Source organism: Mytilus californianus, unplaced genomic scaffold, assembly GCF_021869535.1.
Source record: "Mytilus californianus isolate M0D057914Y unplaced genomic scaffold, xbMytCali1.0.p SCAF_4, whole genome shotgun sequence".
Classification (NCBI taxonomy): Eukaryota; Metazoa; Mollusca; class Bivalvia; order Mytilida; family Mytilidae; genus Mytilus; species Mytilus californianus.
In genome coordinates, this window is record NW_026262690.1 from 26,933,522 (window position 1) to 27,005,257 (window position 71,736).

Below are 71,736 nucleotides of genomic sequence, written 5' to 3' on the forward strand. Positions count from 1 at the left end.
TATCTATATTCGGTAAAAAGCTCTCAAGAGCTTATGTTTGTATTGTTATATGTGAACCGAATCAAAATAAAACTTTCGTATTCGTATATTCGTATTCGTAGAAATGCTTGAAAACATCAGTTCAGCAGAAAACCCTATTATATCAAAAATGTCTAATGCTATGACTGATCGGATCGCCATTGAAATAAAGAAGAATGGATTACTAAATGAAATCATTGAATCATTAAGGGAAAAAATAAAAAGGTATCGTCATTTCATTGTTCAGTCCACCCACTTTTACAGTTTGCACAAGAGACCGAAAAAGTTACGAAACGTTATGAAAATATCAAAAATTTAAAACTCCACAAATTAGTATTTAAAAATCATGGAAAATAGTTTATGCAAAATTTGCAACGCTGTGTTTCGAAACTTTTTTATGATCACAAATCTGGGGATTCTTGTTTTTTTCAACATTTTCTAGACATGAGTAGAATTTATCACATACCAATAACGAAATTTAAAGGAAACAGATCCAACACGTAATTCAACAATGCAGCTGGAACTTTTTCGATTCACCAACTTCTTTACAAATATTTAACTTCATCAAAAATTAGGCCAAATATTCTTCAAAATTCTATCATCCATTATATTAGAAATCCAGATATACTTTCAATATGCCAAGCCATTGGTCTTGTATATCATCAGGTAACAACAAAATATTTGCATCTTGTTGCTTCAACTTCAACAGCCTTGGAGATGTTTTCAATCTACAACCAAATAATAACAGGGCTTTCAGAAACACATCAACTTATTTTTGATCAAAATTTAAACATATTTTCATTTCAACATTTGGATACCAAAAAAACAGAAAAACCTGAATTAGTCGACAAAATATTTGACCTAACAGAAACAACTATTCGGGACACAGTTTTAGAAGCCGTCCAACTTAATTCTAATAATTTATTGATTAAAAGCAAAAAACTCTTTGGCGATTTTTTAAATGGTGGCAAATATTGAAACCCGTCTGAAGAAATTACCCAAAATTCTAAATCATGTTCAGCCAACAACATTACTCTAGAAAGACTTATGGTTCAGATAGATCGTCAAAAGACCATAGCTCCGAGGACAAGCATTTCACCAATAAATTCTAAATTAAAGTTAAAAAATTACCGAACTGCAGATTGGCAAAAAAGATTGGAAAGAAAAACCGGAGGAACAGAAAAATTCTCTAATAGCTAAATGTAGACGAATGGGGGAAGAAAAACGATAGAGAGACATAAGAGATTTTATGAAAAATAAATACAGAAAATAACAACTATTTTAGAAACCCGAATCAAGGAAAAATAATAAAAAGAAACCAAAATTTAAGATGAAAAAGCTAAGGTTATTACGGATATCAACAATTTAGGAGACAAATGGACATACGTTATCCAATCGATTCTTTTATATCAACTTGTAAAACCAAGAAGCTTAAAATAAATGCAGTTAACGCGCAAATAGCATATCGGAAAGAAATTGAAAACCAAAAAGTAGTTACATGTTCCAAACATCTTTTTAAAAAATCTCTTGACCTTCCTGGACTTACACAAAATTCAACAAAACTAATATAGCTTGAACAATCCTCCTATGAAAACAGACAAGTAGACGAAATGGAAATAGATGCTAATATTATTGCCACTGAAAACCCTGAAAACAGCTTACCAATAAATATTGCAAACGAAAGCCATAAAATCACCGCAACAACAATGATATAATGGATACATCCATAAATGATGTGAAAAATACCAATCTTCCAACTATGTAGGAAAATATATCCTTCATTTTTGGGATGAAGGAAGAAACATACTAACAGAGTATGATGGAAAACTGCTAGAATATAACAGTTCAACAATGACATTTAGGGTAATTTCCTGCTTCTTATATATCATAAAGCGCATGTATTCATCAGCAATGTACTATGCACAATAATACTCCTCACAAAGTCTTTAATGTCTTCACACTCATATTGCATTCCATAAATGCTTAACTGTGATCTTTTTAGCAGTTAGAATGTAGGATTTAAAATGACTATGCTTTACCTAAACATGTCATTAGGATATAATCCTAACAATTTTTGCTGTCACCATATTCTCATTTGAATTCACCCAAAATTAAATAGGAAGTTAAATCATAAGACCAGATTTGGTCTGGTTATGATTTGTACTGCACTTGTCTATTTAACACATTTATTACCATGATGACTAAATATTTTCCTTACTGATATTAACTAAACACATAATTTTGAATTGATGCTTCACTAAATTGTACTAATAGCAAGAGAATATTACTATTTCCAAAGACTAAATTATATATTATACTAAGATAAACATTGAGTTAGCACTGAAAAATGGTAACTTTAATGTTAAACTGAAGAAAAACCCCGAATAGTAGCTCATATGTATAGAAATGAGATGTGTGCATGATTACCAATGAGGCAACTCTCCACCAAAGACCAAACAGAAGTTGCTGGGGGAATGTTCTTTATTTTCAACAATGCTATTACAAAGGTTCCTCTTGGAACTACTAGTAATATTTTAGCTTAATTACAGGTTGCATATTGGCACAGTAAAAAAGGACACACAATAAACTCTTGCACATCATCAACAAACAAGTGAGTAATCTATGTTTAAAATTTCATAACGAAAATCTCTGTATTAATAGTTATCAAAGGTACCAGGCTTATAATTTGATACGCCAGTAAAGTATGTGGATTTTCTGCAAAAGTCTTGACTTTATTTGCCACAAAATTCCCATTTTCTTTTAAATGCAATAAAACAATAAATGATATTGCTTTGAACGAAGTTTCCTTTGGTACATATACAAAATGGCACATCTCTATTATTCATTATCTTTGCTGTTTTGATGTTATTGCACTTTGAAAATTTCGTAATACACATGGCTATAGAAGGGGGTCATAAACCTTAAAGTCATATGAAACTTCAAATTTAAAAAAAAAAGTTGAATATGTTTCACATACTTGAAAGGCTAAATTTTACAATAAAACAAGTGTACTTTCTTATAAAAGAAAATCCTTTATATTATCAAAATCTTCATAAATGTACTGCTATTGAATTATTGTCTTCCCGTACACTTATTCGAAGATATTTTTTCGTATGCAGTGACCTTAACTACGACCTCTCGTTAGAACTTCGGCCACCGCACAGCGCAAGTGCGATGGGAAAACCTTGATGAAAGAATGTAAACAAACGTGCACTTGAAGGTAAATATTTGTAACTGATTCTTAAAGAACAAATTTAATACAACAAATAATTTAACTACTAATAAGGAAAAGTTTAATTAACAAATAAGAACACATGGAAAATATGGCAAAAAATATATCTTGGCTCTATCAATTCACTTATTTGTCGCATGATCCACGTGCTCTGTGTTGATTGTTTATCTATGTCACGATCCAGTAAACTTCGGCAACAAACTTGAAACTAAATAAGCTTGCGATCATCAATCACTGAATGAAATATCATTTGTCGATAGTACCTATAGATATAAAAAAAAACGTGCATACAGGACTTAGTTTAGTTTATATGCATACGTTGGTTCAATAATTTCGATAACATTAAAATTACAAGAAACTCGTGTCATATGAATTTAACAATATTTCAAGCTCTAAATTTAAAAAAAAAAGGTAATAATGGATAAATTTACAAAGAATTTCAAAAATATGCATTCAACACATAGTCCTTTAAATGGCAAAATTAAATACACAAATTTTGGAGACCGTAAGGCAAGGAACAGGAACGAACTCCGTTTGCTAATATCTGTGACTACAATAATAACAGCTTCGTGTACATGTTTGTATTATAATAAGGGACAATTAGTTCCGGTATAATAAAGATTCATCGGGATCTAAGACTTTGTGAGTTGGTTTATTGGGAATGAAAGATATTGATGACACTTTTCTCAAACACAAACAAACAGAGAGTAAAAAATTGACATGTCTGCTGAAAAAAATGATTCATTAAAAAAGTTTACCGAAATAAGTACAGGCAAACAAGCAAGTGATTTAGAAATTAAGTTCTTCCCAGGGGTTAAAAATCACCACGCACGAAAAGAAAGCAGTAACCCTAAAAATACTATATTGTCTTTTCCTCTAGTCCATTTTTTACCCCATTATAATTTATATGCAGCAATATTCTGAATGGATGAAACTATAGAGCAAAATAAATTAAAAAAAAACAATTTTCAACATAATAAGCTATAAAACGGCAAGCTTTTTAGAAAAGTTATTACTTGTAGTAAAATAGATTTACATTTAAGATTGTTTATCTTATCTCCAATACATTTGAAGGAATGTCATTGGTTAAAAGCGGCCGCGTGGCTCCCTGTATATTTATTATGGGGTTAGTAGGTGTGGTTTATTTTAATACACGGTTATTAGTGTTGTTACGTCCCTTTATAAAAACAACACGGCATTGAGGAAAAATCTGAAACGTTTCACCCGGACAACAGATAAAGATAATGAGATGAACGATTAGAATAAATGCAGAAAACACATTAAAAGCTAAAAAGTTGTTATTGTTGGCATTTGTTTTTGTATAGACCAATGGAAGTAGGTTCTTTATATTGAAGACTTATATATAATTAATCACTTTGATATGCCACTAGTCTAAATGCTATTCGCCCCATACTGAATTTACGGACCCCATATATATCGTATCAGGTCACTAGCACACTGTGTAACTAATTAAGTAATTGGTTTCCAAAATATCTTGAATATCAAATAACGTCTATTGGAAAAGAAGAAGAGTAGATAATTTTCATTCCAGTAAACTTATAATAGCTGTTTTAAAATTAATCACATATTTCTGAAGTGTATGTGTGTCTTGACTTTGATCAATTGATATTTTAAAATAATCAGTATAATGTATTTCAAGATTTTTGAAATCTCTTTGAATAAGAGAATTTTAAAAAAGCAAACGCTTGGCGGTTTTGTTTTATACCATTCATTGTATTGTCTAGACAACGCCTTTTTCTATTTGAGTGACAAAAGATTTAAAACTTCCTTCATATTGTTTTAACGCGGTGGAGATTTTATTATTTTTAGAGGTTAAAGAATTAATATGAGTTACTATTTTTTCCACCTTTCCTGAATAGCGAATCCAAACAATCCTGCAAAAATATTTCCTACGATAGGTAGAAGACTGCGTTTCGAGGTCCCAATCAAAGTTTTATTTAACCTCGGTATAAACTTATCTATTAACAATTTGGTCTCTTGAATTTGGGAATCATTTATGATCTGATATAATTTATTTGTGAAATTATCTTGATATAGGAATCACATTGTTACCCTGCTAGTTTTAGACATTTAGTTACTATAGTATGTTGTAAGTTTAAATACCTTGGAATCTCATATATATGTGTCCAATAATCTGTTGCGAAATCAGTCGTCGAATGCTTTTTGAAATATTACTCCGTAATTTATTCTATGCTCATCTGCATTTGACGTTGTCAAAGGTAAGACAAATACCAAAAAAGGCAAATTTTTTTGTCAAATTTTGACATGCCTACAATATAAAATAAAAGAACTAATTTTTTTCTGGTTGTCAAAATAAGGGGAATAAATTTGTTACCAATGTTCTAAATAAGAGACAATTCAGATATAGAAAAGCACGTTGAATGTGTTCGCCATTTATTTGCCGGACTAATGAACAATTAAAGCTTATTTTCGTTTCATTTTTAATCGTTTGCACGCTTTTTCTGAATGAAATGCTTCTTTTGATGTTTTTGGGAGTCTCCCATGTTGGGTCTGAATTATCTGTCAATTTAACATCGTTTTGAGAATTGTCGTCTAGATCCTAATTTTGAATTGAATCATCACTTTGACTATCTGTTGATCATAATTATCATGAACTATGCCTGTTTCATCATTATCAAATAACTGATTAGGAGGTGGTCTAAAATCACTTGGATCTTTAAAAAATTTGATCTGTTTACGTGAATAAAAGATTTGGTTGGTCAAACTATTTGTAAGTATTATAATGAATTATATATTAAATCATGTTTAATTTCAATTATAGAAAAAGGACCTGTTCATTTTGGTTCTAATATTCTGTTGCTTCCCTACCTGAACTTTTCGACTTTTAGTAGAACATGATCTCCAATCAATTTAAGAGTTTGACTGTTTAGCAGATTTGTCATAATATGTTTTACTTTTTTGTTGAGCTTCTTCTAATTTTGATTTTGAAGTATTTTGAATAATTTTGATAGCTGTGTCTATGGGAAGAGGCATTTTTTCCCAAGAAATATATAAAACGGAGGAAAACCAGTTGACTCATTCTAAATGCCATCATAGTACTGGGTAAAATATCTGGCCAATTCATTTGTTCTTTAGAACAAATAGCTCTTAATGATTTTGCTAAAGTAGCATTTGTTCTTTCACAGGCAACATTACTTTGTAGGTGATACGAACTGTTGAAGTGTTGTGTTACATTGAACATGTTACATAAAATGTTAACAGTTTAAAATACTTGCATGTCTATTAGAAATCAAATAATGACAAGCATCATATTTAGTAAAAAATTGAGAATTATAATATATTTGCAATAGTCTCAGCTTCTAGCGTTAAATTGGAAAACATTCGCACCAGTGCGAGAAGGAATCTGTAATTAATAAAATGTATTTATACTTTTCATTGAAAGTTGGGAATCCACTAAACGCGTCCATATGAAGCCGAGCAAAATGACTTCGAACGACTAAATGCAAAAACCCTCAGCCTTTTGATCATGGAATGACAATAAAATATCATTACGCATTGGTTCGGGAATAGCTTCCTGTTTGATCAATTGATGTTTTGATGTATTACTTTTAGTTTATGGTTGAAAAATATGATACACTGTACGATTTAAAATTCCATATTGATTTGTTTGAAATGGTATTGCATGAGCTCTTTTCTTATGATTTGGTAAAACTCTTTTTGTAAGAAATTAATAATTGGTCCAAAAAAGAGGGACAAAAGATACCAGAGGGACAGTCAAACTGATAGATCGAAAACAAACTGTAGGCAAACCCAGAAAATGCCCAAAATATGGGCATTTCTTTTGCAAAGTTGCTATGTCATCTAATAAGAAAATTAGAATATAATCAGAATAGTTTGTAATTTGTTCAGATTGGTCGATATTATCATAATCACACCCTATTAAACTACCACAGTGTAGATTGGGTGATCCTGGTCTATGAATGACTTCAAAATCATATTCTTTGAGTTTTAATGCCCACCTATATTAACCTTGAATTTGTATGTTTAATAGTTTAAAGCCAAGATAAAGCTTTGTGATCTGTATAAACAGTAAAATTGTTGCTTATATGATAAACATAAAACATATGCAACGGCTGACACTAGTGCTAACTGTTCTTGTTCTGTTACCGTGTAATTTATTTCTGCTGTAGTTAATGTTCTACTCCTATAACCAATAAAATGTTCCTTTGTGTCTTCTCCAAATTGTGATAAAATATAACCTATGGCGGAACCCGAAGCATCAAATAATAAAATGAATGTTTGTTAAAATTTGAAAACTTCTCAACTGTTTTTATTAGTTAGATTTTCATATACTAGTATACAATCAACATAGAACATGGGCTCTTTAGAGCTCTTTAACCGACTGATATATATATATATACATATAATAACACAACAGGATCAATCATTAAATAGCAACATATACATTTATAGCACATACAATTAATTCAAACAGCACATATGAATAAATACAAAGCAAAGCAACATATATATATAAAACACACACAGGCATTAAAAGCATATCATCTCAATACAGACAAAGCACATGCAGTGTAAAGAGCAGATAAGAATATTCAGGCAATAAAACAGAAGATATAAACACATATCACACATGCAAAGACAATAAAATAAAGCATTAGTAGAAACATAATCATATGAATGTATGCAACTAAAGCACTGTTTAAGAATACGCGAAATAATACAGCTTATTATGTCTAGCAAAAGACGGCAAACTATCATATATCAAGTTTGAAAATAAAAAAGTCAATAGATATAAATAAAGCTCAAGCAGGCTAAAAAGATTAGTTCCGAGGCAGTAAGAGGTGTCATTACTTACATGATCTACAGGTACAATTTTCTGAAAAAAAAACACTAAGTGGAAATAAAATTCTTGATCTGGCAAAAAGTTGATAGACTCCTTGCCTCAATAGGCAAGGAGTTCCATAGTCTTGCTGTCTCGTAAACACAGCTTTTCTTGTCATCCCTTGTTGTTTTCGGTCGTGGTATATCAGCTTAGCCTTCGTACCTACAATTATATGCATTTTCTTAAATGGTTATCAAATTATGTAAAAAATAAATACAGACTGGATTTGTGTACTATTATATATGTCTCTAATGCCATAGTTCTCACCCTTCTAATGTTAGTGCTGGTAGTTAAACTCCAGTAGAGTGTTATAAAAGCTTTTATAGTCGTCATAAATAAATCGGAATTCATTCTTGTATTTTAAAAAAAATGTTTGGTGGTTATTTCACTGCAAGTTTCACCTCATCCTCACACTGAAGACTGATGCAGTTTAGGTTGAAGACTGTATTTTGTGAATGTGTTTTTCTGCCTATTGCGATTATCTGAAATTTTTCTGGGTTTGCCTACATTTTGTTAAATGAGAACCCCGATAATAGTGAGTTATTATCTTCCTCTAAGGGTTTAATAACTGATTCCAGAGAAGTGCCAGATAACTCACAGTGTTTTACAAAAAGGAAGATGTCATTAATACAGGGTCAAGTTTAGATCCCTGAGGAACACCTTAAAAAACATCAAACATTTGACTTATACTTTGTCCTATTTTTACACACTGTTTCTTTTTTGTGAGATCACTTTTTTAATAAATCTGGTGTAGGTGTATTTAGGCCATATTTTTTACGAAGAAGAAGGTCATGTGTGAGTACTAGTACTCATCAAAGATATCAGGCTAATAATTCGGTACATCAGACGTGCTTTTTATCAGATTCATCAGGGGCGCTCGAATCAAAAACAATTGGAAGGTCAAATCATAATCGAAGTTGAAGAGAATTTAAAAAAAAACTCATCACAGATACAATTCCTAAAATTTGGTACGCTAGATACGCAAATCGTCTACACAACACTCATCAGTTGCTCTCGAATCAAAAATTAAATTACAGAGCTGAAAGGCATTAATGTCCTAATAACCAAAAATTCCAAATACGGCTAAGGTTATATATAGCTTGGGTAGAAAACCTTGGCGTCTCGAATATTTCAACATTTTATAAGCAGTAAATTTACAGAAAATGAACATATCAATAACATTTCATGTCAGCATAAGCACAAAGTGCTGATATCTTGGATCGTAATACATACGGAGACGATGTGTTTAACCTGTTGATATGTATGCCTGGTATTGTTCCATACGTTTTAGCTATGTTTATAACAAAGTTTTTGTAAGAACATATGTTAAGAGGAAGCAATGCATGTCAGTGCCAACTAAATGGGTTTTAAAAAAATTTAATATATATTTGGTTTTAATTATAATAATATTATAATTATCTTCCTTTGGTAGAAGTAAAACTAATTAATGCATAAATTTAAAATTACGTGTTTATTTGATATGATAAGAAAAACATAATTAGTCCTCAGGGTAAGAAATATGACTATACTATAACTGTGATATTAGTGTAGTCAAATTGCATTGATGGTATAATTATTTGTGAAATACATTTACTGAACTTAAATCGCTTTGTTTCCGACCAGGCCTATAATTTGGTACGCCAGACGCGCACCTCGTCTATACAAAACTCATCTTCAAAGTCATATTATAAAGTTGAGAAGCAAAATAACAAAAAATTCAAAAAAATTGTACCAAATAAGGCTAAAGCAACATATAAATTTGGTTAGAAAACCTTTACGATTTGAATATTTCAGCATTTTATAAACATTAAATTTGCAGAAAATATGCTAACTACTGGGCTCGTGATATATATATTAGCTTCCTATTGGAGAGTATATAACAAAGCAAAGATTACAATTTAAGACAAACACTGAGTTATAATTTACACAGAGGAAGTTACTAAAGACGGCGATACTTTCAAAGGGATCACGATGAAAATGTTCGATTTGTAACACAGAAACATATTCTTAGAAGGTTGTAAGATAGTTTGTATACTAGAAGTTGCAGTTTTGTATTAGTTATAATTAATTATCATTATTTAATAATTGTAGATAAAATGTACACAACTAAGTTAAACTGCTTATGTTCCTCATTTTCTAGATCAAAATCGGTATCACTGGCAAGAATACACCTTAGCAATGTATTGTCAGTCATATTTCCTAGGTGAACACTAAATGTAATCGGGTTTATGTCTATAACACTGCTCGAAAATTCATCTCGCGTATCAGCTGTATAATCACATGATAGCATTGCATGAGTACAAGGATCATCAAAGAGTTTACTACATGTATCGCATAATATTTTATTGTTTTGTAAGTTTATGTACCCCAGACGCGACCCTCGTCTACACTGCTTCTGTTGAAATAAGGGTAGTTTATGTGTCTTTGTCCAAACTAACTAAGGACATTTTTACCACGTGTTAGATTGTGGTTTGTCATTACGTCGTCTGATCTTTTAATTACCGAACGTGACTTATTCCCGATTGTGACTGTTTTGCTGAGTGTGAAACCGCATTGCTATAAGACGTGTCACGGTACTTTTCTATCCCAAATTCATGTATTTAATTTTGATGTTATATTTGTTATTCTCGTCGGATTTTGTCAAATGTCTTAACGTCTTTTCTGTTATATTCGTGTGTTATGGTAAAGATAATTAATCACCCTCTTCATTTATTAGATTTTAGTTTGGTTCAACGAAATTTATACGATATATTTGGTTTACAGTTTGATTCAGAAGAAACACCGACATAGCTTGATATATGGCGCGGAATTAGGGTCATAATTATCGCTTTTAGCATATGCTAAATCCATTTAAGCTTATGCTGAAATGATTTTAGCATAAGCTAAACTCATTTTAGCATAAGCTAAATTCATTTTAGCATAAGCTAAATTCATTTTAGCATAAGCTAAAATCAATTTAGCATATGCTGTAATGTTTAGCTTATACAGAAATGTTGGCGCGGAATCAAGGTCATAAATATTAAACTTCGCATATATGATCAATGAATTTAGCTTATGATAAAATGAATTTAGCTTATGCTAAAATGATTTTAGCTTATGCTTGAATGAATTTAGCTTATGCTAAAATGATTTTAGCTTATGCTAAAATGAATTCAGCTTATGCTTAATTAATTGTGTTATCCAATGAAAATCTCGCTTTCTTAACTACTTTTATGCTTTACTCTGGCATAAATAAATAACCACTTTTCTCAAATCAATAAAGTTCTATTTTTCACAACACATGTACATCTAAGGTAACAATAAATCAAGAGAACAAATCAAACTAATATACAATTCAATTACGGGCTGCAATCCGCATATACACATAACCCAATAATTGGTAAAGGAGAGATAACTCTCTTAAAAGTATGCCAACTTGACCAAACGTCTTGACCATACCAAACTGACATATAAAATTCCCCTGAACAAATAAACACACCCCGCTTGTTTTCAATGGTCAAGGCGTTTAGGTCATTTAAAATAAATCAAAAATTCAATAATGTCATAAAAAATATGCCTTTTTACGTCTTCAATCTATTATTCAATCAATATCAAATCTTTGTATACTATACTAAAAAATCACTATCTACTGCATATTCCACTATAAAATTGGTTATACAGAGCAAACTTTAATAAATGATGACACCAGCAGAGACCTTGGCTCCTATTAAATGGAATTATATTAAAGCAACACATTAGCCATATACGCTGCCTCAACAAATACAACCATTAAAATAGGTTATTTCTGGTATTCTACACACAGTCCGTCATTACAAATGACAACACTTTAAATGCAGTATTTTTTCTCTTAATTGCCTAAATGCAATATTTGCTATTTATCAAACTTTAAAAAATGAAAGCAATCTCTAATGTTAATATATGATTTCATATTCAACAAAATGAATTACTAAAATTTAAAACTTTTACTACTAAATTAACTTCTCTTCACTCAAATCGTAAGCCTGAAAAAAATATACATTGAAGAATAAAACTTCAATAAAAATTCAAGAACAGTAAATTTGAAATAAAAATATTTTGAAAACTGCTATCATAGCAATACTGAAGCAAATATTCTCTCGATATTTTAATAATAAACCAAATCTATTCAAAACACCTTTCCATTAACTGACACCCATTACATTGTCAATTACTTCCTTTTTCTCACAAAATTATCACTTTCTATTTATACACATATTATAACTTTTAGACAAATTTTATAAAACCAGACACATTGTTCTTTTAAAGAATTCAGTACTTCAAATATGTCTTGTCACAAAATAACATCTGCGTATTACGATAAACAAATCAACATTGTCATAAAACGTCACAAAACATAATTCAATAATGTTCATAATAAAATACACTACTAGTCTGCACATGGCGGTTGATTTGTTTGTACTATCTTTTGTGTGTGTGAATTAATCTGTTCGAATGGTATCCATAATGCATTCTGTGTCGGTTCGCCTTTAAATTGCACACGGTATTCTGTTTTTCCATTTCTTTTCCGTTGAGATAAAATTCGCTTCACTTTATAATAAGTGTCTGATTGGGTCGTAAACTCATCGGAAGAATTTGTATTGTATCCAAAGATAAAATTTGAAAATGAACAGGATGTTTGCGAGATCGTGTTGAACGACGCACAACCACCATGACTGCCTTATGTTGATGATCATCATTATATGCTGTGGTCACAACATTATTATGCAGTGGTCACAACATTATATGCAGTAATCACAACATTATATGCAGTCGTGCCAACATTATATGCAGTTGTCGGAACATTATATGCAGTGGTCACAACATTTAGTATATGCAGTCGTGATAGCATTATAGTGCAGTTGTCGGAACATTATATGCAGTGGTCACAACATTATATGCAGTTGTCACAACATTATACGTGTTTTGTTGATGAAGGTGATGGTCAGTGATGGTGATGATGATAATTGATGTATGTGATGGTAAACTTCGGACAAATTTTATCGGAAATTACCGAATCCTGTTACAATAAATAATGCCCCGCAAACAAATTGAAAAATTATTGAAATCATGTTATCATTTAGGCAATTCGATTGAAACTTTATCAGAAAAAAATAACGCCTGCTATAGTCTGCAAATTGGACAGACATCATTTTATAAATATAGGGGAGGTTCATTCTGACTGAGGAAATGATGAAACTAAGAGTTGAATGGATTAACCATAGTTTCTGTTCGTCCTTAGAAATACGCATGGCTTAATTGATGTAAAATAATAATGAAATATCGTTATTATGTATCTTAACGGAGAACTATTGTTTTACTATGAACTCTTCTCGTTGTTGTTATTTGTGTTCTAATTCTTCTCACAAACAAGCGTGTCTATAGTCTGGATATTTCTGTTATTTTGTATAACAAAATGTTTTCCATATCCCATGTTAGGATCATGTCAGAGGTTGAAAATTTCATATCTGAATATTTTTCGTTATCTGGAAATTTACTTTTTATGGTGGTTCTGTGTTCTTGTTTCTGTGGGGCTTCTTTCTCTTAGATGAGAAAATTATCTAAAAACCATGAATTTGCATCTGTAGTACTTTGACCACCCACTTTACTACAGGTTAACCAGTTAATAGGTCGAACGATGGTCCAAGTAACCTGGTAGGCAAACATTTAAGGAAATTTAGGAAAGACTTTAAACAAAACAAAGTGGCTGCTCGTGTCTAGTTCCATCCATTGATTTGTTTGGTATCAAAGATAGGGAAGGCTATCAACATTTTTTTCGTTTTTCTGGTTTTACGGGAATTGATAATAATTACAAAAATGTAAATATTTCAGGGCCTTTTATAGCTGAATATGCGGTATGGGCTTTGCTCATTGTTGAAGGCCGTACGATGACCTATAGTTGTTAATTTCTGTGTCATTTGGTCTCTTGTGGAGAGTTGTCTTATTGGCAATCATGCCACATCTCTTTTTTTATATATATAGAATGAACATTAAAATTTAATAAATTACATGAAATTCTGTACAACATATATACATATCTTAATATTATTAAACTAGAGGATCATGTGATCTTAAGCTTTTATCGTTCACTTGATCTAAATATGATCATTGTTGGTTTTAAGGAGCACATAATTGAAGCTTTTTCTATTGAAGCGTATTTTATACTTTGGACCTATAGTGCTTGGTCCCCAAGGGCATGAATTTCTTCAAACTAAAATCTTCACGGCCACCCTACTGAAGCTTCTTGGGAAAATCTAACATCTTACATAGATTACATTACCAACCAGGTCATGTACTTAACTTGACTTTCAACCGTACAGTAGTGGCTTCGATACACTACAAACTGCTCAGAGTCTGAAAAGACCAGTTTTTGTGCTCGACCAGTAAAGTCGAGCACAGATTTTACTCGACTAGACTCGACATTGTCTTGACAGTACTTAACTGTACTTAACTGTACTCGACTTTGGTCTCGACTTTGGTCTCGACTTTACTTAATAAGTCTGATTCAGTAATTTATGATCTTGGTGTAGTCTGAAATGGTCTCGACCAATGCTCGACCAGTCTTGACCAGTCTCGACCTGTCTCGACTGGTCTGAATCAGCCCATATAATTAAATTAGATATTGATCTCACAAAATTCCATGTTATTTGGTAGTTGGTTCGTTGCTGGGAAATTAAAGAAGTAAATTAATAGGTAAAAAAAAGCAAGAATTTTCAGTTTTGATTAAATTCAGATAGTCATCTTTAATTATTTCTGTAACTTTTTCAAATCAACTTGGATTTTTAGAAAACTATACAGCTATCTCAATTATACATTGATCTTACTGAATCCCAGGTCGTTATGTAGTTTGGTGCATTGCTGTCAAATTTAAGGATTTAATTAATAGGTAAAAAAAGCTAGAATTTTCAGTGGGACTGAATTCAGCTAGTCAACTTTAAATTTGTTTATTATTTTTTCAAATTAACTTGGATTTTCATAAAAACTATACAGCTTTCTCAGTTGTATATTGATCTTACTGAATTCCAGGTTGTTATGTTGTTTGGCATATTGCTGTCATATTTAAAGATTTAATTAATCAAGGTAAAAAAAACTAGAATTTTCAGTTTTGATTAAATTCAGATAGTCATCTTTAATTTTTTTTATAACTGGTTCAAAGCAACTTGGATTTTCATCAAAATCTACAGCTATCTCCATTATATATTTATCTTACAAAATACCAGGTTATCTGTTAATTTGGTTTATTGCTGTCAAATTAAAATATTTCAGCCTTTTCACCCTTTACCTAAGTCATTAAATTTGACAGCAACACACCAACATACAAAACAATCTGGCATTTTGTAAGATAAATATATAATTAAGATTTGAAAAAAGTTTTAAAATTTTAAAAATGCCACCTTTGTTTTGTTAAAACAAGAATTTAATATAATCATGATACTAGAACTTTCACAGGAATCCTTGATAACCTTTTAAAATAATGTTTGTCAAAATAAAAGACATGGCATACAAGAAGCACTTAAATAAGGTTTAATTACATCAGTATATGTGTGTTTTACAGGTAAAAAGAAAGCCCTATTTTTCTTAAACTCGTGTATTACTTATCTAGTGAATGCAAAAGGCCTTGCGATTTAAGTTAAACAGGATGTTGCAATTTTGAATGAATGTTATTTAGAATTTAATACTCTCCGACCAGGTTGTGATCTTTTTAATGAGTTTGTCTCAAGCAGGAGGTATTACTTTATACTTCACCACTAATCAGAAGAACAATTTTATTAATTTCTTTAATTTTCATCCGCTTTTGATATATGTTATATATACTATATCCCAAATTATAATAATAGATATATTTCTAATATAAGGTTACGGGTGCAGGATTTTCTCGCTGTGTTGAAGACCCTTTGGTGGCCTTCATGTGTTGTTTGCTCTTTGGTCAGGTTGCTGTTTCTTTGATACATATTCCCCATTTCCATTCTCAACTTTATTAAACAATTTCATTGATTTTGTTGGCTGTTGTTACCTCATTCAAAAGATAATTAATTATATAACTATTGTGTATAATCATGAAACCTATGTAGTTTAATTTATTTGACAGTAATAAACCAAATTAACAAATAACCTGGTATTTTTTAAGATAATTATATAATGGAGATAGCTGTAGATTTTGATGAAAACCCAATTTGCTTTGAAATAGTTATAAAAAAATTTAAAGATGACTATCTGAATTTAATCAAAACTGAAAATTCTTGCTTTTTTTACCTAGCTATTACTAGTAATTAAATCCTTATATTTGACAGCAATACACCAAACTACATAACGACCTGGGATTCAGTAAGATCAATGTATTAATAGTTGAGATAGCTGTATAGTTTTATGAAAATCCAAGTTGATTTGAAAAAGTTATAGAAATAATTAAAGATGACTATCTGAATTTAATCAAAACTGAAAACTCTTGCTTTGTTTATCTATTATTAATTTCTTTAATTTCACAGCAATGAACCAACTACCAAATAACCTGGAATTTTGTAAGATCAATATTTAATTTAGTTAGATAGGCTGATTCAGACCAGTCAAGACTAAATTTGAAGGTCAAGAATAGTTGAGACAGGTCGAGACTGGTCGAGACTGAGTCAAGACTGGTCGAGACATGTCGAGACAGGGTAAGACTGGTCGAGACTGGTCGAGCCTTGGTCGAGACCATTTCAGACTACACCAAGATCATCAAGTACTGAATCAGACTCATTAAGTAAAGTCGAGACCAAAGTCGAGTACAGTTAAGTACTGTCGAGACAATGTCGAGTCTAGTCGAGTAAAATCTGTGCTCGACTTTACTGGTCGAGCACAAAAACTGGTCATTTGGTTGTAGACACCAAGGAAAAATATCACTCCCCTACGGCACAACAGTTCAGAATGCATTTAAATATAGCTAGAGGATTATGTTCTCAAATTGGTGATAGCGTATATCTTTTTGTAAAATAAGTTTGGAAAACTCTTTTAAAGCACAGAAATCCAATGTAAACGAGCGATTTCCATGAAAACCTCGACATCATTACCGAAAACCTAGCACAAAGTCATTGTCACAACAACGTTTAAAACAACTGTTCTATAAAGAACTAATCAATATTGAGTAAAACTGTGCAAAACATTTCATCTAGTCAGAAAATGTAACATGCGTCCTAATCGATAACATTTGAACTACATTCATTCGGACTTCAATCTCATTTATAGCATCAAACAAAATCAAAGTACTGAAGTACTGAACATCGGATGACCGCAAGTTCTTGTGGATGGTCCGACAAGCACTTGTCTCAGAAAAAAAAAATCACATCTCTTTACCTGAAAGTGAGGTTAATGTACAGATATAATAAAAAGTAAAATCACAAAAATACTGAATTCCGAGGAAAATTCAATCGGAAAGTCCCTTATCACATGGCAAAATCTAATGACAAAACAAATCAAACGAATGGACAACAACTGTCATATTCCCGACTTGGTACAAGCATTTTCAAATGTAGAAAATGGTGGATTGAACCTGGTTTTATAGCGCTAAACCTCTCATTTGTACGACAGTCTCATCAAATTCCGTTATATTTACAACGAGGCGTGAACAAAACAGACATAATAAATAAAATAGTCAAAATATGGGTACAGCAGTCATCACTGTGTTACAATATCAAAACAAACAATCATTTACAAAAAAGCACAAAAGCATCTATCAAATTAAAAACCACATTCATTGCTTCGCGTGTCTGACGTCAGGAAATGTAAACGTCACATAAGAAGAAATTTTGTCGTTCAATGTTCAATAATTTTCTGGGACAGGTTCGTGCGTGAATGATAAATTAATGACAGGGAATTCAACCTCGCCGTAATTACTATTATATTGTAGTGATACAAATCAATATACCCTGGTTTATTGTTATATATTATATTAGTACTTGTATATTACAGTTACATGTTTATATAATTTTCATGCATTTGTATATCATTCTATTCTACTATATTAATAATAGTGCAGTGCAAGTGCATGGTGGACACTCTTCTGTAATAATTCGATTTTTCTAATAATATGGATTTGAGTAGGCTTTCATATTTTCCCGCAAAAAATGTTTAATCATCCATGCAGAGTTATTGTTCCTTGAGATTGCAAACGTTCTTGAGATATTCTTCCGCATGCGTGTGCATAGATATTAATGATTTGTATATATATACAACAAAACATTTTAATATTATTAGTTTATCTTCTTTAAAAAGTATTTGATGAGTATTCATTGAAGAAATGAATTTGTAACAAGCGATAAGGAATGTTAGTTTGAACTTGATAATGTCTACGTATTCATCATGTTTACAGATCGGCTAAAACCCTGAACGAATAATACGAAATGGAAATCTAGGCGATAGCAATACACTGGAATGCCCTCACGATCATCCGCTGTAAAATACGAAGTATATGAATCTCCAAAGGTCTTCCGTCACAAAACTTTATACCAACGTTTTACGTTAGTAATTCCGGAGTTGGTAATAGAAAACATTGAAAAATAATATGATTTGCATTTTTGAACGGAGAAATTAAGCCAGTATGATAAATTCCAAATATAAAAGAAAATATTCTATGCTTTCAATTTTAATCGATTAGTATCGAATATCGAAGCATTAAAAGGGTGTCTACCAAAATGTCACAATGTTAGCGTCCTCTTTTTTTCTTTGAATTATTAGGCACAAGTTGTTACAAATCATCAAAATGACTGAAAACAACATCAGTTGTTCGAAAAAAAAACACTTTTATATCAAAATTCCTTTGCAAGACGAACATTTCGATATATATATGATAAAGAGTAATGTACAAATCATCAAAATAAAGTGGTCACATGGTGGTCTACCAAAACGTCACACCATCGCTAATTTGATGTTTTTGACGTTCAATGTGTAGGTAACGTATGTTTGCGTTTTTGTGTTTTTGAACCGTACCTGTTTCGTTAAAGGAATACCAAAATATCAATTTACAATAATTGTTTTATTTGACCTCGTTGAAATGCATTCCTCTTTTCAATATAACATTATTTGTAAAAAATCCTGATTTGAGTACATTTCAATCAAACAGCAACTCAACAATAACAAAAAATACATATTTACACAAATCGTCTGAAGACCAAAGTGGAAGTTCAAATATTGCTTGCATCATACATGTATAATAATTGTATATTTCAATTAGAATGTTGATCATTATTGACTAATGATAAATAAACCTAAACTTGGCCACATCTGCAAGAAATCAAATTGGGAGAATTGCAATTAGTTACAGTTAAATTACAACAACAAAAAAATAGTTATAAATGATATACTCCATACGTTGCCATATTCTTTATTGAACGTTATACTTTCTTGATTGATATTAGTATAAATATAGACTTACAGTACATACACAGTAAACATCGGTAAAATGAGTTTGAAAATACTTCTGCTCATTATATAATTTTAAATCAAGACGCAATGTTTTATGAGTTAAACGAATAACAGAATTATGTGAGACAACACCAAACTTTGCCCCTAACTTGTCAGATGATTGTCTGACATATCGACCTAAAAATCTACAAAGTTGACTTAAATATTTGAAAAGAAAATATCTGACAAGTTTTCTTAAAAAGAGACAAATTGAATTTACATGAAGAAGAAAATGATACTATTTTGGAATGTGCGAATGTATGTGTTATACTGTTTAAACACTGTTCCCGGGTAGGGAGAGGGTTTGGCGCCATCAAACATGTTTAACCTCGCCACATTCTGTATGTGCCTGTCCAAAGTCAGGAGCTTATAATGAAGCGGTTGTCTTTTCTTGCTGTGTATTCTGTTTATTGTTTTATACATAAATCAGGCCGTGATGTTCTCGTTTGAATTGTTTTTACATTTTTCATTTCGGTGCCTTTTATAGCTTACTGTGCGGTATGTGTTTTTCTCATTGCTGAGGGCCGTACGATGAACTATAATTTTTAACTTTTATGACATTTGGTCTCTGGTAGAGATTTGTCTCAATCATACCATATCCTTTTTTTTTTATATTATTTAAAGAAATGCCTAGGCCTTTTTGCCGAGTGATCTAAGAGTTTATCTGCATGCAGTAATTACTATATTATGTCAAGGTTGTGAATTAGACCCCGCTCGTAGCAAGGGCGTTCAACTACGATCCCTATTTTCTAGGATTGCCATAATCAGTTATCTACATGGCGATGATCGTTGCTTTCTCTATGTACTCCGGCTTATAGTAGGGTGCCCAATCAACAAATTTGATCGATTTGGGTTAACGGAATAACACACGGCTATATTTTATATCATTGGAAAGAGGAGAACAAGCCTCATCGAAGTATTGATGTCGTCGTTGTCTGCAGTGGTCACGTTTTTTTTATCAGGGTCGAAGTCCCTCGAGGTGTGGCACTGACCCCTCCTGTTACAAGTAAAAAGGGGTGGCAAAAGTTAAAAACGATCAAAACAGAACTACTCGAAAACTACAAATGGGATTGTGCTGCAAATAGAAATTGATATTTCTAATAGCGCTATAATCATTGTACAAGATTTAAAAACATCATTTGTTCCAATCTCAACTTGTCATCTATATTTTAATGTATACTTTTGTATACATTGTATTCGACCCTTTTAAACCCACACAGTAGTGACATTTTCATTCATGCGATCGGCCACAAATGTACACATTGTATATCGAAAGCACCGTTAAGGGTTAAAAGATCGAATACAATGTATACAAAATTACACATAGAATTTTATTTAAACAACAAACACGTGTCAATAAATTTTCCGACATGCGAGACCTGGCTAAAATTTAATGTTTATACAAAATCGACTTATTAATAATTGGTAGCAGAGGCGTATTTAGCGGGATGACAGAGGGCCCTAGTCCCCCTTTTATATATGTATTTACATTAAGAAACAACATTAAATGTTTAGATGATAAAACGCTCTACAGTGATTGTCTTAAGGTTATTAAAGGTCTGCAGTGAACTTCAACATTTATATATATAGGGAACTACCATTTGATTTTTATAGGAGGGGGGTCTATGCTGAAATTGAAAAAAGGCAGGACCTGAATATTGGACAAAACAAAATGGTAGGTTTCAAAAGATGAGATAATAAAAAAGCACGATATTATCTTAGAAAAACCTTCCAGAGATAGAGCGAAAACAAAGCAGAATACATATTTCGGATATAAAAATTCATCCTGCCACCCCCTAGAAATCAAAGTGTTGCCCCTTATGAAACGGATGCACTCATTGGATGATATTTTCTTTAAATTCAGCAATTCAGTATATGCTTTATTGAATTAAGGATATGCTTAAATGAATTAAGCATACGCTGAAATGAATTTAGCATATGCTGAAATGAATTAAGCATATGCTGAAATGAATTTAGCATATGCTGAAATGAATTTAGCATATGCTGAAATGCGTCAAACTTATGCTGAAATAGATTTGTAGAATAATTATGACCTTGATTCCGCGCCTACATTTCTGTATAAGCTTAATAATTCAGCATATGCTGAATTGAATTTAGCATATGCTTAAATGAATTAAGCATACCCTAAATGATTTTAGCATATGCTAAAATCATTTTAGCATATGCTAAATTATAATATAGCATATGCTAAATTATAATATAGCATATGCTAAAATGATTTAAGCATATGCTAAATTCGATATTTATGATCCTAATTCCGCGTCATATAGATAATACAATTAATTATCTAATTACTACCACAATTTGATATTAATAAGTATTGTAATTTTCATTGTTATTAATAAATGTAATGTCAGTATTACAAATCTAATCTTGAATCAATCCTAATCCTATCTTATTTTTGGGAAATATTTTTACAAATTCAAGTGTGACGTCACTTTGTGTGGTTTTTTTAGAATTTTAAATGTGACGTCACTTTGTGCGTTGAGGCTTTGGCTAACTCGGCTGTGTATTTTTATGTGTTGGATTAAGTTGTTTTATGTAATGTATCCGTTTTTATTCTGTAGTTAGTCCCCACTTCGGTTTTATCATGTATATCCATTATATAGTCATTTTATAGAATTTACTGTTTGCAAAATTATAAATTATTCTAAATAATAAGGATGTTCTTGTCCCAGGAAGAAAACCCTGGCCGTGTTAGGCGCTACTTTTTGGAAGTTTTGGTCCTCGGTGCTCTTCAGCTTTGTACTTGTTTTGGTTTTCAAACTTTTTTCATCTGAGCGTCACTGGTTGGTCTTGTGTGGACGAGACGCACGTCTGGCGTATTGAATTTCAAGCCTAGTACCTTTTGTAAGATATTATTCGTGTGTTTCTTTGTCCTATATGTTCTCCCATTTATTTGTATTGTGGTCCTGTCATGTGATGTTGTCGTTTTGGTGTTGTGTTTGACGTTGCCATAAAAGTGGGAGGTTTCGCATGCCACAAAACCAGGTTCAACCCACCATTTTTTTCTTAAAATGTCCTGTACCAAGTCAGTAAAATGGCCATTGTTATATTATAGTTCGTTTCTGTGAGTGTTACATTTTAATGTTGTGTTTTTGTTGTGTTGTTGTTCTCCTTATATTTGATGCGTTTCCCTCAGTTTTAGTTTGTAACCCGGATTTGTTTTTACTCTATCGATTTATGAGTTTCGAACAGCGGTATACTACTGTTGCCTTTATTTATGAAATTCGTCGATTTTTTCACATTGATAACTGCATACACTGATATGTTCTCTGTTAAATTCTATCAGATTATATCATGTCATTTTTCATATCAGATGTATTATCAGCCCTCGGTCAATATCAGCCCAAGAGCTTTCGCCTTCGGCTCAAAGGCTGATATTGAACCTTGGGCTGATAATACATCTGATATGAAAAATGATATGATATAATCTGATAGAATTTAACAGAGAACATATCAGTGTATGCAGTTATCAATGTGACTACATATATGACAATAATGATAATAAATACTTTCAACAATAATTTTTCGATAATTTTGTTATGCATTGTAATAAAAATTGTAATTAAGAACTAAATGTTGTAAAAATAGTTAATATTAAGTAGAATTTGTCACATCGTCCTAAAGGTTCGACCTTTTAATGAAAAGCATTATGGAAAGTGTGAAGTCTATTTTTATCTAATTTATGTTATTAAAACATAGTCTTTTCATATGCATCATTTTTAATTCAGCACTCTTCAGATCATCGTCCAGCTTCTTGTAGATTTATTCATATTTTTACAGTCTTTTATGAAATGTATGACCTTTTTTGCTGTTCAAAGGTTTAAATATGCAATATGTAATGAAGAATAATTGAAAATGAAAAGCAAGTTTTGCAAATCTATCTCACTGGCTAAATAAAAATAGTATCAGTGATGCAAATAGTAAAAACTCTTGTAAAATATTTTCATATGCTGTTAACTATAATTTGTCTTTGAATTTCTTTTCTGAACGATATCTGATATTTAATTGCCATTCATATCTCTTGTTAATGTATGTTTGACATTAACAAGTTTAAGTTCAAATATGTCCTAAATTATTGATGTCTGGTTGTAACGGAATAAAGTTTTTTTTATAATATGCTTTAACATTGTTTATAACATAGTTTCAATATAGGAACTTAGTTAGGAGCAACAAATGTCCGTTGGTTTCTCTTTTAGAAACTTGGGAAACAATGTATTTCAGTTTGTATGTATATATTTTTAATTAATATTATAGTAATCTTCCCTTGGTATTAGCAAAACTAAGTGATGCAATATTTTAAAAGCATGTGTTAATCTGATATGAGTAGGAAAAAATAATTAGGGTAAGCAATATGTCTATACTGCAACTGCTATTTGCGCAGTCGAATTGAATTGACGGGATATTCGTTTGTGATTTGGTCGCTGACCCTATATCCCTTGTTTGTGACGTTGGTAATGTGTTTCCGTATAGTTTTATTAATTATATCAATAAAGAATACAGGTTTGCGGAATTTTTACATCGTCCGCTTCAAGTTAAAGATTGATAGTTTTTACTCAAAATATTTCATTTGAAACAATTGCAGGTTAAAGAGAACAACCATACATTGTCTGGAAATATACATTTTATTTGTACTTGGCTCGAAATAGGATAGAAATACTCGGGCTGTCTCGCATGCTACCTTTTTCTAAGCCTAGTACAAATAAGTTTTACATTTGGGGACAATGTCTAGTTGTTCGATATTTAATCTACAAGTGCAGTATAAATAATAAACTCAACTAATATGGTCTTATAATTAAATTTTGGAATCATCTTTTTTTCACAATTGTTTGTCCTAATGACATGGAGTCTATGAAATATAATCCTTTTAAATCCCATGTGTAACTCTTAAAAAGATCACAGTTAGGTTTTATGGAATACAAATCTTGGTGTGAAGACATGATAGATATAGTGATGGGTATTATTGTGTATAAAACATTGCTGATGAGTACATGTGCTTTAGGGGAATGGGAAAGCAGGAAATTACCCTGTATGTCATTGTTAAATTATTGTTAAATTCCAGTAGTTTTCCATCATCCCTAATATAAAGTATAATACCAACATAATCGGATGGCAGGGTTTTCTTTCCTGTGTCAATGTTGGAAGTTTCTTCATTTACTGGTGTATCCATGGTTTCAATGTTAGCAGTTTCTTAATTTTATTGGTGCATCCATGATTTCCGTGTTATCGATTTGGATGCTTTAGTTGTTATTATTTTCAATAACTTAACTAAGTAGTTTTCAGTGTATATAGATGCCTTTTCGCTGTTATCAGTTTCCATATCTACTACAGTGTTATTGTTTTCTGCTACAGATTGTTTAAGATGTATCCATTTCTTCAAATTTTGTATTATTCCACTGTGAACAAAATGGGCAAACAGTTTTCGGCGTTTTATCAATAAATGTTTACTACTTTGTATGGGTCTTGAATAGTAGTTCCTGTTTTGTTTTTAAATATTTTGTCAACTAAAAGTTGTTTTTCTGTTGTTTTCTTTTATCCAAATGTTCATATGAAAACATGATGAGATCTTTATCTGAAATTAGGTGAGGCGTTTCAGAAATATTTTCAAGTCCTGTGTTAGTTGTTCGTAGACTGCAGACATCTGCAAAGCTGTTTGTGTTGTAGCGGTGAGATGGTGTTATTTGATGATTTCTAAGTTAATAGATGACCGAATTCTGAAGAATCCTTGGACGTATTTTGGATAAAGTTACACATTGTTAAATTGGTGACTCGAAAGAGTTCCAGCTGCATTGAAAAAATGTGGATTGAATCGGTTTCCTTTTAATTTCATCATCGGAATGTTTGAAACTCCATTCATATCTAAAAAGTGTGCAGAATGGTACGGATCTCCATATTTGTTACCATGAAACAGTTTGGAAACGTATCGTAAAAATTCCTCTTGATTTATTTCATATTTTCTAAATCTGAAACAACTATATCGGCCTCTTCCAAAAACTGTAGACGTGGATCTACTGAGCAGTGAAATGTTATAAAGCGTTTTTGTGATCTGGTATTTTCTCTAATGGTTGGATAACTTCATTCAGTAAACGGTTTGTCTTTATTTCAGTCGGGCTTCCATCAGTCATGGCATTTAATATAATAGGGTTCTCTGGTGAGCTTATATTTTCTAGTAACAGTGGCTTCAATGTATTTTCCGCAGTTCTACATATTTCTTTGGTACCTAAAGAAATCAAAACAACCTTTGAATCTATATCCATATTCTCAACATTGTTTATTTCAGTCAAAAGTCAAATGACTATTTGATTTCAAATGGTTGCAATATGTGTGTTCCACTTGACATATAATATCGACAGTTCATAAACTTTACAAAGGAGCGTTTGAAGTCGAGTGCTTCAACTATTTCATTTACAGTATCACTAGCCTGCCAGCACTCAATATTGCAAATGTGACCGATGCATTCAACTCCGATATAAATTTACTAGGATTGCCCGTTTTTCTGCCGAAGGTCAGTTGTTCTCTCTGGGAAGTATGATCTCCTCCATGAACAAAACCTGGTTGCCATGATATAGCCAAGATCCTAAAAGAGAGGTTAAACACCAATAATCAATATTATTTAAACACATAATTATGTTTGTTGACGAAGAAAACACCCTTCAAAAATGATTATCTACAAGCTTGAACAAAGTTCTTGTAGCGCGCTACTAAGTGACCACTTGAATAGTTTTGTGAAAGTAAAATGACCACGGGCTACGTCATTAGACAATATACTTTACCGGGTGTATCAAAATATTTTAACCTCATCAAAACACTGTAATTGTACAATATAACACTACGCCACACCATACCACTACACTAGGAAATTTCGTGAACTTACAGTTTAGAACGATATTTTGTACCGTTACTTTTGGTTTTGTCAATTGTGTGAAGTGATTTTGTGTCTTGTAGTTACACAACATATCAAACTTTTTACATGGTATAGGCAATTCTAATATGACGTGCTTCTTTTGCTTTTAAACAACACCGTGATAAAATTCTCGATATATCTTTACTTAGCGCAGACTCCGAGATGTACATAATAATGGCTGTTAAAATATACCTCCCACGTAAATCCACATGTATCGTAACCTATTTCGCTGTGTTAAAAATTACAATTAAAAAAAACCTACAGAACCTTTATTCTTATTCTGAGGCATAACAAAAAGAACTAATGCATTAGAGATCGGAAAAATGTACAAAACCAAAATAAATTAAAATTCCGCGAAATTCAATAAATGTTTTTGGCGCATTAACGTCATTTCAAAACATGACGTTATACGAATGAAAACGACAAAGCTGAAGGGTTTTCCATTGCGTTTACCTTCTAAACTCGGACAATATTGCATTGAAATAAAATGTTGAGGTAGGTGTTACTTTTTTTCTATTCTATTCCATTATTCGCACATTTACTGATTTCAGCAAGTCAACATGGCGGCTCCTTGGTTACAAAATGTCAACAGTGAATTTGACGGTAGCTTACGAGAAAAAAATGTAAATTAAAAATGGCAAATGTTGGGTTTGAGAATTACAAGAATGAATCACATTTTTTGTAGAGATTATTTAAGAAATGATTTATGCCAGCTACAGATTTATTAGATTTTATTTACATTTATCTAACTGTGTGTAAAATAGAACAGCCACACACACACGGTACACCAAACCCTCGCTTCAGTTTTTTAATGACAGTATTTGTCCTATTAGAATCGAAATAATTCATGGAAGCCATAGATTTGTTGTAAATTTACACATGGCCTGGGCCGTGATATTCGTTAATTTTATCCCTCGCTAACGCTCAGGATAAAATTCGATTATCACTGCCCAGGCCATGTGTTAATTTCCAACAAATCTATGGCTTCCATGAATTATTTCTTAAAGATTGTCCCTCCTTCTAATGAACTCTTATATTCTATGTTTTTATTAAACTCGTTATGCAGACCATCCGATCCGAATTTCTTCTTTTACAATCATTAAAAAATTATTGTAATATACCATATTGTTGTCGAAATGATTCTGAATTTAAAAGAAAGTTAGAAACTGACGGGCAGATTTAGACAATATTTGTTATAATTCTTTTCTTAAATTACCTATGTTTGTGTTCTTCAATGAACATGGGCGTTTCCAGGATATTTGAAAGAGGGGGCGTAGAATACAATCTGTCAAAAAAAAATTTGGACTTTTTTTTGGCTAAAAAACATAAAATGATTGTGAAATGCACTAATATAACGGTTCTTTGACTTGGAGCATGTATATTTTATAGTTAAAGTGTCAGGGTTTGATATTTTTTATGCCAAATTCTCTCCATTAATTGTCTATGGTATATTAAAATGATTGGATGGATCTTAACAGCAGTAGACCAATAACGAGAAATTCCAAATTCTAGGGTATAGGGCGTTACTTTACATTTCAATAGTCCTAGGCCAGGATTTTATGAACGGGAGGCGTAATTTCGGTTGCCCTGGTATAGGGTCCATGGGGAAGGTCAGAAGCTCCTGGATTTCAACAATTTAGCATCAAATTATGAAGTATTATAACAGACTCCATGATAGACAAATTGGTGAAAATAGTCTGCCTTCGGATCATTCAAATTATGTATTGATTAACATGTGGATATCAAATCTTTGGAAGAAGTTATAAAATCAGTTAAAAGGTTATATGAAATGGGCATGAAAAATGGAAAATAAATCTTTAACGATAGCTTTTTCTGAATTTTTGATAAATATATATACCCGTTTTGTTAAAATATACCTTTTCACTGTTTTGGTCTTTTGGAAAATGTTGTTTGTGCTGTATTTAGACCCCTTTATCAAGAAATTTGTTTTGCATGCACACGTATAAAAATTGCGGTTTTTATCCAACGCAATCATAGGTTTGAACGTTGTTTTCAATTTAGTAGATATAAAAAGATGTGGTATGAGTGCCAATGAGACAACTCTCCATCCAAGTCACAATTTATAAAAGTAAACCATTATAGGTCAAAGTACGGTCTTCAACACGGAGCCTCGGCTCACACCGAACAGCAAGCTATAAAGGGCCCCAAAAATTACTAGTGTTAAACCAGTCAAACGGGAAAACCAACGGTCTAATCTATAAAAGAAACACTTATGAACCACATCAACAAACGACAACTACTAAACTTAGGACAGGTGCAAACAGTTGCAGCGGGTTTAAACGCTTATCTGAAACAATAGTGTAACATTGTATTTATAATACCCCGTTCTAGATAGTCAAATCTGACCCCTTCCAATGCAAGGCGAAAAAAACATAACCCCATTTCAGACAATTTAGCTGAAAATGCAACCCCGTTTGTCGGAACATACCCGGTATCATATATATAGCGAGTATCCCCCGGGTAGATGTAGATGGCCATTGGGGAAGTGTCACACAAAACAACCATTTCATGTATAGATTTACTTACCACTTTGGTTGTTTAAAAAAGGTGTCCAAGTCACCCATCGGATGGGGGAATCAGTATAAAAGAAATCAGAGTATGTGTTTAATTAATGAATATGATAAATTTCCATATTCAATACAATAAAAGCAGATAACGATAGTTTTTTTTTTTTTTTTTTTTTTAAAAGGGGGGGGGGGGGCGTACGCCCATTACGCCCTTACCTGGACCCGCCCCTGATGAACAGATGCAGATTGACATATTTCTAAATACAATTTAAATTTAATGCCAACCTCTTTTTAACTCGAACCAAAGCCGACCTTGTATTAATAAGAAGACAAAATTGCTAATGAATTAAACACTGTAAGTGAAGAAATGGAAGACAATGTATATAAAAATTAATTTTGATTTTACAAGCCGTTAGCTAATTTTGTGATTTTAAGTGATGTTGGCTCTCCGAAATGACTAGATATCAATCTTTCTTTTATCATCCAAAGCAACCACAATTTGATATTTTTAAAATAACAAAATTATTATGAATTATCCCATCTTTTTCAACATTTTCATTGTCAAAATACATGCTGCAGAGTGATATTCATTAATAAACAAAAGAGTATGCAAATGTTTCAAAGCTTCCTTGTGAGCAGCAACCGTAATCCTTTGTCATGGAAATAGTCCGTGTATATCGTATCAACTAGAAAATATGTACGCCTATGTAGTTGCTTCTTTAAGGTTGTTTCATAGATTTGGAAAAAAATGAAAATAACACGTTTTAAATTTCATGCGTCCGAAGCGCTTTTCTGGATTTACCTTCATCAGGAACGTTCAAAGCCGAATATTTTAAAGCCAATGATGTATAAGAACCGAAACAGTTGAAGAGCTACATAAACAAAAAGGACCTACTAAAAAAAATGCCAAATACAACTAAGGTCATCTTTGTAAAGTTCACAATACATGTAGGTATATTGAAATCTTTTTTTTATATATTTCGAAGTAGGACTTGTTCGTTCATCTTTTGTTAAAAAAAAACTTGTATGTAGGGCAAAGAAGTCAAATATATTTTATACTGTTGCACATGAAAAGGGTAATCAAATCTGATGCACATCACACCTAGAGTACATTGTGTGACATTTACTCTGAAGGCGGTTTCGATTGCTTATAAAAAGAAGATATGAATTAGGGAAGAAGGTTCGTAGAGCATTTGCAGACCTAGCAATATAGTTTGTTATGACGTTTATGTAAACTGGATATCATACAGAGTTAGGGAAAATACTAAAAAGAATATAAAACAGATTTATTGAAATGTAACTTATAAAAAGAAGATGTTATTTTAAAGGGCTTCATTTACAAATGTAATTAAGATTGAGTCACCGATTTTTACAATCCATTATCTCAATAACGGACTAAAAGCTTGGCCATTGTTGTAGCATGCAAGTATTGAATACATTTCATATATATACCAGTTGACACAGTTATTAATGGTTAATCACTGCTTTTATATACCCGTCATAATAATCTATACCAATTTCAGTTCAATTTATAAAAATCATAGATACAATGACATTAAAATTAAAAAGCATATTATATAGAGATATTTTTAAACAAAACATTTAGTATTTAAACAGTATACTACCAGACGTGGTGCATCCATATGCATTTGATATGCAAACAAAATTACCGTTGAAACACACATAAGTCAATAGTATTTTGTTTTAGCAACACAGCTGAACAGTTTGCCTGGCATGCGGAAATTCCCTGTTTAAACGTTATGCATAAGGGGATAAAGCACGAGTCGTATCACTTTCTATGACAGGATTGCCTTATGTAACACAAGGATACAAACAGACATACAAAATGCTTTATTACATTAAGGACAATTTCTATAAAGTTTAATAATAGTTTCTTTTTCACGCAGAGAACTGCGCATGTACATATACCTTTTAAAAAATGCTACCAATATAAACCTCATAGCGTGGATAGGAGTGTATTTTTCAAATTTTTCGGTCTAAATATTAAATAAAATAAGCACATTTTGGGGTAGGAATGCAATTTATTTTAGAGATTTTTCTTTTAAATGAAGGAAAGTATGTAATTTTATCTTAATATAATTACCACTATATTTAAAATACATACTTTGATTTGATTGATTCATTTATTTTTTTAATTTAACCAATAAGGGGACACAACTCCGATATTTTACTTTGCAAAGGATTAAACAGTAACATTTTACTTTGTATAATTGTTAGAGAGAAAGAGGAGTGACCACATTGTTTCCCTTTTGATTTTCTGAAAGCTATTCATAAGAGATTTTCTCACGTTTGAAATAAAACTTCTGTCATTAATACTTCATTATAATACACAAAAAGCCTTTATCCCTGCTGTAATCCTTATGTACACGTAGCTTGAAAACAAGCCCGGTGATCTATAACTCATTTTAGTTTTTCTTTTTAATTAAATTAGCAATTTACAATTGCTTTGATATTTAAATTAACCAAAAATAGTATTGCTCTATAATGACATCTAAGCTCACTTTGAATGATACGACATGGAATTTAAGTTCATAATACATAATACAGATAACAAGAATTAACAACTATATTCAGTAACTACCACATAGGTCAAAAACAGCCGACTTTTCCAAAAAAATAAGCATACAATTAAGGACTAACTTTAACGAACAACATATGGTCAAACATGTCTCCAAAGGAGTTTATTTATAGCATAGAAACATAATGATTGGAATCGTTTATGTCTTTTCTGCATAATATAACTTTTAATCCACCCCATGGTCATGATGCTTTAAAAGGTTAAAATATTCATTTCCCATCTTCAACTTTTCGCATGTATGGTGGGTTTCGTGTCTTGGTGCATGTATCTTTGTTCGTATTTTTGTTTTATAATAGATAATGTCACCAGGTTATTATATGGCTTTTTCCATATCATACCCCATATCAACCCGAGACAGTAATATAAGCCAGAGGGCACTGGGTTTTATATGAAAATTGCCATATAATAACCTACTTACCATATACTTCCATTTTCATTAATATCGAGCAAATATTTCCTACAAATACTGAATAAAAAAACTACTGATTGAAAACGCATTTAATGCTTTATAATAAGATAACAATTATAGTTTGAACAAGGAGTTATTATTAATGAACCCTATTCAGAAATTGCTTTATACTTCAATATTGAAAATACAAAATTATTTTGACACATAAATTGATTGTTGTGAAAGGATTCAGACACTATAAATGTCAAAAACTATGAACACTGTTATTGTTCTCTCTATTATATTGCATCCTTATCTGAATCAGAATAGATGAATAATTGTTACACCAGAACTGCAGAAGTTTTCATCAATTGCACATCTCAACATCTTTTTTATATCAATATGCTCTTCGCGGCTATTTAGTGCAAAATGACTTGTGTTATTCCACCAGACAGTACTAATCAATGCTATTGGGGATCATGGAAGATTAGAATGTTATTTCAATATTCAATATTTAAAAAAAAATTAATACAAATTAAATGAAATAAACAATACATTAGATCATTGTTTTTTTTTCATTTGAATTCTATCATTTTTAATTTAAACTTGTTATTTTAGCGCACTTCATATAAAAATAAGAAGATAGCTTGCTATGAAGTATGGGTTTCGTTCATTTGTAAAGCCTACATGTGCTTTTTTCAACGTTATTTCTGGTCTCTGATGGATATTTGTCTCGTTGGCAGTTATACCATACATTTTAACTATAATTTTTATAATAATTTTGTTATGGCAAAATTTAACCTGTTAATTAACAGGCAGTTTGCTTCATTGACTTTTTATATTATCAATAGAAAATATTTGTTTGTATTCTTTTGTTTTCTCAAACATTTGTCTCAGTACTCACACTTGATTGGATGGTGGCTGTCAGTTTCATATTCACTGCCGTAAGAAAAAGCGGGCAAATAATAAATTATAAATTAGGCCGTTAGTTTTCCCAGTTGAATTGTTTCATATTTTTCATGCAGGGGTCTTTTATAGCCGACTATACGGTATAGGTTTTCTCATCGTTGAAGGCCGTACGATTGCCTATAATTGCTTACATCCACTTCATTTGAACTTTGGTGGATAGTTTTCTCATTGGAAATCATACCACATCTCCTTATGTTTATAAATAATATATTTTATTCAACAGTTGGAATTTCTTTCATTTTCCTTGTCGCTCCGATTGACAAAAAATAACTGTGTACCAATTGCAATGCGAAATGTTTTGAAACTTTTCCAGAAATATCTTTAGGCTGTCTTTTCCATTTTATTTATTGGTAATACCGGCAAAAAACGATAGACACTTTATATGAAAATTGTATAAGGGAAATTATGATTAGCCTTAAGCTTTTCGTATCAGAAAATTCTTAGTTATATAAGCAAGCAGAACACGACAATGACAGGTAATGGCTTCTAAGCTTTCGGGACGGTCACTTGAGGGCTCACGATGAACTAACCTGGTTTAACGGGTAAGAGCAAAAGGCCGAAAAACGAAGCGTCATTCAAGACGAAGGGAAATTATGACACATAGACAAACCCAGGGACAAAACTAACCCAACAACATTATGAATTAATTAATTCCCCACGGAATAAATATAATTTGTTTTTCCTTAAGAAATATTTAAGAAATTGTCTATAATAATGTTTCCAAAGAGACATCTGTTATAAGGAACATATACACGTATGCAGTTTTAACAATAGGTACACAGGTTATTTAAATATTTTGTGTTTTGGTACGATATTATTAATTTGTCAACCTCAGCGTCGATATTTTATGATAAAAAAGTTATCAAAATCAATCCGTATCATAAATTTGCGTTTTACTGATTTATTATATCTTCGTTTCATAACTGATTCCCATTTGTTATTTTGTCGTCTTAAAGATTAATCGGATTTAATGTGGTAAACTTGCAATATCAATACTGATGAAATTTGAACAATTTTAGCAACTCTTTAATTAATTGATCAATATTTTATCCGCTGGGTTAGTTGATATAACAGTTTAATTTTAATAGGTTGAGAGAGGGAGATAATGTGTAGTCGCATATGATGTTTATCGGTAGTTTGTTTTTTCTTCATTGTATCGCTATTCAAGTAAGATTTGGTAAGTTTTTAAGCTTTTTATTTTATTGCTTGACCATATATCATGTGGATTTAATCAAGGGAACTGTTTTGTTTGTATCCTGTTGTCTACTAGTTAGGCGGAGGGTTGAGTGTTCACAAACATGTTTAACCCCGCCTAATGTACCTATCCCAAGTCAGGAGCCTGTAGTTCAGTGGTTGTCGTTTGTTCATGTCTGTCATATTTGTTTTCGTAAATTGATTTGTTTTAAATTAGGCCGTTAGTTTTCTCAATTGAATTGTTCATATTTTTTTTATGTCGGGGCCTTTAATAGCCGACTATACGGTATGTTTTTTTTCTCATTATTGAAGGCCGTACGGTTATCTATAATTGCTCACATCCACTTCATTTGAAATTTAGTGGATAGTTATTTCACTGGCAATAATACCACATCTCCTTATTTTTAGAGTCTTCATATTTTCAAAGGATTTTGGAAAATACAATTGCTAGTTTTACTTTGCTTTTTAAAATCGTTCTTAAAGACCAAACAGACTATTCAGTTCTACCAGTGATTTTTTCTGAAAACTTAGTGTCTAGGTATTTCATGATTTTGCCAACAAAATATGATGAACACAATTGGGAGTCACCCAATTTGTTTTGTAGCTATAGCAACCACAGTTTCGTGTTTTTCATATTTAAAATTTCAAATAATCCAATAATATCGAACCTACAACCATAATATTTTTTTTAAAGCAGATTTGTTTCTTTCGATTAAAGATTCTAGAGTGTATGTTCCTAGGTGCTTTGAAAAGTATGATTTATTTCATTCAAAATATGTAATATTACATTGGTGAAATGGATTACCGTGATTTCCCAGTGACATAAAAACCGATAATTTCACATGTGAAATAAATCTGATAATTTCACTCCTCTGACGTCATACAACAATGGTGTTGTCAAGACGTTGTCGATGACTTTGCATCAATACAATTGAGAATACGTAGAATAAGATATAGTTCATTTCATTTTACTACTTTATAACCATTAAAAAGTCCATAGTCAACCCAATAAAAAGAATAACTAATCCAATGATCAAAATATCGAAAAAATATTTAATTCTTGACCTAACAACAATGATAATTAACGCATGCTGGAATTTTCTCCGAATGTATGAGATGACCAGTTTTAAGATTGATTAACGTGGATAACGTGCATGTGCATGTATGTAATGTTTCGACGTTACGTTGATATACGTTACGTTTATAGTATAGTAAAGTCGTTCACGTATGAATGTTTGTCATCTTTAAATTCAGTCAGTTGTTTCTAGAGTTTAGAAGTGATAGTTGTGAGATATCGAACTAACACCAGCATCAATGTTACCACCGAATTTTAGAAGGTTGTGTGCATTTTTGGTAACCGTTACTTGAAAAAAAAAACGTGAAGGCCAAAATCTGTGAGCTAGCCACATTTTTTTGACAGAAATACGTCGCCATAGGAGTATGTGCATACATATGCTGTTTACGACTACCATTCTTACTTGTCCCAGAGTATTTTAGCAAGCAGTTCCCGTTTCAGCGATGTAGCAAACTTGATTTCCCACTTTGTACCGCATTAGAGTAGATCTTGGTGGGCATAGACCGAAGTGAAATTGAGCTGCTCAGCAATCAAGATGAGAGCTATTCCTCGTTGATGGAACGAAGACACCAAAACTACTTAGGAAATTTTTGGGACGATAATAATGTGACCAAAATATATTATCATTACCCAAAACGAAATATGTAACGAAATGTTGCCTGCCAATGCTACCATATTGAGTATCTCCAAAATGGGATATGATGTGCCTGATGAAACCTTGTATCTATGACAAAATTTGATAGTTGATCTAGAGAAATATCTTAATTTGTATTTGAAATCCTAACAACAACATTGAAATCAACTAGAACAAAAAAGACAAGGCTAGGACGAGTGACATTCTACAAAGTAATTCATATATCATATGGTATGTGAAAGCAAATTCGATAACAGTGATATTCGAACGTTTAGAAAAAAAGTATTGTTCGATCCTTTATGTTCAGATTAAATCCGAATATCACGTATAAAAAGAAAAAAAACCAGCCCGATTACCATAATCCCATGTTAGCTTCATACCGTCTTCAATACTTTGAAAATGTATTTGTTTGAAAATAATAATTTCTATTAGTCGTCTTAGGAATTTTCTCTGAATAGGTAAATATGGACTCACGGCTGGACAAAGAATTCCATTCTCGTAGTTGAAACAATGTATTGACAAAACGTCATTTTTTTTATCTATATAGGAATTAAACCCGTGTCATAGCTCGGTGAAATAGGACGCCATCATCATTGTGTGAAACTGTGATGTATATGTATGCTGTCAGAAAAAGTATTTGTGAATTGTCGGCTTCATGCGATTGTATGTATATGATCTCATCAACGAGTTCAATTAATGGAGGTACTTACATATAACATATCATGTAAGAATTTTAAGTTGTCGTGACTGGAAAAAAATATCTCTATGTCGAGCTCTAGTTCTAAATGGACTTCGGTCGGACAATAAATGCTATTCTGTAGTTGATACAATGTATTTGAAAACAAACCTTACTGTCTATCTACAAAGAAATAAGATCCATGCCAAGAAGTCGGTGAAATTGCAACCCATCAATAGTATCAAGTTGTAATTATAAATTGTGATGTAGATATTGTCAACAAAAGTTTCTAAATATAGCTTTTACGTTATCGTGTGTATTTTGGTCTGTTCAATGACTAAAGTTAATCACTGGTGTCAACGTGATGATCGTAACTGCAATTACGATCATCCCAATATGGCGGACACAAATTTAGGGAAATTTTATAAGGCCGATTTTTCCACTTTAACAGCTTATTTACAGATTCGCATTATGTCAAGCAACAAATTTATAAGCTTTGCCATCGAAGGTTTTTTTCCTACATGATGGAAAAGCAACAAGAAGAACGAAAATTGAGATACAAAAAAACACGATGATGATCGTAACTCTTATTTATTTTATCAACGATGATCGTAATTTTTACTTAAGATGATCGTAACTGTCTTTTCCAACGAAGCATTTTTTAATAAGTAGAGCTGTATGGTATGCGAAAAAGTGTACATAATCAGTTTATATTGTGATAATAATGGGGGACGATTACTGTAGAGGAGGGTTATATTGATTGGTATACGTGTGAGTGCACAATAATGGTTATGATTTTGCGAGATTTCGTACTTTTTTTTTTATCTAGTTTTATATTAAATTGCATTGGGGTAAATATCTTTATAATGATTTGAATATCTTATATCAATAAGGTATTGGAGATTTCATATTAGTGACCAGTTTGGTAAAATTTAAGATTTTTTTTCAATGGAACAATTTGTAGGGACAATATTACCTTTCGAGGACCTGATATGTTTTTGGGGAATTCGGACAGATATAGGATTAAGAGGTGTAACCATATCTGTTGAATGAAAAAACGATTGAAACCATCAATAAAATAGAGGTGGGAAAATATAGCATTACGAAGTTTAACCATATCTGTTGAATGAATAAAAAAATTGAAACCATCAATAAAATAATTCATTGATATTTTTGGCTAAAACAACTTCTTTCTACTAACTACAAAAACACGTGTCATATAACCGTAAGTGTAAGGATTTAAAGTTTGAAAAACCCGGAAACTAATATGAACGTATATACCATTTATTTCAGCTTTTCCTTCATTACAAAAATAGCCTACCCGTGATAAATATAGGCAACAGTAGTCCAGTGGCGGATCCAGAAATTTTCATAAAGGAGGGGGCACTGACTGCCTATAAGAGGGGGCCCGCTCCAGTCATGCTTCAGTGATTCCCTGTATAATCATCCAAATTTCTCCCACAAAAGGGCGGGGACCCTGGCCCTCCCTCTAAATCCGCCTCTGTAGTCTACCAATGTTTAATAGCCATAGTTTGATTAAGAAAATACAAAACCAGGCAACACGCTAAAACCGAGGTAAACACATCAAAATAATGTAACTTCATGCCTACCATTACTTATTTCTAAAATATTCAGTAAAAAGTTTTGGCCTGCAATCTTAAACTGTATCATGAGAATGAAATTTATATTTACTTCATATAAACGTATTCCATTTTGAATGTTAACTAAATTACTCATAAGAAAAAAATATTGATGACATTTGCAAATAAGCCTGTCAATTCCCCCTTATGTCATTTCTTTTTGACATATTGCGGTGTTCTTAAATGCTCATTTTGTTCAGTTTCAAAATAATACTGTTTTCAGTATATCGTGACTGCTAAATAGAATGCTCATTTAACGCATCGTAAATTGTGAGTTACGATCATCTTTATATAATAACAAGTCCGAGTTACGATCATCCATAGCCGAAGTTACGATCATCATCGTGTTATTTTGTATCGCGATTTTCGTTCTTCTGGTTGTTTTTCCATCATTTTGGAAAAACACATTCAATGGCAATGCTGATAAAGATTTTTCTTGACATAAAACATATCTAAAAATAGACTGTTAAAGTGGAGAAATCGGCCATATAAAATTTCCCTAAATTTGTGTCCGCCATATTGGGATGATCGTAATTGCAGTTACGATCATTACGTTGACACCAGTGGTTAATGTAAGTTCTTAACATCAGGCATAAGGTACAATATAATTATCCTTGATTTAGTTGGTTGAATGACCATCAGACGCAGAGCTCTCATCCATATTCCAAATATGAAATAAACAAAACAAATGTAAACAATGTGCACAAACATCTGGTATCATTTAACACACTCCACCTAGTAAGTTAAATTCTCAATAATCAACCAAATTAAAAGAATATACACACGTTTAGCGCTAGTAGTGAGTAGTAAAATCACATATTATTATGACTCTGAACAAAACCAGTTAGCATAAATATATTTAAATTCCGATACATGAACACGTATCGTGATTGACATCTATAATAATTCTTAGACTGATGCTAGGGGTCTTCTGAACTTGATGGTTAGAAGTTTGCTCAATGTTGAAGTGTCAGCGTGACTTTGAGTTCACGGCAATAAAAGCAGTGCGGTGATATTGTGTCATGAATTGATGATCAACATATCCTTTCAAACATATGAAATGTGCAAGAAACCGAAATTTTAAGTAAATATGTAAAATTCCAACCCCATATATATCTAAAAGTAGCACATAAAGGTATATTATTTGTTACGTATTTTTGTTGACTAGGTTAAAATTAACTTGAATGAAAATATTCGTAAAAAATTATCCGTGGTCCAAAATTGTATCGTATGCACTTAATTCCTGCGTTATAAACGGGGAGGGGCAGTTGGATACGGCGTAGCAATCTTGTATTATGTAGTTTTATTGCTGTCAGGTTGACTTTATTCAAGATGTATTCCTCTGACGTTTCAGTCTCGTTGAAATCTCGTTCTGGAATTATTTCCAAAACATGTCATACAAGTGGAAATAGCAATGAATTTAAAAAAATATTATAATCAAACTTAACTCTGTGAAAAAATTGTGTATTTACAATAAGTAGTTTTTGAGTAATAAAATTTTCAAATTTTATAACCAATCAAGTCAGTCTCATTAGCCAAAATGTGGAGAAAATGGGTGAGGGGTACAAGAAATGATTTTACCAGAAACATGTACACCCCTTATCAATTTTTTCTTTTCAGATTTCTTAGATATGTATTTTTTCAATCATTTATAACAAAGAAGTTGAAATGATATGCTTTTTGATCTTAAAAAATAGAAAATCCCAAATTTACAAAATGGATAGCATGGTAAATTTGACACGAAAAAGCAACAAAATTTTATAAAACTTTCTTATATTAACACCTACCTATAGTTTTTTTTTTAAGTTAAATTTATTCAGATTGGTCCACTTCATCTTTAGTGAAAGTATGAAAAAAAGTTTAATTGTGAAACTGTGACTTTTTTCATGATAATAGCCCAAAAATGGGAAAATCATCAAAATATAGATACTTTCAAATGGCCGTAGCAATAAAAGAAGTGCACCACCATATGATTTTTTCTACGCCAATTATTTTTTTTACAGTCATATCAACCCAAAAATCAGGTTAAGAAAAAAAGTTTAATTTAATTCTAGAAATTTTTGGCTCCTCAGAGGTGTACATCCTTAATCCTCATACCTCCTTTTTCTCAAAATAACCTCATATCAATTTTTAGAAACATAAAGCAAAATGTTTGAATAGAAATATATTCTTCCCCGACTTGCAGTAAAACCCTGGCCAAAGTGGGTCGTCGATTTGGCTGTGCGGGATGTACAAGTATGCAGCCACGTCCGTTCAGAATGGGAACATGAAATCTGATGCTTCATGTAAGTTAAGAATAATTGCAACAACTCTCTTAGGGGTCCGTAGGTGGCCAGTTGCAAGGCAAAATGCATGTCCCTATCCAAAATACATGTACCTTCATTTTCCAGTGGCAGTCCAAATTTCCCCGACCTTAATGCCAGACGGTCTCTATTACAGGAGCTACCTATTGTATTTAATATCATTCATTTGTTCTCGTCCTGAATATGCATGAAATATTTGAAACTGGACGAGAAGCAAACACCAATCAATCCATTTAAAAGCCTCTAGTATTCACCTACTGAAACAAAATACTAACGCAAATTTTAAGTGCCTAGTGTCAGTCCATTCAATGTAAAATACAACTTTCTAACGATATTTAAATGTGAAATTCAACAAGCAAATGACGAAATGAAGCATAATTTTTATATTACATTTTATTTTTCTACAGGAGCAGGCCTTTCACTATTTGGCTGTTACTGGAATGATGATGGCGCCACTTTATCGGATAAACAATCAACTACATCTTCTACGGTTGACTGCATACACCTTTGCTTAACAGTAAATCCCAGTTACATATATGCAGGAACACAAAAGGTATGCACTTGCCATCAAATGTTGTGCGAAGTTCTGTGGCTAGTATTTCTGCCTTAACTAATAGAGGAAAAATGTAAAAGACATTAGACAAAGTCCTTATTTAAAGGTTCCCAAAAACATTTAATCATTCTGGTTGACTGGTATCTTAAAGAAACAATTCTTTGTCCCAGGTGTTGTCTATGTTTCAAAGTCTGTCTGACGAGAAGAGTATTCATGCACCGGTATCCTTTTGATAGTCAAACACCATTACTAACTAGGCAGTCTTAGTTTTCGTCATAAGCAGAGCAGAACATGTTTTTAAAAGATCTCCCTGACATCTGTATATGTGAAACGATTCACACGATAGAAAAAAACAAACATGACGGCATTACAAATAAAAATTTCAGTAAGAAAAGCGAAACAGTACTGTATAGTGAGAACATAAGCAGGGCCCTGTACTTTAGTTCAGTGACGTACAATACGAGACTTTCACAAGAATCTTTAATAACCTTCCCAAGTACATTCAGGTTGAACTGGACGAGTTGTTTTTTTTTTGCCTTAAGAATGCTCCGTACTCAATATTGGTGTAAATTAAGGCAACAGTAGTATACCGCTCTTCAATTTCATAATTCGATTAAGCAAAAACAAATCCGGGTAACAAACTAAAACCGAAACTATAAGAGGAAAACAAGGGAACAACAGAAACACTGAACTACAACAAAAGCAAACGCCAACATACATAGAAACGGACTGCAGATAACAACTGCAATATTCCTGACTTGGTACAGGGCATTTTAAGAAAAACATTGGTGGATTGAACCTAGTTTTATGGCTAGCCAAACCTCCTGCTTATATGATAATATTAAAAATATCGCTGAAATGACAACACTACGTGACAGGAATATTGAACAAACAAACGCAAGAACACTCAGCAAAGAGAAATACATCAATAAATAATATAATTGTACATTACGATGTTCCCTTATCAAACGCTTTAATAAGGGCGTTGGAAAATTGAGCCGTGTCATTTTATTTTGTTATAAATAAGTACACTGGCCTGAGATATTTCTTATCATTCAAACTATTATTTTTAAACGAAGTTTGCAAAATTCTTTCTCCAGGGCTTGTATTTCCTATCATGATTTTCTTGATAGAGGGTTGCTGCTAACAAGGAAATTTATTAAACCAAGAGTTTCAAGTGGTGAAGTTCAAATCATTCCTTTAATAATTTTACGGACGCCATCAAGAGTTGGTTGATCGTTATTGAATATCTGTTTCACAGATGATGACGAATATGTTCCAATTGTCGTAACCACAATCCCGTCATCTTTTCTGCGAATGTGACCTACCGAATAAGACTTACCATCGGGTTTGTACTTACATGAGCAACACGACGGGGCCACATGTAGATCAGGATTTTCCTACCCTTAGGGAGCACCTGAGATCACTCTATGGGTTAGATGAGGTTCATGTTGCCCAGTCTTTAGTTTTCTGTGTTGTTTTTCTTGTACTGTTGTTTATCTTTTGGTCTTTTTTTGCCATTGCGTTGTCAGTTTAGTTTCGACTTATTATTTTGAATGTCCGTCTGGTATCTTTCGCCTCTCTATTAAAATAGTGTATGACTAAATTTAGCCAAAAACTGGTTTCGGAAAGTGTATTGTGCTATTTATATGCAGATATTTTGTCACTTTACCGTCGCTGGCCTTGGAATTTGCGTACAAATGTATGCAATAATATCAAATGCTTCTTATACAAGGTTGGTACTTCATATTGAAGGGGGTCATAGTAATTACAATTCTAAACATGTACACACAGAAAATAACGTATTTTAGATCTATGAGCTTTCATAATGTTCAGACGTGCTATTTTAATTGATGAAGTTGGTTAAATGTGTTCACATAAAGTTGAGCAAACATCCTACATGTATTATATTCTGCCTTTAGGATCCAAAGAGCTGTTATTGTGGCGAAACACTTAATGGTCAAGCAAGTAGCAGGAGTTTTTCAGATATTGAAAGTCAATGTTCTGCACCGTGTCCAGTAGTAGTTACGGATACCTGTGGTGGATACTATAGATTAGCTGTTTACGACATATGTAAGAGCTTGTGTATCTTTAGACTTACATATCAAATGACAGGTTTCGTTATTTTTACATCGACCGTTTTCAACCTATGAAAAATTGTTTGATATCTATGTTTGGCTGTTTATATCTGTTATGTTAACATTACAGGCAAACTCTTTAATACTGATTTCAATGACACGTGTTTCTGTAATAATCTCCTTCAGTTACGCGCAAGACCAGTCTCCATCAGTTACGCGCAAGACCAGTCTCCATCAGTTACGCGCAAGACCAATACTTATGAAGACAAAAATGATCTAATCAGAATGCCATTTATATCTACGGGTCAAAGTTTCCTGGGAAGTTGTAGCCCTAATTTTAAAACGCCTACATAGATTACAAACAAAATGTATCATTTAAATCCTGCCTATACCAAAGCTTCTGGATGGCTGGTACCCTCGGACAGTCATTACCCACTAGAAGTAAAGTAAAAGTAGGATAAATATTTTCATTCGCATGGCAAACACGTTTCTAAATAACCGAAAATATAAAACGTTTCAGAGAATAAAGGTCTAAACAAAACATCAAAAATCGTCTAAGGTCAGGTTTTGACTTAACTTCAGTAAAAATATATACATTTGTTGTGATTATGTGTTATAAATTTACATACATAATGTTTCATTTGAATATTACGCATGAAAAAGCTGACTGTTAGGAGGCTATTATCGGTATTCTGGGGAATGATAGTCCACCTGCTGACCAGGATCCAACCCAGTGGCAGTTATAAAGCGTATGATACCGATGTCCGTGTATATTATAAGTACCTTCACCAAATATGCACGAGACCTAAAAGGATGACAGCCATACATATTAAATTATATCAAATCAATTTTACTGCACTTTATGGGCAATTACTGTATGTACAGTGATGCTCGAGGTCAAAATATCCACGTTGTAGAGCTGATAAAACCAAAAAGACTATAACTAAATCGTATGAAACGTTTGAAGGTGCATGTATAAAACAATTTATGGAATAACCTTCACTAGGTAGTGTGAAGTGCCAATGAAAATGAATTAAATCTTCCCATCGGATAAAAATATATCTTCTGAATTGTAGCAATTCAAATGTAATAGTTTGTCTCTATAAATTAAATGAATAAATCACTTATTGTAGAATAATATTGAATATGAAATAGAACGAGTAATTAAGAATAGCAGACAAAATCGATGCTGATATTACAAGACTTTGTTGTTTTAAGATAACAGTGTTTGATATATTTATTTTATATTTTAATCCCTAAAGTAACATTTGTTCATTTGTTTATTTTGTTTTGGTCTGTAGCTGGCTTAAAAGTCCCGGTAACTTTAGGCGGAAACGACATCACCATAGAATCTACAACAGACTTCACGACCACCCATAGACAAGTGACATTTTCAACATCAGAAGTCCTTTCTGATAAAACAAATAGTTCAACCAGAAGTACTTATAGTAAACCTACTTATTCATTGGAACGTAGTACTTTTCCGAACCTAGACCAAGCAACGGATTCAAAAACAAGTTTTAGTATAAAAGGATTGACCGTTTACAATTCAACACATACAAGTTAGTAAAATTATAACCATTTCAAAAAACTTGCCCACTCATAGAAACTATTAGTATTGTAATAAAAAATATGCTTATAAACAAAGATATAATGTCAACTACTTCCTGTTTCTTATGAACTCTTCAAAGAACTTTTAAAATTCGCGAATTATGTATTACTAAAAACAAATTTGATACTAAGTACATTTAATATATCCGGTTTAGTTGACAAAAGCCATGCTCATGGTCTTTGTGTGAACATTTTCTGAGGGTCGATATCAGTATTTAAAATTGTGAAATACAGAAAAACAATCAATGAACAAATAAGAGATAAGAGATAATGCAGGAAATACCTATCCTGTACAATGTTTGCTCGTGAATTAGATGTTAGATAACATATAAGTGTGATAGATATCGACGTTCTCGATCTAGAGTTCCTACTTTTTAGCCTTTCCTGTTTCAGTTCAATAAAAACGAGCTAATATAGTAATAACACGAGTGCCAATGAGACAACTCTCCATCCAAATCACAATTTATAAAAGTAAACCATTATAGGTTTTCAACTCGGAGCCTTGGCTCACACCACACAGCAAACTATAAAGGGCCCACAAATTACTAGTGTAAAACCATTCAAACGGGAATACCAACGGTCTAATCTATATAAAAAACGAGAAACGAGAAACACTTATGAAACACATCAACAAACGACAACTACTGAACATCAGATTCCTGACTTAGGACAGGTGCAAACAATTGCAGCGGGTTTAAACGTTTTAATGGTACCAAACATTAACCCTTATCTGAAACAATAGTGTAACATCACAACATAGAAAGAAACACTATAAAATATCAATTGAAATGGCTTAACTCAATCAAAAGACATCTTAACGCAAGTCAACATACACTGAACGAATAAATTTGATCTATGATACAATGTAAATACAAAATCAATAAAATAAGGGATGAATAATTAAAGTAACAGTATTATACCGCTGTGAAATGTTAAACAATTTCAGAAATAACCTTTAACAAAAATCCGCCATTTACAATAATATTATACACAGGTAAATGAAAATAATTTTGTTGTTAGGTATACAGTTTAAAAGGAGAAATGAAATATTTTTACAAAATAAATAATTTTCATAGTTCGAAGAAGTGAAAATTTATAGTAATACCAACACTTATCAAAGCTGGTATATAGACCAGATATAACCCTGAACAATGTTTAATTCTATAAAGTTGTTCAGTATTTAGCTCAGTTAATCAAGGACAAGTGAATGGTATAAGCCCCGTGTTCAAATCCGGAAGAGGCCTTCTCATCAGATGGACGATTAGCATTAATCTACCAATAACGCAAACATTTGTTAAAATTTTTTATCGACTAGATAAGAATTAAGGATGAAATGCAAAACTACCATATCTGTTTGTTCTTACAAATCTGAGGACTGTCTTACCTTGTTTGTATTGGATATCTAAGCTTCACAAAACTCCGTACAGACAAAGGTACTTTGCCGGCTGCATGTTCTATCAAGGAATTGTCCGTTAGATTGACAAACATTTTGTTAGTAGAAGTTCCGTAGTAAAAGAGGAATTACAGAAATACTGCGATACTGTTTACTCGCGTAGTGGTATTAACCATATGTGGATTCTTTATAAGAACTCAAAAACACTTCTGGAAATTTTTAAATCTCGGTCATTCTCTGAATTGATTCTATCAAATCCTTCGATGTTCCTACTCTTTTCACCACCATACCACATAAAAAATTGAAAATCCGTCTAAAGGGAATATTCCGCAATGCTTTTCTCCCTAAAAAATGTACCATACGCTTCAAATTTATTGTTTTGGAATAAAATTCGGCATATTTTTAAAAATTTCAAACCGAAGATAAAACATGCTATACCGAAGAACAAGTGATCAGTATGCTGGAGTTTCTCATTAACAATATATTTGTTGAAATGAGTGGTAGCATTTTCCAGCTAGTTGTCTGCATTCCTATGGGAAGAAACTGTGCGCCTCTCCTTGTCGACCTTCTTCAAACTTTTCTGACTTCATTCCATTAAAATAGTATCCTCCTGCACAAGTGATTAAAGAAACCACAGATACAGCCTCATCCGCCTCATTTTTAGACATATATCTCGAATTCGACTACAGCAGTCATCTCAGTACCAGATTTTGACAAACAATACGACTTCAATTCTGAAAATTATAAATTTTCGTCACCTTAGCAGCAATATACAAACTTTACCCGAGTATGGAATATACATTTCTAAACTCATCTGCTACTCAGACTTTTCGAAATTTCATCTGAAAGTACCAAGACCTAATATATAAAAATTCAATTTCTATTCCACAAATAATACAGGATGGTCTTGAATAATAACCTCAAAAGTGACTGGGGAATAGAAATATGGTCACTTAAGTCTTCTTTCGACCGGCAGTAAAACCCTTCCCAAATAGTGGCGTCCGTTTGGCTGTTCAGGATATACAAGTACGCAGCCACTTTCGGTCAGAAGGGGGAAGTTAAATCTGATGGCTTATGTAGAGAAAGTGCCAGGCTCTCTGTACGTTAAATTCAATTGCAACAACTCTTTGGGGGTCCGTATGTGACCTTTTGCAAGACAGTTATCTGTCCCTATCCTATATACCGTCATTTTCCAGTGCCAGTCCAAATTTTCCCAAACCTTTATCTCGGGCGGCCTCTATTACATGACCTACTTATTGTATTTATTGTTAATTTGTTCTCTTCCTGAACATGCATGAAATATTTCCCACTGGACTTTAAGCAACCAACAATCAATCAATCATCTTGAGTTATAGATTATAGGTGCTGGCGTTTACCATTTTGTTTACTTTACAGTTCCCCTTTATTAGTCTTTGTACTACTAGAGATTTCCAATAAAATGACATACGTACCTAACTCGACGTACGCACGTAACGGGACCGGTTATTGCTAACTTATTAATTTTGTTAAATGCGTCATTCAAGTTTTAACTCAGTATTCCTTAACTATAAAACCCATTCAGGATAAATTTTATCAATATCAAGTATTTCTCAGATGATGAAAAACGAAAGAAATCATCATTTTTATATATCACGTGATTATTGAGATTCCCGCCAAAACTTCACTGTCATAAGACCACGTATATACACGTACCTTTACCTATCATACGATTGATTTGAGTTGTCTTTCACACGGCTGGTAATCTACACACGCAGAACAATCGGTTCTGCAATGAAAACCGTGAGAGCATTTTCCGGTTATGCTTGAGTGGAGTAATTGTCACCGCTTCGAAAGGTATGTACATTTCTAAATCGCAATTTTCTAATTCAACTGATCAAAATATTGAAAATCGGAGAATGCTATGCTGTGGTGAATACTTTAACGAAGAGACACATGTATCATTTACTGTTGTGTATGGAGTAAAACTCCTACAAAATCAATCGTCCATCGAGTAATTGCCGAAAAAAGTGACATTTAAATTTTGAGATGGTTCTATTAACAGACCTACAAGTTCATTTTTTTTTCTTTCTGTCAACGGGATTGAGTGTCGTTTTTGGCAGCGTGAACGCTGTCCGAAGTTGATAGACGTCTTAATAAATCTAAAAACTGCCAATTTTCATTATTTCATGCGTGAGGGGATCTGTTCTGATTGAGGACATCGTGAATGCGTGAGGGGAATGCAATCATATCTTTATATCGAAAAATGCAACAATCACTTCAAAGAAAGGCAAATATCTTGCATAGTTTATTGAAGTTCATACTAAATATAAATTGACAATGGAAATTGCTACAACATAAATATAAGTGGTTTAGATTTATGATTGACTGTGTTTTTTCTCCTCGTGTCTGTAAATAAAATTGAGAATGGAAACCGACCGTGCAAGGGCTGTATAGCCAGTCAAGGTCGTTAGAAACTTCCATTTGTTGTTTGAGAATGGAAATGGGGAATGTGTCAAAGAGACAACAACCCGACCATAGAGCAGACAACAGCCTAAGGCCACCAATGGGTCTTCAATGCAGCGAGAAACTCCCGCACCCGGAGGCGTCCTTCAGCTGGCCCCTAATGACTTATCACACTGCAGGCAATGGTGGCGTGTTATATCCATCTAAAACATAGATTTAAGTCTTAATACATGCACGCGTGCAAAAAACATAGTCAATCATAAATCTAAACCACTTATATTTATGTTGTAGCCATTTCCATTCCCATTGCCAATTTATATTTAGTATGAACTTCAATAAAACTATGCAAGTCACTTGCCTTTCTTTTAAGTGATTGTTGCATTTTCGATATAAAGATAATTATCATTGCACTTCCCCTCACGCATTCACGATGTCCTCAATCAGAACCGATCCCCTCACGCATGAAATAATGAAAATTGGCAGTTTTTAAATTTATTAAGACGTCTACCAACTTCGGATAGCATACATGCCGCTCAAAACGACATTCAATCCCGTTGACAGATAAAAAACTAAAATTGAACGTGGAGGTCTGTTAAAAGAACCATCTCAAAATTCAAATGTCACTTTTTGCGGTAATTACTCGTGGGACGATTGATTTTGTAGGAGTTTTACTCCATGCACAACAGTAAATGATACATGAGTCTCTTCGTTATAGTATTCACCACAGCATAGCATTCTCTGATTTTCAATATTTTGATCAGTTGAATTAGAAAATTGCGATTTAGAAATGTACATACCTTTCGAAGCGGTGACAATTACTCCACTCAAGCATAACCGGAAAATGCTCTCACGGTTTTCATTGCAGAGCCGATTGTTCTGCGTGTGTAGATTACCAGCCGTGTTTCATGGTTTTGACCATGACTTTGTTGTTTGATATACTTTGCAAATGAACCTTTTATTATTTAATATTTGACATGCTTTTATTTGTCGTTATCAGATTGGTGTCCCTTTTTCCTTTCGTCCCTTAATGTTTTATAATATTTAATTTCTTGGGTATTTATTATATGACAGAGATTTTTTAGCAATTTCAGAAATATCGAATTCAAAGTGTTAGTCAGAATTTGTCTCTGTTAAAGTTGATAACTGGGATTGCATCATACTTTATTAAGCATCATTTCAAACGATCTCTTCTTCTGCAGTTAATCTTCTTTAATTTACAATCTCCGATTTTTTTCCCAAGGGAAAACGTTCGACAAAGGGATGTGTATATTCAAAAATAATTAATACAGGTCTTGTACTTCTTTAAATTTTAATAGTTGACATACACTTTTCTTTCAAATAAAAGTCAACTAACATTAAAAAAAAAGAATTTTGTAATTAATAATAATATATGTAAATAAATGTGTACACCAATTCGTTATATAGATTGTAATTTGGAAGGTGTACTTGATTAGCAATTGATGACTAATCTGCATATAAACATTGACCGCTGTGGATAGTAAAATATCAATTAATAGTTCATAGTAATTGGCTAAAAAAATGTCCTATCCCAGGTATCTCTGATTAAAAGTGGACGAGAATGCCAATTTATATACTTGTTACACTTTTAAGACAACTATATTGCCACTTCAGTCTTTACAGTAATTTTTTTTTAAAATGTACTTTCAATAAGTGAGGCTTGATATTGTCATAGTTGTTTTTGGATTAAGACAACTCTTACAAATCCAATTAGAAGTGGATTCTAAAACTATCACATGTTGATTGAGTTAAGCAAAAATTTTTACAGTACGGTACTCTGTGTCTTTCATCATAAAAATGTAATTGTTTTGGGCTTAATTCAATATTGATTAGTTGAGCTATTTCCAACGAATTTTGAACATTAGTGTTCATAACTGTATAGCAGATTATATGTAGTTTCTATAAAATGTAATGATAATTTATCAGTAAAAGATACATGAATATTTGCTAGTGGGTTTATATATAACTAAATAAATGAATATTTATATTAAAAGAAACATCAGAAACAAGAATATATGTCCATTAGATTACACTCCAGTATCACATTTCCGTGTTAGGTGAGCTCAAAATCCAGGAAAAAATCCTATTCAGTATGTAGTCTTAAACTTTTAAAACTCGTGCGAGATGTCTAATGTTCAAACATTGTTGTTTTTAAAACGTATTTATCAAAGTCAAACGACAATCATTTAATTTTTTTGGTGCTATACAATTTGTGATTATGGCCGGATCCAAGATATTTGAAAGAGGGCGTAGTTCCCGATAATTGAATTTATACTGCCGAGCGAAGCAACGCGAAAAAATATTGGACGATTTTATACTAAACATTTGTATAGATAACGTGGAAAATGTGAGATGTTCAAAATTACTTGGCGATCGAAAGGGGGAGTACGCCCTCTACCCCTGTATCTGCGAATGCACGTTTTGGTATACATGATCAAAACCTCGTCCCATGCATTATTATAGTTAAAGGCTAAACAGTACTTTTTGATAAATGTATCAATGATATGAATTTCTGCACACGTCAAATTATCTAGAATAAAATTATAGAAAAATATTTATTTTTAAAAGTTAGTCGCGTACACCTTTTACATTCGGGTGTGTTGGAATCCACTTTTTAAACTTTAAAACTTATAAAAACAAAAAAAGAGATAACCTTCTCGCTTCGGATTTCATTATTTCAATATTTTCATGCTAAATGTTTACCTGGTAGTTTTTAAAATTCATATGTTGAGAAGAACTGAAATATGGGTCAAGTGAAATGACAAGAAATGATGGGTGTATTTGATTATAAGTTGCTAGCTTATTTATTCCATTTAAATATTTTTGTCAACAAAATCATTAAACATTTAATAACAAAATATTTAAAGATTAAAATAAGTAGTTGGGGTTGATTTTTACATTAAGTTTATATCAGCAAAAAATGCGTGTTCAAAGAGCAAAAAATGCATGCAGTGTATGCTCCCCTCCGTCATGCTTCGATGCAATAGGACGATATACGTTGAGTTAGGTCGGTTATGTCGAGTAAAGTCATTTTATTGGAAATCTCTAGTATGACCCTTTAAATACCCTAAGCTTGTAATCATATTTTACTAAATTGGTACTTGAAAGTGTATACTTGTATGTCAATGGCTTACTATACTGTATGTACCATCAACTATACAATTTTTAAAGCATAATATTCATTTTACAGTATACTATTCATTTTACTTTATGTACCATAGTATTTAATATGCAATTTTTATCCGTAATTCTTATATTTGTCTGATTTTATAACATAGCATAGACGGACAACGTTATATATAACATTGCGAAAGATTTGTCAAAGCCAAAAAAAAACGAAAAGCTTGTCTCAATTCAAATGTTATTATAAGAAGTGAGTTCTTCAATTAAAATTGAGATAGGGTTGTTTAAGGGGACATCTATGGCAAGCCGTTCTCGTCAAAACTATGTTTAAACCACATTTCGAAAAATTTACACACTGAGAATTAAAAAAAAAAAACACGGAGATTAAAAAACCTAAAAACACACACTGAGAATTAAAAATTACACACAGAGATTTCATAAAGACGCACTGAGAATACAAAAAATGAAAAACACACACTGAGAATTGAAAATTACACACTGAGAATTGAAAATTACACACTTGAGATTTCAAAAAGACACACTGAGATGAAATAAACAGAAAAACACACACTGAGAATTTGAAATTACACACTGAGAATTTAGAATTACACACTGAGATTTGTGCGCACATATCTAATTAGCATACTTAATCTGAATCTATTACAAGCTTAAAACAACTAGGGGACAGAACTCGTTAGTCCTTCAATCTGGCGGAAAATGTTTTATAAAATACATTAGAAATAAAACGTATATAGAAAAACTATGTTATCAAAGACCAATAGAAAAAGAAAATACCCACTTACTCTCATTACAAAATATAACCAAATGGTGAAATCTTCATTAAAATTATAAGAAAACATTGGAACAATCTGCAAAAAGACCAACAATGCAGTGAAATTTTCACCCAAGTGAACTGCATTATTTGTCTTTATGTAGATTGGATTTGCAAATGTTTTATAAAATACAAAAATATGAAAGATTACCTTGCAAAATCAGGGTAACAGTTGAAAGACTTTTGAAAAGGGACCCATGCTTAAACGTTTTATGCAATCAATCCCGATACACTGTTAGAAATTATATGAATTATAGACAACAGACTTATGAACATGAGTTAGCAAAAAACGATTTTAAGTCTTGAAATTTATTACGAATGTTGGTTGAAGAAACCGCATTTCATTATAATGACAAGAGTTCCGGAGACCAAGATATTTACCTGTTGAATTATGCATCTCATGAATATTCATTAGTAATTTGCATATCAATCTCAGTGTGTATTTTTGAAATCTCAGTGTGCAATTAACAATTCTTAGTGTGTGTTTTTCAATTTCTTTCATTTCAGTGTGTCTTTTTAAAATCTCAGTGTGTAATTTTAAATTCTCATTGGTGTTTTTCATTCTTTTAAATCTCAGTGTATAATTTTAAACGTAATTTCGATTTCTCAGTGTGTTATTTTAGGTTTTTAATTCTCAGTGGGTAATTTTTTCGAAAAAAGGGTTTAAACATAGTTTTGACGAGAACGGCTTGCAATAGACATCCATTAAAAACTGACAAAACCAGCGGAACGAGTGAAAAACCACTGTCATATTCCTGACGTGTTACAGGCATTTTCCGAAGAAAACTAGTAGTTTTAATTTCATTTAACGGTAAGGTAAACGGTTATAATACACATCTTCGTTTAAAATAATATATTTTCGTTACAGAAGTCTTTCAAACGACACAAAACATCAAGCAAGAGACAACACCACCTCTTTCAGTGAACAATAATTGTACACAAAGAAAATGTATATGTGGTAAATGGAGTCATTTGAACGGTCTTAATTTATCGAGAGACGAACTTAGTTTGATCCTGAAAAGCGACTTGGACACTATTCATCAAAATTTAATAATTGACGTTAAAACAACTTCTGCGTTTCGAAATAAAAAGATCTCAGCACCGGATTACAGAAAGTCTTCCGCATTGATGGGCTACTTAGGTGTTGCTTTAATATGTGTACCTATAACATTTGTTTTATTTATTGATTCCCTAAGGTTTTGTAAAAAGTAACAATTACGAATGATATTTACATAGCAGTGAGTTGTAACAGTTTTTTTCAACTTGTTCTTGTTCAATGTCTAAACATAAACTGTATTTTTAAATATATTTTTTTCCATAAAAAAATCGCCTGTCCGCTTATTCCATTTATATACATTGTTTAAAACGCATTATATTTTTGTGAGTTTTATGGTGTTCAGTCCTAACTTTTCTATGAGGTATTTTGTGAATTGTTTTTGTTTCGTCATCCTTTTTTTTTTTGCCATGACGTTGTCAGTTTCTCTTCGACTAAGAGTTTTTACTATCCCCTTGGTATCTTCCGACACTTGTTTAGTACACCTTTATTTTAGTATCCATCCTGATATTGAACAAAGACGCCCGTTCATTTTCTGTTCGACCTTTGACTTAGCAGCAACATTGATAAAGTTTAACTATTAAAGCTGTTTTTCCTTATAACTTTCAGGGTTAGTTTTAGATTTTACAGTTCTTTTTAATGACGTTTAATTGGGATCTCAAATCCATCAAAATGCATCTCTTTTTGTAAGTCATAAGCTGGACCAAATATTGATATCATATCCGACAAACGTATTATAACATTATAAGCTGGGTACGATACAGATAACAGAAACTGAATTTTATAGCATTCACGAGTTTATTGACCGTTTTAAATTATCTGTTGCACAGATGACGGAGAAAATGTTTGAATTTTTGTAATCACAATCCCGTTCTCTTTCCTCTATCATGAGATCACCGAATGTGTACTTACATGAACAACACGACGGTTGCCACATGATTTGCAGGATCTGCTAAGCCTTTTCAGATCTCATGCGATTACCCTGATCTGTCTTCCGTCTTTGTGTGTTGTGTTTTGTCTTTTTGTCATTTTTCGTTTTTCGGGATGGGGTTATCAGTTTGTCTTCGATTAATCATCTTAAATATCCCTTTGGTATCTTTCGCCTGACTGTCTTTTTTCACCGCCTTTTTTTTTTTAACCTATCCCGATATATATTGTCTAATATATGTCATTTACAAGTGAACAATTTTGCATATCAACCGACGGCAGACAATAAATGCATGTATGATAAATGACATTTAAAATGATAATAATTAGTTATAGCAATAGGTCATACTGTACTCAATATGCTTCCTTTGGTTTTTATCGGATTCCCTATAAAAATAACTTGAAATCTAAGAATATCCCCGTGTTTCATGTAACAGTCATTGTTCTTCTACTTCTTTTAGAACTGTAATCTTCCTTGGCCCCATAGTAGGGAGCTCCCGCAGATGAGGGAGATCGTGAAGTCGATACCTGTCTGCACGTTAAAACGGCATCCACGCTAAGCAAGCGATATAAAAGGGGTAGTAGCAAAGACTGGTCGGTTGAGTAAGAATAATGCTTCCGGGTAAAGCGATAAGTCTTTTCTTTAAGTTAATAAGAAAAATATTGACTTCATGTAAATATATGTATATATATATATGTATACCATCTTTTCCGCAAATTTATTGTTTTCTGTTTGGTATTAAATTAATAATAAAGATCCATTTTGTTTCATCTTGACGTGATCCGTTTATTTGGCAATCGCCAATGGCAGTCAGCAGGGTTTAAGAACATCCGTTGTTCGACCTGTTAGTCAAATGCGTTTTGTTTAAATATACTTTTTCACTTTTTTGGTCTTTTGGAAAATGTTGTATTTGCTGTATTTAGACCCCTCTACCAAGGAATTTGTTTTGCATGCACACGTATAAAAATTGCGGTTTTTATCCAACGCAATCATAGGTTTGAATGTTGTTTTCAATTTAGACTTATATATATATAAGTGCCTAGAAAATAAACCTAACAATGTTAGAGTAGATCTGATTCTTTACTTCCTCCCGAACGGGGTTGGAACCTGTACTTTTCACTTCCCACTTCTACGACAACACCGCCTAGCATTGCGCAGACGCATTATGCCCTCCTCTATCTATAGCTGATCAAAATCGGCTTTCGTTTCTGGAGGTGTTACCTTCTCGTAGGTATTAAACAAGGACATCTAGCACAATACACGAAGTATATTTAAGTGTACAGAAATGATCATCTACACATCTGTTCAGTATAATTACAGGATGCAATCATTTTTATAAGCATACAATTATTATGAATTTATAATGAGATATGTCTGCTTATGTGTAGTGGCAACTATAAATTATACCTTTTCCATCGGATTTCTTATCATAAAGAAATACCAGGCGTTAGAATATTTATAAAATGCCTTGAAAATCAACCTAACAATGTTACAGTAGATCTGATTCTTTACTTCCTCCCCGAGCGGGGCTGGAACCTGTACTTTTCACTTCTCACTTCTATGTTAACATAAGAAATCATAAGAAATCCGATGGAAAAGGTGTAGTTATAAAAAAGGGTACACACAATGGGGCAAACCCGTAATTTCCTTTCGAAATTGAAAAAAAAAGACGGACACTTTATCCTATAATAAAGGCCGAACGAAAAAACAGGTCGACATTATTGCTTATCCGTGACAAATTCTATGTTAATGATGAGCTAGTATCAGTGTCTAATGACGGAACGCCTCGTGAAGAGCCCCGCCAGACAACTACCAGACCGAAAAAACGATCGCGAGTGAGCTCTACTCCAGACAGAGAAGGAGGGAGTTAGGTCAACCTTCAAAGAGAAAATAACAGTCCAGCTCAATCAATCGATAACAATACAAACAACAAGTAATAGCTTTTCTAAAAAGCTAGCCGTCTCATTACTGATGAAAGTGGAAAACGTTTTCGCTTTGTAGATTATTTCGTGCAGAATAGCCTTGTATATAAATTGTAGTGGATTACAAAAATTATAAAAGGCTTACTGCAGTATACCATTTCTTAGATTTACCAATTCTTTTTTTTTTGGGGGTAATGTATTAACACTTGAAAGGGAGAGATAATATCTTAATCATCTGCGTTTGTACCTTTTTATCGATTTTTTTTTTTCAAACAGATATGTTGTTCATTTACTTTTTCTTTGATTGTTTGTTTATTTATTTGTGTTAGGAAAGTATGGCCGCTTCCACCTTAATCTTTTTCATTCGTAATAGGCATCGAAAAGTGTAGAGAGTGAAACGTGGTAAAATTTAAACATATAAGAACACAAATAATATATTTCCAACGGTATCTCACATCTATTCAAAATGATCCTTAAAATGTATAGCCTTATATATGTGTAGTTATTTTTGATGTCTATTCATTGTAGTTGGAAGGAATGTGGAATGCCCCACGCCTCATTTTCTATATTTGAATAATGAGTATCCGTACAATTAAATGTTTCTTTTTTCAGATTATATGGTTTTATTGGACTTCTTGAATATACTTTTTTGAGAAAAAATACTCAGAGGGTAATTTGTTAAATAAGACTTATTGTAAGCGCCTGAAATTCAATAGATAGTAGTTTTGCCATTCTTTTTTTCAAATTATAATAATGTCATTGGTTATAAAGAAGGGGATAAGTTCTGCAATGTTATTTCACTATGATGCCATCAACATAATAGAATCAACAAATTTTACCAAAAACTTTATTATGCATACAATTTGATACTGTATCGTTTGCTATTGTTTTACTCAGTTGTACATATCTTCATATCTATTTATTATACCATTTAATGTTGGGTGACGAATAAGGCCCTTATCTTACTTACCCTTCAAAGCTTGACATACTGGATTGACATAATCTTTTGTGGGTGACCGTTCGTATGTTGACATATACATGTCCGTTTTCTTTTTTTTATGATCATAGTATATGTATGATTATACTTGTTTTACAATTCTTGTAGAGAACATACAATTAAGATTAATCTTTTAAAATGCCAACAGTATTTTCGTCTTTTAAATTTATAATTTTATTTCATTTTTCTTTCTCTCATATAGCATGTATAGTATAGATAGTCAATAAACCTCAATACAAATATTAGAAGTTTGTTCCTGACCCTGCTCCTTGTTTCAAGTAATATCTGAATTAATTTTTTGCTGTTAAGATTATTTTTTAAAGTATTCACAACTATTTTATATATTATAGCTAGACTTGGGAGGATAAAAAGCTTAAAATATTGTAACGGCATGTCCATTGAAGAAGACCGTAAATTAAACTTTAGAAGTAAATTGTTTTGTTTGTTGTTTAATTGGGTTGCTGTTTAAATTTATTATGTATATACTTCACATCTTCTTTAAATTTTCAAAATTAAACCTTGCTTACAATATGTTAGCATAATGTACAATTGCTTTTATCGTCTAAGAGTAGTTTTTTTATTCTTCTTATATTCCCTTTAGATATTTTTTAGTCTTTAACCGTTCAGCTATCTTGATAGGAAGAGCTAGTGAGAGCTAGACAACATCCAACCCAGCTTAAAGATCTTGGGGGCGTGTGGGGGACACCGGCTTATTATGTATTGAGTGGAAGGAATGACTCGCTGGGATAGGTCACTATTTTAAGCTTCATGATATTTGATGAGGTCGAGAAATTTAAGTGAAATATATGACAAGGTTTATGATTGAATCTGAAACTAATCAGATGTCGATATTTTTTTTATAGATGCCACTAAAATCACTAGAATCACTGTCGTAAATGTTTAAAGCCTCGGTCACACCTTAACGGATAGCTCGAACGGATGCCGAACGGATAACTTTTTTTCAATCCGTTCATGTCCGTTAGACGTCCGTTCTTATCCGTTAGACGTCCGTCCATATCCGTTTCATGTCCGTTTAGCGTCAGTTTTCTCCGTCGACGTCCGTTCTGGCCGGTGGAAAATTTTGAGCATGTTCAAAACTTTGAACGGACGTCCAACGGATGAAGTGTCCGTTGAACGTCCGGTAGGCGTCCGTTTTGTACGGTACTCGTCTGTTTCGTTTCCGTTTTGTATCCATTACTTGTCCGTTATACATTCGTTAGAGGTCCGGTAGACAAATTCACAAACGGACTTCTACCGGACGTATAACGGATAAAACGGATGATGAACGGATGGGAAACGGACTTGAACGGAAGGATAACGGATACCTACCGAATGTAAAACGGATAAATGCCAATTGAAAATTTCGCGTCACTCAGAAATGACAATTATTGATATGTCAGATTTGTTGAGTGTCATGAACGTCTATTACTCATGATGGATCTTGGAGTAAGAGCATGTCTTCACTATCAAGTAGCTCTTATTCAGGTCCGACTGAACTTAAATGTTGCAAATATAAACCTACTAGTTGTCGATAGGAGAAGAAGCAGAAAACAGAGGAGATGGTGGGCAAGATCATTGCTTAGTCCTGAAAGATATGTATTATTATTATCGCTTTTAATTTTCCGCTTAGTTTGTTCATCCGTTTTATCCGGTACGCTTCTGTTAGGTGTCCGTTTTATGCGGTACTCGTCCGTTGGATGTACGTTCGACGTCCGTTCTGTCCGGTACGTTTCAGTTTCTCGTACGTTGCATATCCTGTGAGTGTCCGTTAGGCATTCGTTACCCGTTCGTTATATTTGATCATTATACCAACGGACACCCAACAGATACAAATTTTGTCAACGGAAAACTTTTTTTTTCATCCGTTCGGCGTCCGTTCGAGCTATCCGGTAAGGTGTGACCACAGCTTAAGATATTTGTCTAAACTTTCTCCCCGTGAAATAGCGTAATAATGATAGCTATATGTATCCTATACTTATTGTAAAACAAATAGATGATAGCTAGGGTAACTGTGTTCTTTTGTCATTAGAAATATATATATGAAAAGGGTTGGGTATTGGATATCGCAGCTGCTCAACCCTATCATAAAAAGGTCGAAGTGCCACCGCCCCGCCCCCTGAACTAGATTCCCGCGTAAATTAATATTAATCGAAAAGAAATGATTTGGATATCTCCGTTTTTCAATGTTTTTGTTTTTTCAATACTGAGTATAAATATCTATAACCTAAGAAAAAAGCATTTCCCTAAATATTTTCCTATGTTTTCATGTATAAAACATGTAAAATGTACGTAACAGTGAGCGACTAGATTAAATGTGAAATAATGACGTGTGTGTTTACAAAACTTCAGGAGTTTCGACTATATATAGTTAAGTATTCCTATGTACCGATATGCATGATTGGCAACCAGGCAAAATCTATTTACTAAAATAAAGAGTTCAAATCTGACACTCTACGGGATTAAAAGACATTTTAAATGTTACTAGGTTTGAATTCGGTAATTTCTTCCAATCAGGTAGTAAGAAAGCATTCAGCCCGCAGAATGTGCATCGTTCAACTCTTAATACCGTCTCCGAGGAGACGGTAATCATGTGTTTAATAGAGATTACCAATAAAATGACATACGTACGTAACTCGACGTACGGACCTAACGGGACTGGTTATTGCCAACCATTTAACTTGGTTAAATACGTCGCTCAAGTTAAAACAAAGTATTCCAAGAGTCTTAACAGTCAGGATTCTACTTCTTCAAAATTATCTCTCCATTACGCCACCCAATTTTTTAAATTTTAATCATGAAAATGAAAACCATTGTAAGGATGACGCTCTGTCAATTTAGCTCTTGAAAACCTATAAATTTATCCACATAGCTTCATCACGATTCTGTATTAAAAGACACATGTATCTACTAGCTATTAAGCATCATTTAATGTACTTTTAGGCATTTTGTCTACTTAAAACAAATTTCTGATCGGTTGTCAGGGAGAATTTTCGAAAGTGAAAAAAATACCATCAAAAATTCTAATTAAATATTTCGTGGAAAGGCAGACTAAATATTTTCAGAGATTGAAGAATTATTACCATAGATAGTACGGTGACCGAGTGAGGAAAAGTCGCATATTTACAGAGTTTCATTGTCATTCGGACTATACGGCTATAAATCACAATATTTGACAATGTAATTAAAAGACTAAATTTTACATTTTGACTTGTCGTCAAAAAATTGTATGGTACAATCTTTGTAAAATGGCCTTTAAAGTACGTTAGCTTACTTTAAAAAAAAATTGAAATTGACAAATTTTTAGGTTTGCATTCTAAAAGAACATTCGTTATAATAAAAATTATGCTTTCTGTTATTATATAAATTGTTGTCCCACCTTATTTCAATGATTTCAAATAAAGTTTGACCAAATTTATCCGTTTTTTAAGAGTTTTTGTAAAATTTTAACACTACGAATATTTTGTATTTAATAGAATACGTTTCAATTCAATTTCATAATTGTTTTTTACGCTAAATGTAAAATAATCGACATATTAAATATGATATTTTATACCTTAATGAAACACCAAATTCATTTATCTCAGAAACATAATTTTGACTTGGAATGCTTTGTTAGAGTTTCACAGTAGTATTGCCAATAATTTACGCCTAATCTGACTGAGTTATTTGAAGTTCATATACATCCTCTTATATATATAAATAAGCAAGGGGGATGTGCTGCATAACCTACATTCAAATACTGAGATATGTTTCCTGAAGCTGTAGAAATTTTGCTGTCAAATGTGAGAGCAGAACGAGAAGGAATTGGTCACTTCATTTGAGATCGTTATCTCAAATGTTACCTTTTTTTTGTAACCAACCGTACCAATTATTCTAGGTGGATGCCAGTTTACATATTCGATATGCTTCACTTTCCAAAGAAGATTCGATCAGCATTTACAGGTGGTGACTTTGCTTTTAGACAGACTCCGGGACATTTCAACGGTATATGGACCGACATGGCAACAGAAAAGATCGTTATAAAAGATTCAAAGGGATTAGGTGGCCTTGTAGGTATAACAAATCAAAAATCTGCACTAGTTAGATTGACACTTACAATACATTTCCTAGCATTCCTTGGTAGTGTTATGCTAAGGGCTGGTATTGCTGCAAATAATGCAAATTCACATGAGGAAACAAGACCAACAGCAATGACACGTGACTGATCCTTTTGATGTCGAATCCCATCCTACATGTCTCATCAATATCTCATCCGGAATGCTTGCTCAAATCGGTCGAGGAAGGCGTGAACATGTCTAAACATGTCATAACTACAAATGTAGTGCTCTTAAGAAGGTCAATCAAAGAGTTTTATAGTCTAATATCAAAGTCAAATATTAAAACGTTTGAAAATATGACCTCAAAAAACAAACCTAAAATGTAAATCGGGGAAAATAATCTCAGGTTACCTAAATCCAGAACTTGTATTCAGACGTGCATTGGTTTGAGCAAACTGCAGAAATGCTGTCATAATAGAAAATGTGCTGTCATGACCTATCGGTCCCATTCCAGTTTCTCTTTTTCACGATGACGGCAACATGATAAAATCATGAAAGTCTGATTTGTTGAAGCAATTCGAATCTGGAGGCTCCTCTGACCTTGTTATACCTTCCATTGGTTCAATGTATTGATGCTTAGAAAAAAAATCATTCGGTGGCCTTGCAGCTGACCATTATAAAAAAATATGTCTCAATGTTTAACTCTAGCGCACACAGTAACAGACGTTTTGACCGCTACGACGTAAAAACCCTCTGATTTCAGTGGTTTACCGAGCTTCGGGAGTCCCGACAAAGATGAAGCCCTTGTGTGTGTAAGAAAGTTAGTTGCAAAGCTTTATGATTAGAAAAATTTAAATTATTTCATTATGATATGAATTAGTCTAGTCTAGTCAGGTTGCCTCCCTGTGAAGCATGTTTTAAGTTCTTCTTTTGAAACTAAAATTTTGACCGCATCACACATTACTAAACCCCCTATTCCATCACCTTTAAAGTACGGGTAGCGAGAGGATAATAATACATTACACCCCCGTGTATTTTGAAAGGCAAATGTCAACAGAATTCTTGCAGGATCTTGTGTGTTCATGTGAGGGGCTATCTCTATGTAAAAAGGCATGTGTTTGTTTGCAAAACCTTATATTTACGGAGCTGTTCACCTGTCAGGGGCCATATTTATGCAGAAATTCCCAATCATATTCCTTAACAGATGAAACAAAATAAATTCCTTGCTGAATTATGTTGTTAGGACAAACAATATTTTAAAATATATATGGTAAAAACAATATTTATCATTTATTGCAGAGTGCAAGGTGACTACTGTAACTTTAACGGAGTATGTGTTGATCTTAGATAATAGGACAAGTGTTTGAAAACGTAAAATTTTGTAAAAATCGACGTTTTGAAATTCTTTTTGACGTTTCGAGATAATTCATTGTTAATTGATTTTAAAAGATGTCTGTATCTGAAATTTAACATAAATTGCTACATATATCTTTAAATTTTGAAAATATAGAATAAAAAAATGAACATAGATAATTAATAAAATTATTGATCTTTTTACTTCATTTTATGCGAAACTGTTACCACATTTCTTTTTGACGACATTGATATTTCGAAAGTTCTTATTTTGACGAATCCAATGATATATAATATAGCTATATATTTGACGATTAAATTTCAATTTTAAAAAATGTTGAGTCTGGTCACCGTACTAAAATACTACACACAATTTTATTGTTTTTTTAAAGTTATGCATTTTTAAGATCCACTTGTAGAGACTGTCGTCAAGTACTTTTAGTAAAAATTTGTTATTCAAACACACCCACACTGTTATTATGACTCATTAGAAAAGTATTTTACTCGACTCATATATTTCATTTTTCAATATTGTGAATTCTTGATGTTATCATATCAACCTGTAGCCTAGATATATAAAAATAACAGAATCTGAAGCGAGATTATGTATCAAATATGTTTGCTTTATACGTTTTCAAAACAAAACAGACAACTCAAACAAGCCTGAACATAAAAAGGTGTTCTCGACTTTCTCTTTTCGATGAGATTATTTGCCGTTTTTAGGATTTTTCACAAAAAAAACTGTCGCCGAGAGCAGAGATGCAAATTAATGCTTTTAAAAGGTCATTCTTTTATCTTTCTGCGGAATTTTTTTTCGGCGGAATTTATGCTTATGCACAAAAAAGATCCACATATATTTGTACATACCACAACCGAATGTTTTGTAAAAAGTTGTCTTTAATTTAAAAAGTTTACAAATATCTCGAAGTACTATGCTATAATTTAAGTAAAAACACGTATATAAGGTGCAAAAAATCCTAAATTATGCACCTACATTAAACTTTAAAAGCCCATAGAAATCGATGTAAACAGTTCAAATATACCAGCTTGGCCTTTTTTTTTACCTTTTCTAATAAAGAGTTTCATTTCTTTGCTTAATTTCAACTGGATATATTAGCCCGTAAAATCAGACTCTGGAATTTTTGTCCATATTAAACAATTTTAACATGATGAAAAATGAGAGAAATCATGCCATTTTATTTATCACGTGGTTTTCTAGATTCCCTCCTTAATTTTCACTGACATAAGATCACGTATAAACAGACGTATCCCTACCTATCATACGATCGACTTGATTTATCTTTCACGGTTTAGATTATTACAATTTTTTTTCAATATACTTTGCAGATGAACGCTTTATTATTTTACATGCTGATTTTTTTCGTTACCCGATGCTTTTCTTTCTTTCTTTCTTTTTTTTATCTATCTATTAATTCATATTTTTAGGTAGGAAAACATTTGTTAGACGGATAATTTTATGGGGGGGGGGGGGGGGGGGGGGCAAATAAGGCAACGTTAGGAGTGGAACATGTAAAAATGTATGCATTTTCAACATATGTAGATCCATTAAGGGGGGGGGGGCGATTATCGAACCCAAGACCTCCCGCACTGGAGCAGATGCGTAGCTTCCGTTGAGGCAATGAGGTAACCGCCTCATCAAATTTTTGACAATTAAAAAAAAAGGAAAAAAAGAAAATATATACCGTGTATTTCATAGTATAGTACAGAGTGACGACAGTTCCATAAAATATAGAAATAAGGAGATGTGGTACGATTGCCAATGAGACAACTATCCACCAAAGTTCAAATGAAGTGGATGTGAGCAATTATAAGCAACCGTACGGCCTTCAACAATGAGAAAAACCTATACCGTATGGTCGGCTATAAAAGTCCCCGACATGAAAAATATAAAACAATTCAATCCCAAACGTTTACACCCTTTACACACTCCTCCTCTTCATGAACAAACCATTCGCCCTCCGGGCTCATGGTTTCTTTTTCAAGAATCAACGCCTATTCATTGTATCTATAATACTTAACGTAACAAACAAGTACTTACTTTAAATGTTTGTGGTCTTACTCTGCGTGCTCAATATCCAGAATTTTTAGATCTGATTAATAATTATGATATTCTATGTTTTATAGAGTCAAAAAAGGATGATTTAGACAAAATTAATTATATACAACATTTTGAAATTAAGACGAGAAATAGATTTCTTTTGAGGAGGGTAAAATCTGGGGGAATAGTATTATATTTTAAGACACATTAAGCAAATAAGATAACTGTGATTGATACAAAGAGTAAGTATATTTTGTGGTTCACAGTTGATAAAGAAATATTTCTTCTCAATCAAAATGTTTTGTTTGGAATTGTGTACAATCCTCTTGAAAATTCATCGAATTGTATTGGGGACCCTATTAACGAAATAGAAAATGAATTTTTGAACCTCTGTTTACATTATAATCATATAATTCTTATGGGAGATTTCAATTCTAGATAGATATAAGAAGATGTGGTGTGAGTGCCAATGAGACAACTCTCCATCCAAGTCACAACTAACATATCTCCAGATGTTATTGATCTAGAATGGAATGTTAGACATTGAAAAAATATGTATTAACGCTTTAAATAATTTAGATTTACCCAACCAGAGACAAAGTATTGATGTTAGAAAGAATAACTTTGGTACCTATTCATTAGATTTTTGTAAATATAACAATATGCTTATTGTTAATGGTAGAATTGGTGACAATAGTGGACACTTTACTTGCAAAATTGCTAGTGTTGTTGATTATGATATAAGTTCTCCATGATTTCTCAAACTTATCGAAAAGTTCTGTGTATTAGAAACGAATACTTTTCGGATATACATAATCGGTTATCATTAAATCATTAAATCTTAAAGCCGAAATAAATGAAAATAAAGTGGTTTTAGATGATCCGTCGCATGAAAATCGATCACAACTTCAGGAAGCCGAAACTAAATTATTCGAGGAAAAATATAAGAGGACTATGGATAAAAGTATGAGAAAACATAGGGAAAAAAAAATAAGAAATAAAATAAATAATTTGAAATCCTCTAACCCAAAAGAATATTGGAAAATTTTGAAAAGTGGAAAAAAAAGAAAAACCCTAATATACCTATTATGAATATATTGTTAGATTATTTTAAAACATTAACTGCTGGTTGCGCAAATGAAGATGAAGAAAATGTAAAGCATTCGTTTCATATTCTATCTAGTATATAAGTAAAGCTTAATATTATATTTGACAGTGGCATTATTCTCGAGATTTGGTTATTGGGAAATATTATACCCAAAGATAAAAAGAAGGGTGACAAAGTGGATCCCAAAAACTTTAGGCCTATCACTATTTTTAGCTGCTTCGTAACTATTTACCTCCGTTTTGAATTCAAGATTAAACAATTTTTCTGATGAATATCAGATGATTTGTGAAAATCAGCCAGGGTTTAGAAATGGATATAGTACTACAGATAATTTATTTGGTATTTACATGTTATTTAGTTTAATGAAAAGTAAAAAGAAAAAAAAATGTATTGTGGCTTTATTGACTTTGCGAAAGCCTTTGATAGTGTATGGAGAAATGGATTATATCAGATTTGCTTGGACACGAAATTAATGGTAAAATTTATAATGTAATATACAATATGAATAGTGGTATTGAATCTAGAATTGTATTTAATGGTCAATCATTTGACTTTTTTCCTTGTAATATTGGGGTAAGACAAGGAGAAAATCTCTCTCCTTTCTTATTCTCCTTATATATGAATGATTTGGAATCTTTTTTACAAATGCATGATGTTTATGGACTAAGCTGTATATCTGAAGATATTATGAAATGAATATTTAAATTAAACTTTCTGCTTTATTATATGCAGATGATACAGTTCTGTTTGCTGACTTAGTTAAAGCTCTTCAGTCCCAACTTAAATGTTGTAAGCTTTGTAAACTTAGTGTAAATTCTAGTAAATGAAAATTATGATTTTTTCAAATGAATGTTCATCTCAAAATGTTCATTTTTAGTTTGATAATGTTGAATTAGAAGTTGTCAAAGAAATTCCGTATTTGGGATTGACTTTTTCAAGGACAGGTAGGTAGCTTTGCAAGTACCAATAAGATATTAGTTACTATGGCATATCGTGCTATGTATGATGTACTAAAAGGGGAGAGTTCATAACCTTTCTGTGAGATGTCAGTATGATTTGTTTACTGAAGCCTATTTTACTTTATGGGTGTGAAATTAGGGGGTTCAGTAGTACAGATACTATAGAGAGAGTACACTTGAAATTTTGCAAGCTACTACCGAACTTAAAGAAGTCGACTCCAAACTTTATGATATACGGCGAACTTTGTGTGTATCCCATGGCCGTCTACATTAAACTGCGTATGGTAATTTTTTGGGCTATAGATTTTGTTCACGGCAAAGAAAATAACTTGTAACACATTTTGTATACCTTTATGTTTTTTTTTAATATTCACAGAATACTTATACGTCTGAATGGGTTAATTTCATTAAAAATATTCTTGATACTTGTGGTTATAGTAATATCTAATTAGTACAAACTGACTTTAGCACAAAATGGATAAATGATATTATAATACAACAGTTATTTGACCAATTTCAACAAAACTGGGGTTAAGATATATGTAATTCACCAAAATGCTTATCATACTGATTATATAAGGATAAGTTTGAATTCGAAAAATATTTAGATATATCACCAGATAAAGATAGGGTTATATTTTGTAGATTTAGAACTGGTAATATATGTTACCAATTGAAACTGGTAGATGGATAGGTTTAGATAGACAAAGAAGATATTGTAATATATGTCAATGTCAAGAAATAGGTGACAAATTTCATTTTCTTTTGAATTGTAGATCTCTAGACGACTCAAGAAACAGTTTTTTGATAAATATTATTGTAACAGAGTAAATGTAATTAAATTTTGTAAATGATTACAAATTAATGACAAATAGAAATAAGTAAAAAAAATATATGTAAATTTATAAAGGTTATAAACTCACTAGCAGGTCTTCCTGGTTACACTTTGCCTATATGTTTTTCTATTATAATAACTAAATGTATCCTCACTTGGGACAGGCACATAAAGAATGTGGCGGGATTAAACATATTTGTGAGCGCTCAACCCTCCCCTAACCTGAGACAGTGGTGAAACAGCACAACATAAGAACAAACTATAAAAATCAGTTGAAAAAGGCTTAACTCATCAGATCTATACAAAGAAGAACAATAAAAAAAAAAAGACCGGACGTGGCAGGGTATTTATCCATCCCTCATCCCTAACAACAAAACGGACAATAAGTACATATCTGAGAGTACTCGCAGTAAATGACAGCCAGTTAAAAGCCAATAACAAATAAAAAATAAAAATAATGTATCTAAGACTAAATATCAATCAGTACACATCCAATATCCAATGGATTTAGTGAAAAGACGTCATTAACAGTCAGAGAAAAACATGACCTTGTGATACTATGTATTATCATTTCATTCTTTGTTTTAAAGAATAAAATGTCTTGTCTTGTCTTGACGAAGTAATTAAGGAAAGAATTCTTATTGGGAAAAGTCGTCACAACAATAGTTTTAGTACGAGACACAGTGGATCAGCGTTAGTACGTAAAAAGGATACCATGCGCTCGGGTTCTTTAAATGATCTAGCGCTTATCAGTTGTATTTCAAACAAATATCCCATTTGACCATTTGGAATACAATAATCTTGTTCATCTATCGCTAGCACTACGAAAGAAGTAAATTAATAAAATTGTAACCTTCGGTTGGATCAATTATTATATGTAATACAGTTTTTTTTTTTAATTAATTAAAACACCGGACATTTGATATATCAAAAATGCATATACATGTACTTTGAATTCAGAACAATAATTAATAGAAAAAGCAATGCTTCTTGTATAGGTTATATAGGTTGTTTAAAATTGGTTACATCATGACTATCAGGTCTGAATCAATTATTCAAATTGTACATGTATGCTTTAATAATATACTAAAAGTTTAACAGACTGAATAATAAAACCAAATAAGAACGCAATTTCATAATAAGATTACACTCTTTTTTTTTACCGCATTAGGTCTCGAAAATTGAGTAGTTTCATAAAGGCGTATTGCATCTTTATCAAATGAGATAACTATCTACAAGAGATCAACGGAAGGTGATGACAATGAAAATTGTATATTTTCCCTTCGACAATGACTAAACTAATAAAAGTAAGCTATCATGGTCTTTCATAGCAATACTATACGGTGTGGGTTTTGCTCAAGGTTTAAGGCCATACTGTAATCTATAGTTGCTTACAACACAAATGGTGCCCCCTATTTGGATACGCATTTGATTAATGAAATCGTATTTCTTTAAATTCCTTTGTACATGTATAGTTTTATAAAAACTTAATTTAAAGATGGTTGAAGTACAAACTCTAGTTATTCGATGAATTATAAGCAGGAACGATACTATGATAAGAAAACGACTCATAAGCCACAGGACAAAATCTCATTGATTTATATATATACGATATACACCAACCGCATACTTTTTGTTTTTAAATAATTGCTTGATTTTAAAGTTCTTGAAAAAAATAACCATCCAGGAGGGGATTGAAAACATAGCTTGTTTCTATTGACACAAAGAAACGCCGTAATTTCTTGTTACAGTATGTAATAAAAAAAATAGTGTTTTGTTAATTAAGATTTGATAAAAATGTTTGTTTCCACATAACAGTCCGAACAAAAAAAAGGATAAAAAGATGGGTCTAAAGTATTAGTTTTTGAGGTACAGAGTGTATAGCCATTCCAATCTTCAACTTGCTGATTAATAGCAAGATGATTTAGAGACCTAGTATTCATCCCATTGCATTTGTCTGTCAACCGCTTCTAAATTGATTCATTTAGTATCAAAGGAATAATTTGACTTTTATTTCAAATCTTTGAGCATCACTCATCACGAGATTTTCTGTATTTGTTGTGTTTGTGGTCTGCAAGTAAACAAATTCACCAATTCTTAATCAGTCTAACTACCTTCGTCTTCAAAATCCATATTTCTGTTACGACCTTATCTAAGACACTTGCTGTATCCAGTTATAATTTCACACATGATGCATTGAAATCTTTGCGGCAAAGTAATTCGCACAAAATTTCAGACATTTCAACAAACTTTTAATTATCTCTAGCGATTGTCTTTTTCCAACAATTCCTCAAACTTGTCGAATATTTATCCAAACAGGACTAAAGAATTCTAATAATTGAAAACTACTCACAATGATATCTTGCAAAATACGAACTTCGAATATAATTGTACGTTCATATTAGAAAAACTGCTCAATTTTGAACTCGACGTTTTTTGGTATTTTATTTTCTGATATATCTTGAAAACACTCCATCTTGAGTTAAACCCAAGCTCACAATTCAAGTGGATTGGTAATCACAGTAAAATGTCTTTATATCATTATCATTCGTTAAAGTGTAAAATTGTATTCAGTATACAAAATACATTATATATGCAAATAGAAACGTAATTTTACCTAAATAGACTTTTGACTTGGTATTATACCGCATTAACAAACCATTAAAGCTTTTCCTCATTTAATGACTTTCAGGGTTTGTTTTTAGATTCTGCACAAATAATATTAATAGGTCAAACTTGTATGATGATTCCTTTTATTTTTTCATACCTTTTTACAAAATATTGCTTCATACCGTTCGACAAAACTTGAAATCTTAAAAAATCCCTTGATTTCATATCATTCCTCTTCTACTTATAGAATTGCAACTTGCGTTGGGGTTCTCTTGGTAACGTACTAGCCTGGGATAGTGGGAGGTCGTGAGTTCATATATCCGCCAAGTATGCGGCATTTTAAAGTAAGAACCGAATAAGTGCCCTTGACACGTCTTAGTAGAATAACTTCTTACCATGTACTGCAGAACGAATAGTTCGGGGAGCTGCCCATTGAAGCCTCAAATCAACTCTGTTATTTTCACTTTAATATATATAGCCGTTCAAAATCTTGCTTCAGAGTTTCTCATATGTATAATCAATAATATAATTTATAAATTGATTGAAGTAATTACAATAATATTTGAATATTTAAATCACAACAGTAATTTACGAAATGCACCCTTTTGGTATTTATTGCCTTTTCACCTACACAATTGTAGCCAGCTGCATTTTTGCTTCACTTCCATATCATACAAAAAAATAGTCACTTTTCAATTCAAAGATATGATAATCTGAACATTAATCTCCTTGATATATTAAGCAGTTATGAAGATAAAATGGCAAATCTTTATGCTTGATGTTTTATAATGTAAAAATATACATATTCAAATTAAGAGAAACCTTTGATTCATCTTCGTATGTTTAAGTATAAAGAAGATAAAAACTTAATTTGATTCATTAAATTATCACTAATCGATACAAGTCATGTCAATTATAAGCCTGGTACCTTTGATAACTATTGTCTGACAGAACATGGTTGTTGTACAATTTAAAATTGGACTTTAAACTCCCTTTCAGTAACTGCAAGTACTCATAGTTCGGTTTTGCTGTCTTTTGTCTTTTTGCTATTTTTATTCGTGCTAAGTACCGGACAACTCAGTTAAGTACTTTCCAGCAGATTGTTACAGGTGTTACACCACTGTCCAAAGTCAGGAAGGGCTGGCCTATTACCATGCTGACTTTAGAAGATTATTTCATCAAAACTGAGAAGAGAAGATACAAAAAAATGTATGCATGCCTTGAGGGGAATATGAATGTTTTAAAGGTTCTAGCTCATTTGTTTGTTTTTTTCTTCAACATGACACTTTCAATTGCCTATAATT

At 32.2% G+C, this 71,736-nt stretch overlaps 1 protein-coding gene across 1 annotated transcript; it reads left to right on the plus strand.

Moving 5' to 3' along the window:
* Positions 1 to 34,071: 34,071 nt before the first annotated feature.
* Positions 34,072 to 53,801, plus strand: LOC127737838 (uncharacterized). The gene is made up of 5 exons (XM_052248779.1): positions 34,072 to 34,175; positions 40,928 to 41,073; positions 42,996 to 43,146; positions 44,453 to 44,713; positions 53,439 to 53,801. The coding sequence occupies exons 1-5, from the start codon at positions 34,118 to 34,120 to the stop codon at positions 53,780 to 53,782; spliced, it is 960 nt and encodes a 319-aa protein (XP_052104739.1). The 5' UTR covers positions 34,072 to 34,117; the 3' UTR covers positions 53,783 to 53,801.
* Positions 53,802 to 71,736: the final 17,935 nt, after the last annotated feature.

Bases quoted from the DNA above. Each gene is read 5' to 3' on its own strand.
- LOC127737838 (XM_052248779.1), top strand. From the start codon at position 34,118: ATGATGTTTATCGGTAGTTTGTTTTTTCTTCATTGTATCGCTATTCAA. The intron at 41,074-42,995 runs GTATGCACTTGC...TTCTGCCTTTAG, and splicing joins TATATGCAGGAACACAAAAG to GATCCAAAGAGCTGTTATTG. The intron at 44,714-53,438 runs GTTAGTAAAATT...TTTTCGTTACAG, and splicing joins TTACAATTCAACACATACAA to AAGTCTTTCAAACGACACAA.